This window comes from Heteronotia binoei, chromosome 10 (assembly GCF_032191835.1).
Source record: "Heteronotia binoei isolate CCM8104 ecotype False Entrance Well chromosome 10, APGP_CSIRO_Hbin_v1, whole genome shotgun sequence".
In the NCBI taxonomy this organism is placed as follows: Eukaryota; Metazoa; Chordata; class Lepidosauria; order Squamata; family Gekkonidae; genus Heteronotia; species Heteronotia binoei.
Window position 1 is genome coordinate 99,737,326 of NC_083232.1, and position 60,948 is coordinate 99,798,273.

Below are 60,948 nucleotides of genomic sequence, written 5' to 3' on the forward strand. Positions count from 1 at the left end.
GGGGTCTGCCGGACCCAGGTCCTTGCTGTGGAAACTGACTGACTGATTTCAGACCAGTCACAAACTGGTATCTAATACCGACCCCTAAGGTCAAGCACTTAGATGTGCTCCTGGAGCCCTCCCTTACAATGGAGGCCCAGGTAGCAGCCACTACTAGATCCGCCTTTTTTCATCTTCAGCGGGTGCGGCAGTTGGCACCTTTCCTGGAGCATGACGACTTAGCAATGGTGATCCACGCTACGGTCACTTCAAGAATAGATCACTGTACTGCTCTCTACATGGGGCTACCTTTGACGCTGACTCGGAAACTACAGCAAGTGCAGAATGCTGCGGCACGGCTGTTAATGGGGTTCCCTCAATGGGAGCACATTCAGCCAGTGCTGAAAGAGCTGCACTGGCTACCTATTGTGTTCCGAGTCCATTTCAAGGTGCTGGTATTGACCTTTAAAGCCCTCTATGGTCAGGGGCCTGTTTGTCTGCGGGACCGCCTTTCTCCACATGTTCCCCAGAGAGAACTGGATTCAGGGACAAAAAATCTACTGTCCATCTCTGCACCAAAGGAGGCTAGGTTGCATTTGACACGGGCTAGGGCCTTCTCGGTGGCAGCACCAGAACTGTGGAATGCTCTCCCGGAGACCATAAGGGCCCTGCGGGATCTTTCTGCTTTCTGCAGGGCCTGTAAGACCTAATTGTTCCAACAGGCCTTTGATATCTAGCCGGGAGAGAACTGCCACCTTACATCATTATAGAGTTACTATGTGATCACCATCAGAAAAGAAGAACTCGCTTATATTGCAGTGGCACAGCACCACGAAATGGTTTTAAATTGTAACTATGTTTTATTAGTTTTAACTTGTAAATATGAATGTTGTTAGCTGCCCTGAGTCCACTTGCAAAGAGGGCAGGAGAGAAATTTAAAGTAAGTAAATAAATAAATAAATAAATTCTCAAAACCTTGTAATTCTCTACCTGGAGGGAAACATGCTTGGTTCAAAAAGGATGAGAATTGTGAAATTCCAGCAAGTAAAAGTCTCCGTTTTTTGTCCCAGATGTTTAATGAGGACTCCAAAAAAGGATTGGCTATTGGCAGTTGGTGCCTATGCTTAGGAAGATTCCAAAAATAGTCTTCCCAGGAGCACGGGGAAGTGTGAGTACCCTCTATTTGTCTCCAACCATCTTGAGGCTCATTAGAATACCTTTGTATAATGTTTGCAATATTAGAGGCCTCGTAGTATAGCATTACATTAGGCATATCCAAACCCCCTTCTTTGCTGGTTTATACAGAGTGGTAGCAGAAATTCTGTGTTTCCTATAGGCCCGGAAAAAATCTACGATCAGTTTCTGCCATGAAAGCATTGTAGATTTCGGGATGTGCACTGGAAGGGATCGAAAAAGAAACAGATTTTGATTAATCTTCCTATTTGGAGGCTGAAGGGAGGGCAGAGGTGATGGAAAGCTGAAGTTAGAGGGGCAGATAAAGGGAAGGAGATAGGGTTGCCAACTCCAGCTTAGGAAATTCCTGGAGATTTAAGGGGCTGGGCCTGGGGAGGGCAGGGTTTGAGGAAGTGTGGAACCTCAGAGAGATACAATGCCATAGACTCCAAACCAACAATTTCCTCCAAATGAACACTGTTGCCAATCTCCAGGTGAGGGCTGAAGATCACTCAGAATTACAACTGCTCTCCAGATGCCGGAGATCAGCTCACCTTGAGGTGTGTGTGTGGCGGGGAGGAGTGGATGCTTTCACTGGGTGGGTGGGAAGACAGCAAGGGTGGCAGACACTTGCCCAGAGGCCTTGAGTGGTACCTTTCCATGTTGATGGGAAATTCCTGGAGATTCTGTGGTGAACATTGAGGAAGGCATAGGAGTTAGGGCTTCAGAGTGGGGTCTGCTAGACTCAGGTCCTTGCTGTGGAAGCTGACTGACTGATTTCAGACCAGTCACAGACTTCCAGCCTAACCTGCCTCACAGGGTTGTTGTTCAGATCAAAGGGGGCAGAAGAGAATTATGTAAGCTGCTTTGGTTCCCCACCCTCCACTGTGGAGAAAGACAGCCTATGTAGAAGCTGTAGGGAGGGGAAAGGAGATGGAAAGCTGAAGTCAGAGGGGCAGATAAAGGAAAGGAGATAAGTTGCCAACTCCAGTTTAGGAAATTCCTGGAGATTTAAGGGGCTGGGTTTGGAGAAGGCAGGGTTTGAGAAGCAGTGGGACCTCAGAGAGGTATAATGCCATAGGCTCCAAACCAACAATTTCCTCCTGGGAACACTGTTGCCAGTCTCCAGGTGAGGGCTGGAGATCACTCAGAATTACAACTGCTCTCCAGATTCAGAGATCAGCTCCCTATGAAATGGGGGGAAGTGAATGCCTTCACTTGGGTGGGTGGGAAGACAGCAAGGGTGGCAGACACTCGCCCAGAGGACTTCAGTGGTACTTTCCATGTTGATGTGAAATTCCTGGAGATTCTGTGGTGGACATTGAGGAGGGCATAGGAGTTAGGGCTTCAGAGTGGAGTCTGCTGGACCCAGGTCCTTGCTGTGGAAGCTGACTGACTGATTTCAGACCAGTCACAGACTTCCAGCTTAACCTGCCTCACAGGGTTGTTGTTCAGATCAAAGGGGGCAGAAGAGAATTATGTAAGCTGCTTTGGTTCCCCACCCTCCAATGTGGAGAAAGACAGCCTATGTAGAAGCTGCAGGGAGGGGGAAGGAGATAGAAAGCTGAAATCAGAGGGGCAGATAAAGGTTGCCAACTCCAGGTTAGGGAATTCTTGAATATTTAAGGGGTGGGGTTTGAGGAGGAGTGGAACCTCAGACAGGTACAATGCCATTTCCTCCTAGGGAACCACTGGAGATCACTCTGATTTCCAGCTGCTCTCTAGATAGCAGAGATAAGCTCCCCTTGAAGTGGGGGGAGGTTAATGTCTTCACTTGGGTGGGAAGACAGCAAGGGTGGCAGGCACTTGTCCAGAGCCTCCTTCTAGAGCCCATTGTATTTTTTTTCCACAACGGGCCTTACTCCTAGTATGTATATAAAAAGGTAAAGGTCATCCCCTGTGCAAGCACCAGTCGTTTCCAACTCTGGGGTGACATTACATCACGATGTTTTCATGACAGACTTTTTACAGGGTGGTTTGCCACTTCCTTCCGCAGTCATCTACACTCCCCCCACCCCCAACAAGCTGGGTACTCATTTTACCAAGGAAGGATGGAAGGCTGAGTCAACTTGGAGCCGGCTACCTGAACCCAGCTTCCGCCAGAATTGAACTGTTTTTTCATGAATATATATACATATACTGTGTGTGTATGTATATATATTCATGATTTTAAAATATTAATTTAGCATAATATAAATTAGTTGGTAATATTCTATTGCGTACAACATATTCTACTACTGGGTATCACAAACCTTGGAATGATTTCTGGTATTGGTCAAGATTTATTATAAGTAAGTCGCTGGTAATTTTACTATTCAGAAAAAATAACATGTGGCATACATTTTATCTGAGCTTCTAGGATTGTAGTTTTAAACAGCCTCCAAGCTTCCCAAAGGGATTTGACTCTCCTTGCCTTTCCCTCCAGTTTCTTTCACAAGCCCACTCATTTGAAAGAAGTTACCCCTTCCAAAGTTAGAAGTGGTTGTGTTGGTCTTTTTGAGGCAACTCTCTATTTACAGAGATATTGAAAATAACATTATGGTCACTGTTCCCAACTGGTGCTCTCACTTTTACATCGCTCACCAGGCCTTGGGCATTACTTAGGACCAAGTCCAGGATTGTTTCTCCCCATGGTGGGTTCTGTGACATACAGCTCCATGTCACAGTCATTGAGAGTATTTAGAAACATACGATGTCTTTCTCCCAACCAATGTGTGTGTAGTTAAAAATCATCTGTTATGACACAGCTATTTCATCTCGCTGCTTTCCTTAATTCTTTTGCTGTTTCTAAACCATCCTCTAACCTTTGATCTGGTGAGCAATAACAAACAGTTAAGCTTCCTTTTTGGCCCACTACTTCCACCCACAGTGTTTCTGTAAGTGAATCTATTTCTCTTAGATTCTCTATTTTACTGGACTACATACTCTCTCTGACATACAGAGCCACTCTACCTCTGACCCTTCCCTCCCTATCCTTTGAATATAATTTATATCCAGGAATCACTGTATCCCACTACCTTCATCCCACCAAGTTTCTGAAATGCCCAAACTCTATGTTCTCCTCTGACATTAAGCATTCCAGCTCCCTCGTTTTACCTTGGACACTTTTACCTCGGAAATGTTGCCTCTCACCATCAACTATCACAATCTTCAAAGAGAAATCTGTCAGCAGAGCTTTTTGTGTCTGGGTGAACTGAAGAAACCCACTGAAACAAAACTAGAGTCAATGTGCAACCAGAAAGTCCGTGGGCATAGGAAGGTTTTGGAGGAGAACTGCCCTCTTCAAGACTGCACTGCTTACCATCGGGGCACCACCTGATCAAAACAGAAGGGTTGTCAACTCTTGGCTGGGAAACTCCTGGACATTTGTGGGTGGAGCCTGGGGAGGGTGGGGTTTAGGAAGGGGAGGGTCCTCAGTGAGGCACAGTGCCGTACAATCCAATCTGCAAAACAGCCATTTCCCCCGGGAAACTGATCTCTGTCACCAGGAGACCTCTGGAGCCCAACTGGAGGTTGACACCCCTGGCATCCATCTGGCCTGCCAGTCTCTCTTGGCTGACAAATTGATCAGATGAGGTATTTCACTCATTTATATCCCATGTTTCTTCCCGATGGGGACCCAAGGCAGCTTCCATCCTTCTGCTCCATCCTCATGCAAAGGGATGAGGAGGGGAGGCTGAAACCCTGTGCCTATATTTCTAAGAAATTTTCTCAGAAGCAGAGAAATTGGTCGGTGTGGGACAAAGAGGCTTTTGCGGTGACCTATGCTTTAAAAACCTGGAGGTCCTGGCTAGAAGGCGCCAAGCTGCCATTTGAAATTTGGACTGACCACAAAAACTTGGAGGTGTTCACTGGCTGCCGTAAACTCACTGAGAAGCAAATTAGGTGGGCGGGATTTTTCTCTAAATTCGATTTTGTACTGAAGCACATCTCGGGAACAAAAAATTTCTTGGCAGATGCCCTCTCGCGCCTCCCTCAGCACAATAGCCAGAAAGAGGAGGTGGTGGACTCCCTGATCTCCCCCTCCCAAGTAGCCGCCATGGTAACCACATGGTCCAAATCAAGGCAGAATCTGCAGACAGAGAAGTGGGGGGGGGGGGGATGGCTGGCCACCGAGACCGAAAATGAATGGGAAGACCGGCCGGGTGAAGTGCAAAAGGGGGGGGGATGGATTTTGGTATAAAGATGGCAAACTCTATGTCCCTAAGAGCCTCCGCTCAGAGGTTCTGCAATTTTGCCATTCCAATAAACTGGCCGGGCACTTTGGGCATGTGAAGACACTGCACCTAATTAACTGGCAGTTCTGATGGTCCTCTATGAAAAAGGACATTTCTGAGTTTGTGGCTTCTTGCCCTATTTGCCTAATGGCTAAGAGAAGAGGAGGGAAGCCCCCTGGGTTATTGAAGCCTCTAGAGATAGCTACACGTCCTTGGTCCGTAGTATCAATGGATTTCATAGTCACGCTACCAGTCTCGCAGCGGAAGACCGTAATTCTGGTAGTAGTAGACACCTTTTCCAAACAGGCACATTTCATTCCTTGTGTGCAACTGCCAACAGCTAAGAGGCTAGCTTATTGGTTCTTCCACCATATTGTGAAACTCCACTCATTCCCTGATAAGATCATTAGTGACAGAGGCCCACAGTTCGTTGCCAACTTCTAGTGGGAGTTTTGCAAGCTGATGGATATAGAACAGGGGTTGAGCTCAGCATACCATCCCCAGACGGACGGACAAACGGAATGGGTGAACGCACTTTTAGAACAGTATTTACGGTGTTATGTGAACCACCAGCAATCTAATTGGGTAGACCTCTTGCCGTTTGCCGAATATGGTTACAACAACAATGTGCATAGCTCAACCAAAGCTTCTCCGTTTCAGATTGAATGAATATGAAGGCAAGCCTGTCCCATTGTTGCCGGGGGGGAGAGCGGGCCCGAGACCCCACCTCTTTCGAACAATGGTGGGGCAAATTGGAGGGAAACTGGAAGGGAATCCAAGAGAATCTAGAACTGGCCAAGGAAGCTTATAAAAAACAATATGATAAATCCCATGTGCCCGTTTGGGATTTCAAAGTGGGTGATTCTGTGTTTGTGTCAACAAAAAACCTTCCGCTGAATCAGCCTTCAAAGAAGTTGGCTTATAGGTTTCTGGGTCCATTCAAAATAAAAAGGGTAATCAATAAAGTGACAGTAGAACTGGAGTTACCCAAAATGTTTAGTAAAATACACCCTGTCTTTCATTGCAGTCTTTTGCGAAGAGACCCGGGTGGTACTCCTTGGCACCCTCGACCACCAGCTCCACAACCTATCCAGATTGGGAATCAGAGTCATCATGAAGTAGAAGAAATTTTAGATGCTAAAGTGAAATGTGGAGTGTTGTACTATCTGATTAAATGGAAGCATTTCCCTGCCAGCCAGAATGAATGGGTGGCAGAACAAAATGTCTTAGCCCCTGATTTAGTAAACAAGTTCTATAAAGTATTCCCTCAAAAACCCCGACGTTGATGTTAAAGGGGGCAGTATGTCAAGCATGGTATAATTCCACTGGTAATTGATTGGTTTAGGGTCCACCACAAAGCTGGCCTGTGAAATGTCATGGAGGACCAAGGTCTGTTAACTCTGTTATTCTTTCCCCCTCCCCCTCCTTACTTTATTGCTTGCAAAGTGGAAGTAGAGAGAAACGAAACTAACTTGAGAAAAAGTAATCAGCACCTTCCCATACATTCCTGTTAGGGAGTGTGGCACATCTGGGGAAAGCAAGGGCAGAGTCTTGATAACGCTATGAGAATGTAGACATTTATGATAGTTTATGTGTGAGAGCACATCCCTCGCCCCCACCTTTTGGAATCCTTTTGAAATATGCCTTAAAAGTATTGTATTACTGTATCTTTAGTGTCACTCTCAAGAATCTGTTACACAGAAAGTATTGGTCTATTAATAAATGTAGTTTTGTATCAAACCTGAATTGTCATTGAAACCGCATGCTTGACATAGCTGACATGTATCCCGTATAACTTAGCTAAAGAAAAGTCAGCCTAGGATCTACAATGTGAGTACCTGAACCTGAAACCATTCTTTGTACAGCTACTAGACACTAGTTTTCAGATGTGTTTGGTAGACAGGATCCAAGAAGAATTTTATTTGGATTATTTCTAAATATTACATTCAGCATGAGTCACACGTATCCTCACCCATTTGTTCCATGTGCTACAAATCTCAGCTGCTTTTGAAGGATTGCTGCAATGGATATGACAAGTGGATGGATTAAACTTTTGATTGGATCTTTTCTTGAAGAACATCTCCTCCTTCCCAGTTGGTTTCTCTTGTTGGCAGCTACCATAAGTGCCAGTCTAATGAATGTATGAAACTCCTATCCATCTGATAAGTGAGCTCTAATTCATCAAAAGCTTATGCTACAGTAACATTTGCTAGCTTTTAAGGTTCCACAGGTCTCTTATTTTGTTGCTACAGACTAGAATTACTTCCCCTCAGGGGTCATTTTGTAGAAAAATAGGTGGTGGAGCTCATCCAGGGATTGTTATGCAGCTGCACCTACTATTCAACGGACAAGGTAGGTAGGTGGGGAGGAGGAGGGGGAGCCCTCAAAGGGGTTCAGGAACTGTGCTCCTGCTGAATTCAAGGCCTGCTCCCCCTCAGGAAAGTCCTTCCATGTATATATTTCAGTCAGTGTTGCCAACCTCCAGGTAGGGTCTGGCGATCTCCTGGAACTAGAGCAGGTCTCCAGACAACAGAAATCAGCTTCGCTGGTCAACAATGGCTACTTTGGAGGATAGACTCCATGGCTGGCCCCTCCCTAGGTTCCACTCCCCAAACTTCCAGGGCATCCCCAGCCCAGAGCTGCCAGTGCTGATCTCAGTGGGTTCTACAGCCGCCGAATGAATCCCACGATCCGCTGAACGTCTCGTTCCTCTTCGTTCTGCTCTTGGACGGCTCCGTGTGCTTGGCAGACAGAGCTCCTTTCGCGTGAGTGGCTGCGCCGCCAAACTAGGGTTGCCAAGTCCAAGTCAAGAAATATCTGGGGACTTTGGGGGTGGAGCCAAGATCAAGGCTGTGACAAGCATCATTGAACTCCAAAGGGAGTTCTGGCCATCACATTTAAAGGGACGACACACCTTTTCAATTCCTTCCTTCCATAGGAAATAATGAAGGATAGGGGCACCTTCTTTGGGGGCTCATAGAATTGGACCCCCTGGTCCAATCCTTTTGAAACTTGGGGGGTATTTTGAGGAGAGGCACTAGATGCTATACTGAAAATTTGGTGCCTCTACTCCAAAAAACAGCCCCCCCCCCTGGAGCCCCAGATACCTATGGATCAATTCTCCATGATTTTCTATGGGAATAAATCTCCATAGGGAATAACTGGGTTCCCAGCAGACATTTCCCTCCCCTCCCCCCGCTTTCTGACGACCCTGAAGCGGGGGGAGGGCCTCCAAAGCGGGGGATCCCCCGCCCCCACCTGGGGATTGGCAACCCTACGCCAAACTGCTCCAGCAGGGCAGCCCCATCCCATCCCATCCCCTGCCGGGTCCATTTATGCCAGCCGCCCCAAAGAGCGGCTGCAGCCCCGGCGCCTGCGGCCCTGGCACGCCGCCCTCTCTGCAGGCTGCAGGAACGACCTCTGGCCGGCTCAAGCAGGATCCTGCCTGGAAGTTCCAGCCACAGAACGCTGGAAAAATGGACCCCCTCCCCCGTGACGTACAGCTGCGACAAGCCGCACCCTCCGGCCCCGGAACCTTGGCGCCGAGGCTCCTGTCCCCGTCCGGAAAGGTGCTGCAGACGCTGCCGTCCCCTCCCGCCCTTTGTTTCCGCTTCCGGCGCCTGGAGCCCGGATTTCTCCTGCGGCGGCGGCTGAGGAGCGGGATGGGGACGCGGCGCTTTCTGGAGGCGGCGGCGGGGCGGATGGCGGCGGCGTGCCCGGCCCAGGCGCGGTTCTTGCGGTAAGGCCTCGCAGCCCCAGCAGGACCTCCGGGGGGGAGGGGCAGCGCAGGCAGCCGGCACTGTTGCCAGCCTCCAGGCGGGGGCTGGAGAGCTCCCGCAATTGCAAGAGGGCGCCTCGTGATTCGTTAATTGTTTAAAACATTTCCTCCCCTTCTGCGGGGAACGGAAGGCGGACTTCATGGCCATTGTTGCCTTCCAAGGCCCGTCCCTTTCCTAAGCCCCCCTCGCCCAGACTCCACCCTCAAATCTTGGGGTGTTGAAGCCTGAACTAGCCGGTCTTTTTTTGTGGGGGCATTTTATTTCCACTTGCATCTCCGTTTTGTTGTGACGCAGGTTAGGGGAAGAGGGGACTGGCCTGAGGCCACCCGGTAAATGTAGCTTCAGGCACTGATTTAAACCCGTTTCCCAGACTGAGGCTAACCACTATCCCGTGCTGCCTAATAAGTGGGAGGGATCAGGGCACGTGCAAATCAGAGCCCTTTACAGTTTTGAACTAGATAAATCTACAGAGTTTTCATGCCAGTTTTCCTTTATAGACCTTGCAGCTTGAAAAATTGTGGGAGAAAGAAGAAAAGGGTAGTGGAAAGAGTTGACCTAAAATGTGTCATGGATTAGATTGTCCAGCTCCACCATTTATCCTTCACAGAAAGTGAAGTGTTTACCCTTGCCATAAAGGGTGATTAACATGCGGAATTCACTGCCACAGGAGGTGGTGGAAGCTACAAGCATAGCCAGCTTCAAGAGAGGGTTAGATAAAAATATGGAGCAATGGCTATTAGCCACAATGTGTGTGTGTGTGTGTATGTATGTGTATATATATATATATATATATATATATATACATACACGTATGTATGTATAATTTTTTTGGCCAGTGTGTGACACAGAGTGTTGGACTGGATGGGCCATTGGCCTGATCCAACATGGCTTCTCTGATGTTCTTATAAAGTTTCCATCAATGCACTGACAAGACCCAGATCTGCTCTGCATGCTCTCCAGCCATATCCCACGAATGCTTATGCTTAGCAGTACGTATTCCCTTGATGGGAGTTGTTTTTGCTTCATAGACAGTGTGAATGGCATATTTACCAAGCTAGAAGTTTAACGCTCCTGTTTAGCACCTCCAATAGAGGTACCCTTTACTTGTCATACAATATTAATGTAAGAGGACAGTTGTTAGCCCATATGGAAAACAGGCATATTAATGGCTGCTGATGAACTTCCACTTGCAGAGGCACTGTGCTTCTGAATGCCAGGGCTTTGTGACTCTGGGGAGGCCTTCAGAGGCATCTCATCAGCTTCTGTGGGAAACAGATTGCTAATTTAGGACTGTTGGGCTGATTCAACAGGATTGCTCTTATGTTCTTATGATGATTGAGAAAATCTACTTGGATTGCTCAAAAGGCAAAGTACAATGATGACTATTTGTATCTATGAAACAGAAATTATAGGCTCAGTGGAACTGGTACTCATTTATACTCACTCTTTTTTTTTTGCCTTTTTTACAGATGGACACTCAGCAACATAGAAGGTGGGTCACACGAGAAACCTGCTTTGTTAACCAGCAGAGGGGCTTCATCCCTGGGAGTACAAGGCTCAGTGCTAAGATGCGGGTTCCTTCATCATTACTTTTTTTGTGGTCACTGATTCCCTGGGCTGCCAGGGTTGGTAGCAGATGCAAGCAAGTCCTCAGAACAGAAAGCAAGAGACTAGTAGCACCTTAAAGACTAACGACATGTCTGGCAAGGTAGGGGCGTTTGTTAAACCTACTCACTCCAGATCTGAAGAACTGAGCGGTGACATACAAATGTTCATCCCCTGCCACAAATTTTGTTAGTCTTTAAGGTGCTACTGGACTCTTGCTACCAATTCTTATCTATCATCGGGGCGTCTATACATAATTCTCTTTTAGATGTGGAATTCTTGGGTTCTTGCTGGGTTTTTTTTAACATTCTGTCATTGGATGTTACTAGGCCTGTGAGTCTGAGGAAAGGGAGAGAAGCCTCATAAGTCCCCAACCCCAGTTTGAGAAACCCAGGGCTAATCAATAAAATATATTGGGGAAAGGAGCAATTTCCTAATGTCACTTCTATTATTTGCAGGCAAAAAGACAAACAATGCAGGCCAAGTGTGCCCTTTCTGTTTCCAGTTTCTTCTTCCTGGTAACCACAGGGTACGTCTAAAGCCCAAAATGAGAATAACTCCACAGATACAGAAATTACTTCATCGAGAAGCAAATAAATACAAACTCAATTTCAAGCAAGGAAAGCTGCTGAAGAGATACAAGGAATCAAAAAATGTTCTGGTAAGAATACATGTCACTGTCACATGGGACAAAATAATTCTTCCTGTCTTGTGAAGCATCTCTACACCATGGCTTATAGGCTGAAGACATATCGTGTGACTCAAAATTCTGATGAGAAAATAGGGAAATTCACTGAGGGTGTGTGTCAGAAATGCTGTATGGAAAATTCATATTACAAAAGTTAGTGTTACTCCTCTAAATATACAATTATGGTTTAGATGCAGTGCCAAATCAGAATTTTTTATTATGCCATTTATTTGTTTGTTTGTTTGATGGATCACCCTATCCTCGCTAGTGTCAGGATCTGGGTAATGTACAACAAGATGTACAGTATGTCACAGAAGTGAGTACACCCCCTCACATTTTGTAAATATTTAAGTATATCTTTTCATGTGACAACAATGAAGAAATTACACTTGGCTACAATGTAAAGTAGTGAATCTACAGCTTGTATAACAGTGTAAATGTGCTGTCCCCTCAAAATGACGCAACACACAGCCATTAATGTCTAAACTGCTGACAACAAAAGTGAGTACACCCCTAAGTGATAATGTCCAAATGGGGCCCAAAGTGTCAATATTTTGTGTGGCCACCATTATTTTCCAGCACTGCCTTAACCCTCTTGGGCATAGAGTTCACCAGAGCTTCAAAGGTTGCCACTGTGAGTCCTCTTCCACTCCTCCATGACGACATCATGTAGCTGGTGGATGTTAGAGACCTTGCGCACCTCCACCTTCCATTTCAGGATGCCCCACAGATGCTCAATAGGGTTTATGTCTGGAGACATGCTTGGCCAGTCCATCACCTTTACCCTCAGCTGCTTTAGCAAGGCAGTGGTCATTTTGGAGGTGTATTTGGGGTAGTTATCATGTTGGAATACTGCCCTGCAGCCCAGTCTCCGAAGGGAGAGGATCATGCTCTGCTTCAGTATGTCACAGTACATGTTGGCATTCATGGTTCCCTCAGTGAATTGGAGCTCCCCAGTGCCGGCAGCACTTGTGCAGCCCCAGCCCCTAAGCCATGGCCTTCAGCAGGAAACACTGACGAGAACACAACCTGTGCGCCCAGCTCCTTCACCTTCTGACCCAGAGCCACATAGTCTTTTCTAATACGTTCAGGGCTATTACGGGCAGTATCGTTCGTTCCCACGTGGATCAACAAGAAAGGATAGTAATCTGTGGGCTTGATAAGTCTTCCAATCCTTTCTGTCACGTGCTGGATGCGTGCACCCGGCAGACAGCAGACCTCTCGGGATGATAAGTCTGGTCGGCACACTTTGGGCTCCACCCGTCTGAGCAAGGAGTCTCCAGTCACCACCACCTTCCTCTTCCCATATTGGGGAGCAGAAGCTCCAGGCTTCTTATCCACAGAATCCTGAGAAACTTTCTTCAAGCTTCATGGAGGCTGGGGAAGTAGCCCTTGTTCCAATGGTTCCAAATCAGTTACTGTGTCTTCTTGATCTTCCCTCTGTCCTTTCCTGCTTTGCAACACTTCTGCCTTTCTTGCTTCTTTATTCCCCCTCCCCCCCCCCCCCCCCCGCTTTTGGAGCAGCTTCAATGATGGTGATGTGACAAAAAGATGAAACTTCATCTGCTGTCTCTTCTGAAGGCATTTTGAGCAGGCTGTTGCTGACATGAATTCTCACAAGATTAGTAATTGCAGCAGACATCCATTTTTAGCAGTGGCAGGTTTAATAGCTGCCTTTTTCATTTCTTCTCTCTGTAGCTAATCACTTGCAATATATGCAAGAAAACAACCAGATGCAATGGAAAAAATAGAAGATCTTGGACTGTGACAACCTCAGCCTTTGAGACTCCATCACTTTTTAAGAAAACCACGCCTTCTAGCTGCAGTAACTCAGGATCTCAAAGAAAGAAACTGTCGCCAGGTTCCAGGTATATATTTCCAGTTTATAGAGCCAGGATAGGTCAAGGGTCTCCGACCTTTTTTTTGAAAGAAATAGTGCTCATTTAGCCTACAGGCCTTGAGCAACGTCACAGTGGATACAGCAAAAATAGATAGTTTAAATAACCAACCAGTCACCATACTTGAGGTCCTCTGAGCTTAATAAGCAAAAAAAAAAATAAAAAATTGGCTACAGCCATGTCTACCAAGAGTTCCCTTAACCTTTTGTGGAGTTGATAGCCCTTCATTATCATGGATGAGAGATTAGTCCACAAATGAAGGACAAGAGTTGGTTTTTATGCCCCGCTTTTCTCTACCCTAAAGAGCCCCGTGGCACAGAGTGTTAAAGCTGCAGTACTTCAATCCTAAGTTCTGCTCACAACCTGTGTTTGATCCCCGGCGGTAGCTGGGTTTTCAGGTAGCTGGCTCAAGGTTGACTCAGCCTTCCATCCTTCCAAGGTTGGTAAAATGAGTCTTCAGCTTGCTGGGGGGAAAGTGCAGATAACTGGGGAAGGCAATGGCAAACCACCCCATAAAAAGTGTGCCGTGAAAACATTGTGAAAGCAATGTCACCCCAGAGTCGGAAATGACTGGTGCTTGCACAGAGGGGACCTTTCCTTTTCCTTTCTCTACCCTAAGGAGTCTCAGACCAGCTCACAATTGCCTTCCCTTCCCCTCCCCACAAGAGTCACCTTATGAGTGAGCTCTGAGAGAACTGTGACAGCAGCGGAAATAGCCCATTCCCAGCAATGAGCTGCAAACCAAAGCAAGTTATAGGGACTCCACTGCATGCTACTGTTAAGAGTTCCTCATGTTTATTAATATAAGCAGTTGTGTTCCCTGTTTGAACAAAGTTTGAGTCCCGTGGCACTTTCAAGACCAAAAAGGGTTTTGCACACAAAAGCTGCATTGATTTTAGAAGTGCTGCTGGACTCAAACTTCATTCTGCTGCTTCAGACCAAGGTGGCTGCCCTCTTGAATGTGACACTGGAGAAGAACGGGGGCCCATCGGGGTTTGAGGATGTCTGCCCGATAGCCCTGCCCCCTCCATACTGTTCACAAGGGACACAGCTGCTCTATGATGCATAAGAGGGAGGTCAGCCACAATGTGGGGAAACGGTCCGTGCCCCTGGGCAGGATGCAGCTGTCAGTACCTTGTCCTTGAAGGGCCAGCTGCAGGAATGGAGCTGAGTTTCTTGTGGACGTTGGTGCCTGCAGTCATGTTTACATATGTAACTGCTGTTGAGTGACAGCTGCCCCAGCAAGGGGCTTTCAGGACAAGGGAGAAGCAGAGGCGGTTGGCCGTTGCCTTCCTCTGCACAGTCTTCCTTGGGGGCCTCCCTTCCAAGTTCTGATGAGACCAGACTATACCATGCTGTACGTGAAGTGTTTGCCCTTCTCATTCTTTCTGTTGTGCAAGATGCCCCCTCACAGAAGTCCCTTCCTCCTTCTGTGCACTTATTGCAACTCTATGACATTTAATATACAAGATCTGTGTCAGTTTGCTGATTCTCATAGGCATTATGCCGTAGTTCAGCGCAAATCTAGGGAAGCCATACTTTCCACTGTGGCTGGAGAGGAGACATTTTTCTGGGACCCATCGTTGACTTTGATGTATGTGCTTCCTCACCTCACCTCTTTGGCAGGTGCAACTTCAGGTTCTCCCTGGGCTGGATTCCTGCGAGCACAGGATTCAGACTGGCGTCCTTTCCTCTCCTGCCACATTCCCAGCTCTGCCAAGTCTCTTCCATTATTTTGATGGCAGTCTCTCTGGCCTTAAGGGTTACATCACTGGTAGCCTCCTGATGACAGAGTACAGGTGTCCCTTACGCTGGTTTATTTTTTAAAAGATGGATTTTATTTTATTGAATCTAATCCAATACAAAGGGAGCATAGGGAAAATAAATAATAAAAATATAAATCTAACATACAAGAATCCAGTTGAGATCATTGGATGCATATAGCAAACGGTTTACAAAAATAATACATAATATGTTAGGTATTAAGAAATAGCCTACAATTCCTTCTATTAGACAAAAAGGAAATATTCCCAAAGAATTCCAAAACAGGGGCCCAAAGCAAATTATAATCTATCGCCAAATCAGTATCATTTTCGAAGAAAGGTTTTTCCATTGTCTTACTCATTACATATTGGTCCCATAACTTATCATACCACATTTCAATCGTCGGTGTGGGGGTTTCCAGTTTTTAGCGATCGTCATAGGAGCTATCGCCAACATTGTCAAGATTAAAGATTTCTGATTTTTACTCACAAATTTATCAGGCCAGATATCAAATAAAAGAAGTTTAAGATTTGCTGGAATGGTTAGATCAAATATGTTTTATTTGCTCTAACACTTTATTCCAAAAATTTGACATAGTTGGGCATTTCCCAATCGCTTTCCTCTAGCCTTTGAGATAGCATTAAATGCCAACTTTTAATATAAGAGGGTGGATATGGATATGAATGAAGAGAGTCAATTAAATAATTATATATTTTAGAAAGCAAACCTTTCTTGCCAATGCCCTCCTCTTTAAGCAGGACCTCAAATGGCATCAATTCATATCTAATAGTTTCTTTCCTCTGAAGAGAGTGGACCATCTGAAGGTATGGATACCAATTGATATGGGCTCCTAATTTCTCGTCTGCTTGTTCCTTAGCAATAATATTGTTCCCTTGAATCCACTCCCCAATTCCATTCAACCTTACACTGGCTTATATGCACTTTTCCATGGTATTCTAGCAGAAAGGGATTTAGGAACATTAACAAATTATTATTTATTTGCAAAATTTCTTTTCCGACTTCTTGTGCCCTTACAAGGGCAGCCAAGGTGGCTAACAATTTAAAACATACAAGATAAAATCACATAATGAAACCATTAAAATCAGCCCTCCAGAGAGCAGAATCATTCTCTGTATATCAGCTGAAAGCCACAAGCTCCAAAATAAGTTTGTGGTTCAGTTTCATTTTTAATTTTTTAGTCTATTTCTGTTACTTCGACCTGCAAGATTGTTCTGGCAGTGTGAATATATATGAATGTTTCCTTTGAAATATATAATCATTTTAATGTGACTATTTGTTTATGCAAGCATTTGTTTTGCACCTAATATTTATAAATGTCAATTCAATTATTTACAGTTCTTAAAATTTGATATAATCTTCCATTTCAGAACTTCAACACCTGGACAATCAACACCTCATTTCTCCTCCAGCAGTCCCAGGAATGCCAAAGCTAACTTCACTCGATTGAAGAAACTGCTTCGCCTTGAAGAAAACAAAAAAAATGATAAAGGGAACTTCAAGAACTTCTTAACTTCACTGTAAAATCTTAACACACCATAATTGAGGCTGTGAAAAGTGAAGGAATGGAATCTGTTCCCAGAAGTGGTACCTTGTTTGTAGGGGGATCATTGATTGGTAGAAGTGCTCACGTTGGGAATACTGTCGTGTGGTCTGTGTAGAGCTGGCTTGGAAGACTATTTATGAAGTGCGACCACAACCAAATTGGTGCTGCTGAACTGCTAACAGAATTTCCAGGAATATATTACGCCTGTTTCATTTTCTGGACCCAGATATGGATTTCTACATGGTTCTGGATCTGCGGTATTTCAAGATCTTCTCCCACAGAGCCGATTGCTTATGGAGACCCTGCCCACCCCAGAGATTCTGCTGGGCCTCATCCCTTCTCAAAGATCTTTTGCTTGTGGCCAAAGAGGCTCCCTTTTTTCTTAGGGTGCCTTTGGCATTTCAGTGGCTGCCCATACTGCGTCTGGAACCAGATGTGTAATTTCGGGCCAAGCGGCATGTGGCTTCGGGGTCCAGGATCCGTTCCCCTAATGTGTGGTTGATGGCCAAAAGACAGCCACTGGGGAGGCAGAGAATGTGGACTGGGCAGCAGCATGAGGAAGTGTCTTTGAATTCGTCCAGGTTTTGTATTTAACTGAAATAGAATAACTGCTGATCTCTTCAGTGAGCTTCACTTGCAGCCATAACAGTGTAACTATTTGGGATAAACTAAAGAATGGCAATTAGCAGCAACCTGAGTCCTGTCGTGTAACACCGCAGCTCTGTAGTTCTATGATAAAGTCATAACTGGGTGAGGACAAGTATCCAAGCGAACCATTGCCATTTGGGCACATAGGAGAGCAGCTTTGTTCCTGATGGAGCTGGGAATAGTGGAGAGTGGGGGTGTGTGTGCTGCTTTTCCAGTTGAAGCTGTACTTAAAAATACATCCGTTCTCAGAACATTGAGTTAATACGGTGTTTTTTCTTTGAATGGTGTCTGCCACTTGGAAATATTGACTATATTCTTCACAGACTGTATCTAGCGTGTTCAAAGTACAGTTGGCCTTTGATTGCTGGGTGGGGGTGGGCAGTGGGGGAGAGGAGCAAGTGCAATGCAATAAAACAGCACAGTAAATTTTTTTGCACTTTATTATTTTCAGTATGAAAACATGCTCTTAAGAGGATGGAAACGACAAGTTCTGGTAGTGGAATAGTTCTACACAAAACAGCAGAATTTATGTACATGAGCATGCTCCCTGGAGCACTCATGATGAATGACAGGTATTCAGACAACTTTGAAAGTAGAGCCCTGACCTGGGTAACCCAGGCTAGCCCAGTCCTGTCAAGTCTCAGAAGCTAAGCAGGGTCACCCCTGGCTAATATTTGGACAAGCCACCTCCAGGGAATACCAGGGGCTTGACACAGAGGCAGGCAATGGCCAACCACCTCTGAAATGTCTTTTGCCGTAAAAACAAGTCTACCTCGCCACCTAGTGGTGCACAATGCTAAAAGAGCTAGAACTTCTGGCTGCAAGACAATCTTAGGATCTCCTGGCTTTACTAACACAGACTGCAATACAATAATTATTATTTGTAATTATGAAAGTAGTTTGACCCTGTTTATCTCAGGCAGGAGGACCTGCTCCACCATCTCCATCCACCCCATCACAGAGCTTTGGAAAGCAAAGGTAATTTCAAAAAACACCATTGGGCTATTGCAGACCTCTGCTTGAACCAAAATTAAATCTTTGGATCCCAGAATCAAGACTTCTTAACAGTAAGAAAGATAAGACGGACTTATTAAGAAATGATTACAACAGTCCAAGTATTTGGTAATGGTATTATTAAGCGTTATAGAATGCATTTGGGATTTGCTCAAAGAGTGGTCTTGCTAAAGTCAATTACTCAACCGTTTGGTAACTTTTCCGCGTGGGTGTGAATTCTGCATCAGCATAGTGCGGCTGCTCTTGATGGTTTAAGCACATTTTCCATCCACACCAGAGCACCTTGGGGGACGGAGGGAGGGACACAACACCAAAGCATGTTATTGTATTCACAGCAGCAGGCACTGAGAGTTTTATTTATATATAATAGAGGTTGAATAACAGACGAGTCTAGATCAGGGGTGTCAAAACATGCTGCCCAGGGGCCAAATCAGGCCCCCAGAGGGCTCCTATCAGGCCCCCATGCAACTGGCTGTTAACTGTTTCATTCTCCCTCTCTGTTGTTTCCTTCTGCATTTTCTCCATAGGCTGAGGCTCCTCCCTCAGGGAGGAAGCTGAGGAAGGCAGAGCTTGTTTTTCCAAGCTCTCTCAATCACACAGCAGAGCTACTGAGCCAAGCCTCCCTTTCTCCTCCTGGTCCCCTGGGGGAGAAAGGAAGGAAAGGGCCAGAGTTTCCTTTGCCCAGTTCCCTGGATCCCATGGAAGATACAAAAAAAGCACCTTTAAGACCAACAAGTGCTAACCTTTAAAGCATGTTTTAAGGGTGTTTTTTTTTTTTTAAATTAATTGTGTTTGTGTCCTTTATAAAGTTTATAAAGGTAAAAGGTAAAGGTAGTCCCCTGTGCAAGCACCAGTTGTTTCCGACTGTTATGTTAAATATGTTAAACTATTAAGACAGGATTCTTTTTAGTTTTAGAAACTGAACAGCTTGTGCTTGCAATGACACATATCTGGTTATCCCTGAATACTTCACAGACTTGTAGAATTTTTGCCGAAGGTAAATATGATTTTTTTTTTAAATCGAAAGTAATATTTAGCAACACTGTACTCTTGATAGTTCTGTTAAACAGTTTCTCAAAGGGGGGGGGGGGGATCACATGGAGCTTCCATACCTTGAAGAGTTTCTTGAGTATTGGCAACAGATCAACATGCAAGGGATATTTCTCTTTTCCCCCTAAATAGTTCCCTGTATATTTGCCCACTAATAACATGATTATTTGAGACAGCTCTGTATCAGTTTGTTATATTTGATTAAGTTTTATTCATCAGCATTTATATAACAGCCCAGCTGCTTTGATCCTATGTATGCTACTTGAGATTACCATTGACCTGTCATTCACCTTGTTAAATGAGTTCAGCACTGTGTTTAGCTGGTGCACATTCATAAGCTCAGCTATTGTACTGATTATTCCCCTTTCATTCCATGATTAAATATTCTCAGTAAGTTTAAAAGAGTTTGTCATTGAAACTCTGGTTTCACTTGACGTTCACAACAGCCGGTTAGTAATTTAGTTTTGTGGAAGGCAGCCCTAGAACTAGTTCAGTTTTTAAAGAATCTATCTAGGTAAACCTTTGTTGCTGAAAATAAATCTCAGTTACCTACTGTGAGTTAACATAACTGGGCAGAATACAGCTAAATACTTTTGTGTCCAGCTAAAATCAACTTGGGTTAGCCTGTTCTACCTTCTGTGTACTTGAGTGTCTAGTTTTTTTTTGGGGGGGGGGGGGTAAAGACAAATTTCAGGAGCTGATACACTGTTTTCCATCCAGAAAGAAGATCCTTATAGAACTGGTATAAGCTGGAAAATCTGAGCAAAATATAAATGCAACTTTCCTGATGCTTTATAAAGAATGTTGCTTTCATCTATTTTCTACATATTTTAATGAAAGAAGGATGGTAACATTTAAATATGGCTTATCAGTTATGTAAGAAGTGTTATGCACATGGACAAATATTGTGCAACTCACATTTTCCAGGAACTACACATAATTCAAAGTACATTTTCTATTTAAGCACATAAACTCACTGAAAGTAGTTGGATGTGCACATAATGAACTGTGCTGGATAATTCCCAAACTTTACAAAATAGCACACAACAAGTAATATAAGCAGCTATAATTGTGGTTGATATTCCAGACTAACACAGCTACCTGGACTGGTTGGCCCTAGCTAGCCTGATCTCAGATCTTGGAAGCAAAGTTTCCACCTGAGCTATTATTTGGATGGGAGACTTCAAGGAAGTCCAGGGTCGCTATGCAGAGGTGTAAACCACTGTGGGTGCTGCAAAGGAGAAGCAACTAAAGAAAGTACTGGAGCCATTGTTGCCTTATCCATAAACAGCAATTGTACTTCATCATACTTAAGACAGCCATATTCAAATTAGCATGCTTGGTGCAAAAAAAGATTGTTCACCCATTGGCATCCAGTGTCTTTCAGAAGATAAAATACTTAGCCCTAATTTGGGGAGAAGGTTGAAGGTTGTTCTGCCAGATGACAAGGCAGTGGTGTGACTTCTTACCATGTCCCTCATAATATGGAAGGCAGGTCTTCCCATCTTACTGCTTCACTCACATAACCTTGCACAGCATGAATGCATTTCTAACAGGAGCAGCAGCCTTCCTTGGTGACCCAACAGTTCCTCATTAGAGAAAGGAATCTGTCCCAGGAATCTTCCCCCTAACAAATGGATCATTCTAAAATATCATGGCTGTGTGCCCGATACATTGAACGCTGGGGGCCCAAAACTTTTTCAGCCTTTGGGATTCTGGCTAAGGGTAGTGGGGGTCCAACCACAAAATGGCCACAATAGGAAATGAAGCTGACAACAAAATACCTGCTATAAGAAGACCGAAAATATTAGGGAGTGAGGTCACGCGTAACTCGAGTAGTAACTCTTCCACGTTTCAATCAGAAGCCCTGTTTAACAGGATGCCGTTTAACATTAATATATTGTTGAAAACTATTTCCTTGCCTACACAAGCCTTCAGTCGCACAGTGAAGCTCCTTGTGCAGTGGTGGTCAGGCTGCTGCCTAAGCAACTTTTTAAAAATCTGCACAGCCCACCAGAGCTCCCATGGCCAATAAGAAGTCCTCAGTTCAAAAGCCCCACCCACTTTCTAAATGTTGGGGCCCCCAATTTAAGCACTTTCAGGTTTTACCAGTGTAATCCTAAGCATGTGTATGCAGAAGCAAGCTACACTGAGGTATGTATCCCAATCTGTATCTTATTGTCATACGCAAAATACTCCCTTGCTGGCAAGTGTGTGTAAAACTGTGTAACGAGGTTTAGCCTGCCGAGGAGGCAGGGGTGGGGAATGGCCTTCCAGTATATAAAACTCACCTCCCAAGAGAAGACAAAATATCATTTTTATCAGATTAAAATGCTAAAGCACAATACTTTGAAAATTAAATATGGTCATTTTTGGTCATTCAATGTATTTAATACAATTTTACATTCACGTTCAAACATTTTTAATAACAGCATATTATGTAAATTATTTTTTTTCCCGAGAAGGGGACCTATGACTCGTGTTTCAGACATCATTTCAGGGGTTATCTTTTATAAGCAAAAGGATCCATTTCCCTGGTTTCCCACTTGCAGCTGAACTGCAAATTCTTAACATGAACACTTTGCTTTATGTTACTGGAACGACGTCTGAGGAGGTGCATGTAGGCAAAATCAAAGTAGAACCCATTTTCTAATGGGGGAGGCATCTAATCAAAGTGAGTACAAAAGATAATTACAATAATTGCTCTTTCTTTAACATAATACACTGATGCTGCCTCTTACAAACATAGTACCTGTTTCACCACTTGTCAGTAAAAGAATTAACCAACATTTAACAAGTCATATAAATTAGAACACATAGGGCTATTCTGAACAAACATACAAAAATAATATCAATCCGTTAACCTGACCCCGGCAGAGCGTCTGAATGTCAATCGTCGCTGTAAACATCCCCGGCAAATGGAAGATGCACTTGGCTTCCTGTAACGTTGGGGAGCCTCGAGAGGTCCGGAAGGCTCTGGAGGCGTGACTTGAGCTCCTTCCGTACCTGAGAGACTCTGGCTAGCTTGTGCTTGTATTCCTGCAAAGTCAACAAGAACAACACCTTTATTGTAGTCTCTGCCACAACCCCTCGGATTTTTCTTGGTGCTGCAAAATGCCTGTCCGTCTTCCTCAAGACGGACAGGCATCAAGACAAGCTAGAAAGCACAAAACTGGCTCTTTGTGACCTCTGCAGGCCCATACAAAGAACTGGACATCCATCGGCCATTTGCAGAACTTGGCCCAGGTACTCAGGAGCACCTTTCTGTGTCCCCTGGGCACATTCTGCTACCTTTTCCTCATACAAGGGAGGGTGGAGCCCTCTTTACTATTAAACATCTATTCTCTGATTCCCCCTCTGCTCAAACACACACAGGCACAGATGAACCAGTGAAGGTGTGTGTTTTATTTCTCAGATACCTTGCTTATTCAACAGATTATTTTACAATAAATTTTTCCGGGATAACTACCGGTTTTAACGTGGCATGGTGTTTTGAAACAACTGCTTTCTTGTTTAGATTTTTTTTTAAAAAAACATTGTTTAAAGTGTTTATAACGTGTCTCTACAAAAAAATACCTGAGGTGGCAGGCGGTGGGGGGAGGACAACAGAACAGTTTAAAACGGGTAATAAAGCAGGCCGATCTTCAAAACCCTTAAGTTCAATAGTTAGAATCAAGTCTGGCAGCACCTTAAGAATCCACCAAGGTTTTCTGGGTAGAAGCTTCCAAGAGTCCAGCTCCTTTTGTCTGATACGTGACGAAGAGAGCTTTGGCTCTTGAGTGGGCAAATATTGTGGTCCAAGGCTACAAAGGAATCCACAGGTCAACAGCTACCCAGAAGCAAACTGGCAGTTAGTGTAAAGGTTTGTAACTCGGATGGATGACATGAATGAGTTAGTTACATCTGCTAGCTGTCTAGCTCTTGCATTTTAACCAATGAAAACTTTTGAGTAATCTTCTGCAGCAGTACTATGCTGAATATAATGCTGTAATCTAACCTGGATGTGATCAAAAAGTGAACGGTGTTCAAATCCCTAATTCAGACAGTATGGGTTGGATCCAGACTAAACTAGCAATTTCTGCAAATTCACCATTCCTACTGCAGACACAAATCCCATGACTCGGGTCCACACTCTCCCAGCCAGGTGTAGCATTTGATGGAAACTGGTGGGCAGAAGCAGAAGAACTCCAAATTTACCCTGGATCCGACCCTTGTTTAGTTTCATGGGGGGGGGGGTATTGTGCAGGGGGTGTACTAGATGATCCTGGAGGTCTCTTCCAACTCTATGAGTAGATAAAATTGTGAAAGATGTAACGTCTAACCTCCAAACTACATTGGAAAACAATTATCTCATGCATTTACTGGAAAAATATGTTGTCAGGTTTTTCATTTTTAGGATGGATTGGCCTTAGTTGTTACCTTCATAGACTGGAAATTATTATCTGGGTTGGTTTTTTATTGAACAAATTGTCATCAGTTAAAAACACTACGTTATTACATTTTAGAAGATCCCACAAAAGTGTTGCTTTCTCACTTCTGACTTTCTCACTTTGGGGCAACAGAAATCAAACTACCGCACATGTCTATATCTGATAGATCAAAACCTATTATTTACTTCACAGTATCAGTTCACATGGGTTTCAAAATCAAGTAAGTTATTTATATGTTACGAAATAATGTGCGAGATCTTTGCAAGGCTCATGAAATTATATATATTTTCCCAGTTGGAGCCACGTTGGGGTTGGATCCACCGGAGGACAACTTTCTAGCCTGCCCCCTCTAACTGCAGGCCAAAATGCCCCTGAAGAACCGCAGTGGGACAGGTGGAGGTGCTGACGAAAGGCATGTTCTGAAGACAGAATTTCTGCCTGCACCAAAGCAACCATCTCTTGGTTTGGGGATATTACAGCCCTCAAGATTAATGTTATTCCGAGAGTTTGCCATTATTCTCATACCGTTTTCTGCTTTAATTAGCTGTCATTAACTTTTGACAGAGTATGCCCAGAACAAGACTGGCTGAACCTACCATGCAGAAAACCAAGGTCCAAAGCAAATGGTGTTTTATTATGCTAGTTGAGGGGTCCCCAGCCTTTTTGTGCTGGTGGGCACCTTTGGAATTCTGGGTGGTGGGCACAGCCACAAAATGGCTGCCACAGGAGACAGAGGCAAACACACAGAGGAAGCCCAAGTATAGGAGAGATGAGTGGCAATTGAAATAATATAACTGGGAAGAGAAATGAGAGCAAATAAGACAAACACTGTGGTGGCAGCAGCCGCTGAAACATTATTTTAATCTGCAGAACCAACTGGATCTTTAGTGGCCAATCAGAAGCCCTGCAGGGCAAGGGCCCCAGCTCATCCCTCCCCCTCTACAAACACTTGGGAGGGCATCAAGAAAGGTGTCCACAGGCCCTGCGGTGCTCACAGGAATGACCCCGGGGACCCCGGCGCTAGTCATCTGAAATTCCTGGTGTGATGGTTCAGGCAAGACTTAAATCACCCGCAGTGGATTGTTGAATGATGCTCTTTAGTCCCCTTTGTCTTTATCAATGTTTGACTGGCTTTGAATCTCAAGTTAGCTGATACCGTGGAATAATAGCCCTTTGTTTCATCAGATGTAGTCAGGCACAATAGTTTAAAGAATGCAGTCTATTGCTACAAGGTCGTGAATTAAATCGAGTACTGCATGAACAGAAGCAGCAGGAAGTATCATCTACAAATGGCGAAATTCTGAAATTATTTGCACCAACACTCTAGATATCATTATTAGTTCTAATAAGAGATAGTAAAGATTCAGTGAAGGCATCAAAAGTTGCTGTTGTTTCAAATATTTATCTTGTTGGCTAATGATAGGGAGTTAATTCAAAACTAACCGAGACCACCAGTCATGTTCCACCACCTGCCGATTCAGTCAACAATCTGCTTGCCGACTGAGCTGTTGGAGGTGTCCAGGGTGTGTCTGTTTTGCATGACGACACGGCCTGTCCCTGCATGCTGAAAGCCATAGTGCTGGTTGACGCTCTCCATTTGAACAGCTTGCCCCATGTTCACCATTTTAAAAATTGGAATTGCCGCTATTTTGCTATTTCCATTGGTAGACAATATTCCCGGAGTCATGGTGTAATAGTGTGAACTGGTTCAAAGGGAGCTGGGCACAATTACGGATACATATTTGTACTGACATCAGTAAAGAGAACAATTGGACCATCTATTTCGATGCTTCTATCAACAGCTGCCTGACCCCCACTACTGATCTGCCACTGCCTCCAATTTGGGAAAGCATGTGGTTAAAACGAAAACAGTCTCCCCAGTATGAGCCAATTTACAGCATCACACCATTACTCCAAGCCAGCATTTGTGTCAAGCAGCTTTGAGCCTGCGCAATAGCTGCTTATTGTACAAGGCCATGTTGTTTCAATCTCAGTTCTTGCAACTCAGCTGCAGTAGTGATTTTTTTTTTTTAATACCATTGCGCTATTTCCATCAGCCTTGCATTCAAAGGAGTTGAGCCAGTTAAATTCACCAGGTGGCTAAGTCAGCAGCATTCTAGTTATGAATACTGCCAAGAATTCTGAGTGGGATACAATATTTGTTTGTGGTATTACTGATTGGATGGAATTTCTTATGGATGCAAATTGATACCATAATAAATTGAGTTTATCCAACTGAAGATAAGAAATGCTGGAATTGTTCCCAAGTAAAGGCAGATTTTATATATATATATATATATATATATATATATATATATATATATATATATATATATATATATATATATATATATATATATATATTTGGCAGAACTGTCAGATGATAACAATTTTTTTTGGGGGGGGGGGAACATATATTATGAAATTGGTGGTGGGCTATATAAAATCCATATGCTCAAGTCGATCATTTGCCCAAGCTTGCATAAACTCCAATCTATACTCTAATCCAGAATCTACTTCTATTCAAGTAATAGCAGAAACCCAGCATTGTCCAGAATCACCTTCACTGTCAAAGCAGCCTGTCAAAGTTTGGCAAATGACCAAGATGCTGCGAACTGCTGACCTTGATAAAAGGTCAATCCTGAGCAGTTACATCCTTCTAAGCCTGCTGAACATGAATGGACAAGGCACATCAATTTCAGGAAGAGACTCAGAGAGCAATGCTAAGGACAAGTCAAAATCCTACTCAGGTCTATTCAATGGGTCTCATTCCCATTTTAAGGAAATTGTACAATGTTGTAGATTGTTGTTTTATTATGTAATCTTTGTATTTTGTATTATGTTGTGAGCCACCCTGAGCCTGCTTTGGCAGGGAGGGTGGGATATAAATTAAATATTATTATTATTCCCAGAAAGTCTTTACCGCAACTGCTGGCAGAATTAGAGTTTTAATTGCTGTTTATCATCGTTTGCTCTGGGAAAGGTTTCCAAAACTTAATAATTACTTGAACAACGTATAGATCAGAGGTCCCCAAACCCCGGGCCGGGGACCGTTACCGGGCTGTGGCCTGTTTGAAATGGGTTGCGCAGCCTCGCCGCCACCCCCCCCCCCCCACGTAGCACCTCCTCTTCTCTCCATTTTCACCATTTTAAGGCAAGGGAAGGGAAGGAGACAAGGGCAGCATCACTTGCTGCTGCTGCAGCAGTGGCTTTCCCGCCCATCAGCTGATTGGCGGGGGAATGTCAGCCTGGGAGGCACTTCATGGCCCCTTCCCCAGCCTTAAAATGGGGAAAAGGGGGGGGAGGCTGTGAGGGGGGGCAAGGAGGGAGGAGGAAAACGGGAGGAGGTGGCGAGGCTGCTCAGGGGGTGAAGGAGGGAGGAGGATATGCCATTGGGGGGGGGGGGGGGCTGAATTGGGTGCCTTCACCCTGCTGGCCCTGGTTGGCAAGCCAGCCCTGGGGCTGGTCCCCGGAACCAAAAAGGTTGGGGACCACTGGTATAGATAATAGCTAAGAACCTGCAAGGACTTGTGGGAGAGGCATCTCATTCACTCCATTGTTTCTTCCGTCCCGTCTCTAAAAGCTCCTGATACTGGCAATACCACTGCATCTACTATTTGGGTCCTTAACCTCCCTTCTCAATGGATTTTTTTTTTTTGTAGACTTCATTTTTATGCAAACCTAGGGCTTTTTCCAGTTTTATATAAAGATCTGTCTTGTCTATCCACGGTTCTGATCTCTAGATTTAAGTATCCACAGATCTGATCATTTTGCAAATCAGCTATATATATTCTTCTGGCTGCAATGCAACTGGATTGTGACAGAATTGACAGTATTTTTTAAGGATTAGGCTGATAAAGTGCAGGGTGGGGGAGTAGAAATGGACAGGCTGCTATCTGGTACCCCAGATACCGTATTTTTCGCACCATAAGACGCACCCCGCCTCCCCCCCAAAAAGTGGGGGGGAAAGTGTGTGCATCTTATGGAGCGAAGGTACCTTCCTTCGTCGGGGGGGGGGGCGATCTGCTGCCTCCGCCTCTGAACCCGGCGCTTCCCCCGCGCCTGCCTGGCTCCAGCTCTGATGCTTACAGCAAGCGCCAGGATCGCTCCCTCTGCCCTCCGATCCCAGTGCCAGGCAGACAGGCACGGGCACGGAGGAAGCACCCGCCCCCTCCGCAAACCCAGCGCTTCGTGAGCGCCGGCTGTGGAGGGGGCGGCGTGCTTTCTCCGTGCCTGTCTGCCTGGCTCCAGCTCTGATGCTTACAGCAAGTGCCGGGATCGGAGGGCAGAGGAAGCGATCCTGGCGCTTGCTGTAAGCGTCAGAGCTGGAGCCAGGCATGGAGGAAGCACGCTGCCCTCTCCACAGCTGGCGCTCGCGAAGCGCTGGGTTTGCGGTGGTGGCAGCGTGGAGCGATCCCAGCGCTTGCTGGAAGAAGCTGGAGCCAGGCAGGCAGGTGTGGGGGAAGCACTGGGATTGGAGGCAGAGGCAGCGGATCGCTCCCCAGGAGGAAGGTGCGTCCTATGGTCCGGAGCGCCTTATGTTCCGAAAAATACGGTATCCTGTTCTGTCATTAAAAGCTCTGGGATACCATGCAGCTAGCTCACAAAATCAGTGCATGAGATCTTAACCACTACCCTACACCTGCACATTAGGAACAGCTTCTCCTGCTGAGGATCTGTTCACTAGCTGCCAAAAACATGGAAGGCTGAAAGCCCTCTCAGGGGAAAACGGCAACCAAGACACTGTGGAATGAGCTACAAGGGTATTTCCTGGACGTTCCTGCTGATGGTTTCACTGGAAATGCATAGAATTGTTACATATACACTGGGAGGCAGGGATTTTAATTTATTTGAGCTTCCACTCCAAACCACCAGAGCACAGATATTTCTCCAGTCACATTGCCTGAGGCTACTCCTGCTACTTGTGCCAGGAAAACTAACTGTGCTGCAAGGTGCATGAACAGCAAAGGATCCAAGACTTTCACCAAGGCAAGTCATATGTAACTTATGGGTCCCAAGATACAAATTTAAAAAATGCCATCAACCTGTGGATATTCATTTGTATTTTACAATGTACACTGAGGACAACTTAGTTCAGTGGTTTCAGTCTAGTGCAGGGGTAGGGAACGTTGGCTCTCCAGTTGTTTTTTGCCTACAACTGTTGTAGGCAAAAAACATCTGGAGAGCCAACGTTCCCAACCCCTGCTCGAGAGGCTAAATTCAAGGAATATGTTTTAAACTTACATTTTAAATACACTATACAGTAAACTGACTTATTTTAATTCACGTTTACATTTTTCTCGCTCAACCTTTGTGGTACCCAATTCAGTTTTGGGGTAGGGTTTTTATCCCTCCTCCTTTGATGTATTCCCATAATACCAAGCCACGCATCTACAGCCTTCTCTTACCATTTTCCTACATAATCAGAATTAAGAATGCAAGGTTAAAAAAGAAAGGAGCATCAAAAACGGACAAAAAACCCAAAAGAAGGAACTGGACCAAAAAGGGAGAAGATTATAGTCTTGGTTCCAGTGGAACGCAAAGACCTGCAAGAAGAGATGAGATATGCAGGTGACAGCCAAACAAAGGCCCTTTCCAGAAGCTTTGCAGGTGCATTTTTATTTAGGCGAGATTTGGGTCAGAAGGGCCACAGCAGTAAAAGGTTGGAGATGGGGGCTTGCCTATAACCCAACAGGGTTATTACTGCTGCTCAAACCAGCAGACGGCAATATATAAGGAAAGCAGGAAGACTTGAAGGTTGCTAGACTAGTGGGAAAATATGGTCTGATATGTATTCGCTTCTGGCTACTCATCCTGCCGCTCTGACTGGATGGCCCAGGCTAGCCTGGTCTCATCAGATCTCAAAAGCTATGCAGAATCGGCCTTGGTTAGTCCTTGGAGGAGAGCCCACCGTGCAAGACCAGGGTTGCTACACTGAGGCAGGCAGTGGCAAACCACCTCTTGTTTTGAAAACCCTGCAGGGTGCCATAAAGACGGCTGCAAATTGTTGGGAACTTTACACTCAATTGTAGCAATTCTATGGCACATCACAGACGGTTGCATTCAGCATTTTCTTGGGTGTGAAAAAAGTCCCCACAACTTACTAAAAAGCACAAGCGTTGACAAGGCAGAGCTTGCTGCCCCAGAAATATGGGTAAAGGAATGTGCTTTGCATTCCATGTCATGCAGGCCTCTCAGCAAGCATGGCGTGTTTCTAGGGCTGCCAGACCAGCGTGAACAGTTGGGTGGGTCAAGGGGGCTGCAGTGAAGAATGGGAAGTCACCACTCCACCCCCTTCAGTGAACACTGCTCCACTGGCAGGAGGAGGAAATTTCACCCTTTCCCATCCTGAACGCAGCACATCAAAATGGCATGGCTCTTCACCCCTTTCTTGGGGAGTCAAAAAGGAGTTCTGGGGGAAGAGGGAGAGAACTGTGGGGAAAATCTTTCCATTGGTGTTTGTTGCATACCAGCCCCTGCATTCTGATAGACTGTAGGACCTCTGGGGAAGTCAGCTACTGAACCCTGGTACCAGAACAGACTTCTTTTCTCACCCACACACACCTGCCTAAAAAACGACAATCAGTGGCCCAACAGGTTGGCAGGATCTAGACTCCACTTCCAGACCTGAGAGTTTGGGGGGGGGGGGACTGGACCTCCCAGCGTGGAGTTGATGAGCCTCAGGTGCCTGCTAAGGGCTTTTCCCCACAGGTGTCCCAGGGCCTGGAAGCGGTAGAAAGGCAGCAAGGTCCATTTCAGAGCCACAGGTGGAGGTACCAGGGACAATCCCCTATGTGCAAAGTCCAACATTACCAAGATGGGAGTCTTAGCTTGTTCCCACGGTAATTAGGGTTCCCAGCTTTGGTTTGGGAAATTCCTGGAGATTTTTTTGCGGAGGGAATTTGAGGAGGGCAGGGTTTGGGGCCAGGAAGGACCTCAGTAGGGCATAATGCCATTGGATCTCCCTTCTAAACAGCCGTTTCCTTCAGAGGAACTCTCTCTATAACCTGAGACCGGCTGTAAATCCAGAAGATCTCCAGCCACCGCCTGGAGACTGGCAACCCTCACAGTAACGCTACTCTCTGGACCTGACCCAAGTGCTTCAAGAGCCCTGCAAGATGTCAGAGGAAGCCTCTGGAAAGCCACAAACTCCCCCCCCCCCATCAAGATACAGCTGACTTATGGTGACCCCGTAGGGTGTTCAAGGAAAGAAGTTTCAGAGGTGGCCCCCCATTGCCTGCCTCTGCATAACAACCTTCATCTTCCTTGAGAGTCTCCCATCCCAGTACGGATCTTCAAGCTCTTAAAGATCTGGCGAGGCTGGGCCAGCCTGGACCCTCCAGGTCGGGGTCTTGAAGCACAAGCAGTGCTTTGAAGCCCCACAAACAAGGCGGCAGGCCGGGGAGCTGGCCGCCATCTTCTGCTCCAAACAGTGTGCATCCCCCCGCCTCAAATATAAGCCACGTACACAAAAGAAAGCTCGACAGACAGCTCTCACAGAGTCTAACCCAGGCCTGTGGGCTCCTTTGGAGTTCTGACTCGAGGTGGGGGGGGGGCCACAGCCACGAAATGGCCACTGGGGGGATGCATGGAGCCAAGGACACACACAGAAGCAGCCCAAGTACAGGGGACACGAGGCATAGATTTTAAAAATACACTGGAAAAGAACCAGAGAGCATCAAACCAATATTGTAGCGGCGGCAGCTGAAACATGATTTTAAACTGCCCGGCCAACCAGAAGCCGCTTGCCCCCCCTCTACTTTTTAGATACTGAGTGGACACCAGGAAAGGTGTTGGCAGGCACTATGGCACACCCAGGTACCACACTGGGGTCCCCTTGTCCAACTAAAGCAGGCTCAGAAGCCAAGGAGCAGCATGGCATCCTCTGCCTCACTCATGCCGGGAGGGGGGGGGCAAGAGGGATGGGTGGAGGCCGGAGAACCAGCTCCACTCCTCTTCAACCCACGAGCCGCTGCTCTCCATGTGAAATGGCAGCCAAGCGACATTTCATCAGTAATTAGCGGCCAAAGGTGACTACTTGGCTCTTCAGATGTGCCTCTGCTTGTCCCACTCCCCAGAGAAGGGGCAGGCTTCCTCTATGGACCTCACTCCTCTGGTGTTAAGCACTCTGGGGGTTCCCGAAAGACCCCAAGGGGTTTGCAGAGGCATCTACAATCCAAGCCATTGTACTTGCACTCTAAAAAAAAAAAAATCACTTTTTTCTTCCTTCCGTTTGCTGTCTGGAAGTTAAACAGAGCAGAAAAAACAAAGAGGTGCAAAGGGAAAAATAATCTTAAATAATCACATAACCCGATGCATTTCACATGCAGCTTCATCAGGGAGAATCTATTGTGAGAAAAAAATATAAAACTAAATTTAATACATCCTGAGCCTGCCTTGGTGGGGAGGGCAGAATATAAATCTAATAAAACAAACTAAATCATTATTTCAAAACTGATAAAATGCAGAACAAAAACCATCTGGTAAGAATTCTTTCCTTAGACAGCCACCATCTACATGTGAGAAACAATTCACCTCTGGGTCAGTTTCTCAGAATTAGAAGAAACTGTACTAGATTCCAGGTGTTTCAGATTGAGGCTTTGTTGCTGCAGAAAAGTTTGGCAGACAACAGAGGTGCACAGTGAATCTTGCAAACATCTCTTGCCAAGGCCGCAGCTGAAGACAGAAGCAAGGTTTTAAGGGACAAAAAGAAAATGACTTTGGAAGACTTGTATGCCATTTAATTTACAATTCTGTAAATGCAGTCTTTAAAAAGAGCATTTATAAGAACTGGAACACACGGGATGCTACCCCTCTGCAAAACAGAAGTTCTACCATCGCTTATAAAAAACAGCCAACTTGAAAGATCTCTTAGGGCAAAGCAACAGTTATCAGAAAAAGAATTCACAATCTGTTTTACCAGGATCCAGTCTTCTGACAGGTCATTTTTGTAAAAATACATAGTCCATGATGTATTTTATTAACCCTATTGACAATAAACAATACCATTTAAAGAATTCACAACATGCGATAGTGATCATATGATCTACGCTATATCATGTAGATGTGGGAAATTTTATATTAGTAAAACAAGCAGTCCTTTAAATTAGGAATCTCTGAAGATAAAACTAATATATCTCCTGAAAGTACTGATGCACCTCCAGTAAAATATTTCTTAGAGCATAATCTCAAACCCACCGGGGTTTTTTTTTTTTAAAAAAAATTGGGGATTATATTCAAATCTGACAGACAGAACAGAATTCTGTTGAGGAAAATGGCTGAATAGAGTTTGAAACTGCAAACTCTGTACCCTAAAAGGTTACATGAGAGCATCTCTGTCCAAGTGCATGCATGGGAACCATACAAAAATAAATCTGAAAGGGCAGTATGGTTCTTTAATGCCTAATTAAGGAACAATCTGAAAAAAAGATTCCTTTGTAATTACATAGTATAGGCCAGGGGTGGCCAACGGTAGCGCTTCAGATGTTTTTTGCCTACAACTCCCATGCTGGCTGGGGCTGATGGGAGTTGAGGGCAAAAAAATCTGGAAAAAGTCTAGCAGCTCATTTGCATATTAGGCCACACCGCCTGGCCTGCATATTAGGCCACACCGCCTGGCTGTCACATGGCGGGTCAGGCCAGCGGGAGCCCTGGCCAGCCTAGGTGGAACTCCACTCCTGTGGGCTCCAGCAGAAAAAAAAAGCTCCGAGTATAGATCCATGTTGGTTCAACTATATAGGTATGTACTCCGTACATGCTCTGAAAAAACGATTTTCCCTGCATTTTATAAATTTAAAGTTCTGTATTAAACTTACTCTTAAGTTTTGTGTTCTCACAAGATTCCCTTAACAAAGCTGCATGTGAAACACACAGGAGTTGTATGATTATTAAAGACTTTTTCCTTTGCACCATTTTGTTTTTTTCTTCTTCTTAGTTTCCCTTGGTGCAGCCTCCTTTCTTTGGGCTGGAGGTTAAAGTCAAATTTAAGTAGAGATCAAGCTTAAAAGCCCCCCCCCCCCCGAATAAAACCTGATGCGGGGGCCGGCAAGTCAGGCTAATTTATGGCCACCCTGTAGGGTTTTCAAGGCAAGAAATGATCGGAGGGAAAGGCAGTTCCTGGATGCTCTCTCATCCAAGCACTAACCAAGGCTGACCCTGCTTAACCTCTGAGATCTGATGAGATCAGGATGGATTGGGCTATCCAGGGCAGGGCAGGCCCTCAACTGGGTGCATGACCTAAATGTACAGAGCAAAACATCAGCAAATAAAGATATTGGAAAATTCAGGTCAGGATGGAAAATGTGAATTAGCAGCATGCCATTTCCCCCCAGGAAGCTCTTTGTGCTGGGGAAGGGGTGAAGCTCTGTCTTGGCTTCCTTGATTTCCCTAAAAAGGGCCAGGGAGCAAGAAGAGCAAGCTCCAGCAGTTCATACAATCCACTATAAGTAAACAGCATGAATTAAAATGGTTAAGTCTTAACACTGATCATTATTTATATCATGACTGGCCAAACTCGCTTAACGTAAGAGCCACATAGAATAAACGTCAGATGCTTGAGAGCAGAAGGGAAGGGGAGGAAAAGATGAAAGGGGAGAGAAGAAAGCAACTTTAATTTTAAATGCATTCTCCAAGCTGCCCTGGAGAAGTGATTTAAAAAAATGCCTTCTCCAAACCGGCTGACAGGGTGGGGAGGGCCTCAGGAGCCACTCAGTGTGTGTAAGAGAGCCACAGTTCGGCCACCTGATTTATACCATGATTCATACTCCATAATATGGTCAATCGTATCCACTTAGAGCCACTAAAACCTGATTCTTCCCTGCAGCTGGGTACACACTAACCTGTAGTACAGCTACAAAATGTGCAGAAATCAAATTCCAAAGAGTCTTGCTAACTTGTGGGAGTGAACCACATTTAAGTTTTCCCATCTGAACTGGAACGGAAACAGTTTTGCAGGCATATTGCAAAATGCACCCAATATGTATGACCTTGAATTGGAACAGTCACTTTTGGTACTTTTAAACTCCAAGCAGAACTAATCCAAAACAATTCATCCTTGGATTCTCTGCGGACCTGCTTTAGACAGATGACGTTTCCAGTATGGATGTAATAACACATCCTTTGATCTTAGGAGTCCCTTGCTAAATGTGTTGGGGAGGGACGGTGGGTCAGTGGTAGAGCATCTTCTTGGGAAGCAGAAGGTCCCAGGTTCAATCCCCGGCATCTCCAAAAAAGGGTGCAGGCAAATAGGTGTGAAAAACCTCAGCTTGAGACCCTGGAGAGCCACTGCTGGTCAGGGGAGGGATGGTGGCTCAGTGGTAGAGCATCCGCTTGGGAAGCAGAAGGTCCCAGGTTCAATCCTTGGCATCTCCAAAAAAGGGTCCAGGCAAATAGGTGTGAAAAAACCTCAGCTTGAGACCCTGGAGAGCCACTGCTGGTCAGGGGAGGGATGGTGGCTCAGTGGTAGAGCATCTGCTTGGGAAGCAGAAGGTCCCAGGTTCAATCCCCGGCATCTCCAAAAAAGGGTCCAGGCAAATAGGTGTGAAAAACCTCAGCTTGAGACCCTGGAGAGCCACTGCTGGTCAGGGGAGGGATGGTGGCTCAGTGGTAGAGCATCCGCTTGGGAAGCAGAAGGTCCCAGGTTCAATCCTTGGCATCTCCAAAAAAGGGTCCAGGCAAATAGGTGTGAAAAAACCTCAGCTTGAGACCCTGGAGAGCCACTGCTGGTCAGGGGAGGGATGGTGGCTCAGTGGTAGAGCATCTGCTTGGGAAGCAGAAGGTCCCAGGTTCAATCCCTGGCATCTCCAAAAAAGGGTCCAGGCAAATAGGTGTGAAAAACCTCAGCTTGAGACCCTGGAGAGCCACTGCTGGTCAGGGGAGGGATGGTGGCTCAGTGGTAGAGCATCCGCTTGGGAAGCAGAAGGTCCCAGGTTCAATCCTTGGCATCTCCAAAAAAGGGTCCAGGCAAATAGGTGTGAAAAAACCTCAGCTTGAGACCCTGGAGAGCCACTGCTGGTCAGGGGAGGGATGGTGGCTCAGTGGTAGAGCATCTGCTTGGGAAGCAGAAGGTCCCAGGTTCAATCCCCGGCATCTCCAAAAAAGGGTCCAGGCAAATAGGTGTGAAAATCCTCAGCTTGAGGCCCTGGAGAGCCACTGCCAGTCTGAGAAGACAATACTGACTTTGATGGACCGAGGGTCTGAGTCAGTATAAGGCAGCTTCATATGTGTTTAAAAAGGCAGGGCCAAGTGGGGGTTTTGTCCAGTATGACTTCTGGTTTTTTAATAACTGTTGCTTTGGCAGCAGCTGCGAGCACAGCACAAGAATCTTTGCTGTGTGACCGCAGCAGCCATTTTTGGCTGGCTCCGCCTCCTATGGCAGTTTTGTGGTGGACATTTTGTGGCTGCACCCATTATGCTGCCTTCTAATTCCAAAGGTGCCTGCAGGCTCAACGTTTGCTGGGAACACCTGACACATGTGGGGCCCTGACACCATTGCCAGGCGTCATGTGACAAGCAGAATCAGGGAGCCACAAGAGACAGTGAATTGTGTGTTTGGGAAAAGGCAGCTGAAGTCTACAGAGAATGAATGCTGTAGCGGACAGCTGTGATTATTTGCAACGGCAAAAGCAACACGTGTTTGCTAGAAGTGGATACAGAATATGCAACACAGGAATACTTGTGATGTTGGCAATGTGTGAACAGCTTCTTTCCAGAATCCCTGAACTGGAACAGAGGATTTTAAAACCATAACAGAGCAAGAATAAAAACCAAGCAATAATGTAGAAGCATTTTGCTTCTACACTGGTGCTCGGGCAAACAGGGCTTTAAAAATAATGTTTACACTGCAATAAGATCCTTGCAAGCGTGGAATCAAACAAGAACTTCAAATCCAAAACCTGAAGACCGATCAAAGGCTGAGTCCTATCCAGCAATAACATTACAAAATACTGGGTTCTGTTTGGCAAGGAGACAAAAATACAGCTTATCAAATAACATTAACTCTTGTCTTTCAGGACTTCTATTAAGAAGAAAACTGAATAACAGAGTGCAAAGGCTCCAGAACTTAGTTCAGGATTCAAAGATCTCTAAAGAAACAAACAGCAGCCTTTTCAGAAATGCAATTAAGGCTTACCACTAACAGTGAATGAAAACTGATGCTAGATGGGATCACTCTGGAGCAAGAACCAGCTTCATTCAATTTTAAAATATGACTTATGCACACTTTGTACAAGAAACATGGTTAATGCTCATCAGAAACGTGTAAATCAGAGAGTGAAGCAAGATTAGGTAGACTTCTGTCTCTCTTGCTAAGATCAATCAAATCTGTATACTGCTGGAATTGGAAGTTGGAAATGATATCCATGTTTGACATTTTAGGCAAGCAAAGGAGAGCCCCTGTGGTGCAGTGGTTAGGAGTGAAAGAGACACAGGTTTAAATCCTTGCTCATGCCATGGGAAATTGCTGGGTGATCTAGGGCCAGTCACACTCTGGCCTAACCTACCTCACAAGGTTGTTGTGAGGATAGAATTATGTGAGCCCCAGCAGGGAAGAAAGGCAGGGTATAAATGAATTCAATAATGAAACAATCTGATGCAGTGATTTATGCATGTTAAAAATAAATTGTTACCACAGCCACATTGATTTGCAAAGAAAAGACTTCAGGGTAAAAATCTCTCTCTTGAGAATGGCAATATGTATCTAATTCTCCAGAAACCTTGCAAAGTAATATGCTGTAATAATTAGTCAAGTAATCCAGAAGATTTTGTTAAATATATCTATAACATTTTAATTAAGAATGTGATACAGGGCCTGCAAATACTTCTACCTCTGCTTTGTTGAAGATACTGAAAAGATGTAAAGATGGGAGGTAGGAAGGAAGAGAAGGGAGGGAGGGCGGGAAGGAGGGAAGGGCGGAGTGGAAACAGAAACAAAGAAAAACAGGGAGGGGGAAAATAAGATGAGGACAGAGGAAGAGAAGGAATGGAGGGAGGGAGGGAAAGAGAGAAAGAAGAGGGGAATGGAGGAAGAGAGAAGGAATGAAGGGAGAGAGGGAGGAGAAGGAAGGGAGGGAGAGAAAGAGGGGAATGGAGGAAGAAAGAAGGAATGGAGAGAAGGAGAAGGGAGGGAAAGAGAGAAAGAAGAGGGGAATGGAGGAAGAGAGAAGGAATGGAGGGAGGGAAAGAGAGAAAGAAGAGGGGAATGGAGGAAGAGAGGAATGGAGAGAAGGAGAAGGGAGGGAGGGAAAGAGAGAAAGAAGAGGGGAATGGAGGAAGAGAGAAGGAATGGAGGGAGGGAAAGAGAGAAAGAAGAGGGGAATGGAGGAAGAGAGAAGGAATGGAGAGAAGGAAAAGGGAGGGAGGGAAAGAGAAAGAAGAGGGGAATGGAGGAAGAGAGAAGGAATGGAGGGAGGGAAAGAGAGAAAGAAGAGGGGAATGAAGGAAGAGAAAAGGAATGGAGAGAGGGAAAAAGAAGAGGGGAATGAAGGGAGAAGGGAGGGTCCCAGTCACCCCAGGCTTCCTGGTCAGACTGGGAAACATGGGGGGGGGGAGCTTTCGGATTGACTGAAGCACAAGGAATGGCCCACCCATCCTGCACCTCCTGGGCAGCCCAGAAAGAGCAAGGGAGGGGGGAGAAGCATGAGGAAAGCCCAACCAGCCAGGATCTGTGCGTAGCTGGGAAACTTTTCCTGGCTGCACGCAGATCCCTGGCTGAGGGGGGGGGGGGGCGCTGGAGGTTCAGGAGCTATGCTCCTGTGCACTCCTGCTGAATCTGACCCGTGCTCAGAGGTGTAACCCAGAAAGCTAGAGTTCTCTGCTCATCAGAGTGAGAAAAAGATGGTGGGCCCACTAGGCGGTTGCCTAGGGTGTAGAGAGGCCAGGGGTGCCAAATTGGGCTCCCCCCCTCCGGTGCCCAAGACAACCAGCTAGTTTGCCTCCCCACCCCTGCTGCCACGTCTGCCAGCAGCCCCCTTCAGTCCGCTGTTGCCGCCACCGCACTCCCCCCTGTCCCAAGCTCGCCACAACTAAAATTGCACCCTATCAGTTTCTCCCAGCCCACGCCTGCACATTTTGTTAAAAGACGGATGGAGGGAGCGAAAGGAAGGGGGAGATACCTCCTCCATCTGTCTTTTAATGAAACGCGCAGGCTGGGAGAAGTCGGTGGGGTGGTGCTGGGGGGACGGGACGAGCAGAGTGCAGTGGGGGGAGCAGCGGCGGTGGGGCAAGCAGAGCACGCAGGAAGGGCAGTGGTGCGGGGGCGAGCAGAGCGCACCAGGGACGAGGGGGGCACCTGCCTAGGGCGCTATTCGTAGGGCTGTCGTTATCTTGTAGGAGTTTCCTAGGCTGTGACATGCTAATGGAGGCACTTCCCTGAGGAGGTTCTCTTGCATATGGATTGGCTGTTGAAATTCTAATCTTATCTGTAGTGCTGTTTTAAGATATAGAGAAGTTTGTTTTTCAGGACAGGAAACCATGCCCTTTAAACTCTCTTCTTTCCTGTTGAAATTGTGTTTATGGATTTCAATTGCTTCCCTGTGTAATCTGACACAATAATTGGATGTGTTGTCCAGCATTAATGTCTTGGAATAAGATACTGTATCCTGTTTGAGTTAGGCTATGTTCAGCCACTGCTGCTTTTTCACGTTGGCCAAGTCTGTGTCTTTCATGTTCTTTTATTCTTGTCTGAATGCTACATTGTGTGGTCCCAATGTAACCCTGTCCACAACTGTAGGGTATGCGGTATAATCCTGCAAAACTGAGGGGATCGCTTCTGTCTTTTGCTGATCTTAGCATCTGTTGTACTTTTCTGGTGGGTCTGAATACAGTTTGTAGGCTGTGTTTTTTCATACATTTTCCCATCTGATCAGTGATTCCTTTGCTATATGGTCTCCTGTGGGAGACTGTTTTTCCTCAGTTGTTTCACCTTTGGTTTAATCGCCCTTCTGACTTCATTCTTGGAGTAGCCATTTGCTTGGAGTGCATGGTTTAGATGATTTAATCATTGAGAAAGTGCCGTTCACATATCCATCCTGCACGGTCTACTAATATTATGATTATGCCTCTTTTTTGCAAAGGGTGGTGATCGGAGTTTTTGTGTAAATAATGATCCGTGTTAGTTGGTTTTCTGTACACCTTGTGATGTAATTGAAGGCTGGCTTTGCGGATGACCATGATATCTAGAAATGGGAATTTACCCTCGATTTCTTTTTCCATTGCAAATTTTATGTTCAGGTGGATATTGAGATGGTCTAAAAACTCCATCAATGCTCCCTCACCATGGTGTCAAATGATAAAGGTATCATCTATGTATAGTAACCAGACTACAGGTTTGTAAGGTGCAGATTCTAAAGCTGTTTTTTCAAAATGTTCCATGTAGAAGTTTGCTATAACCGGGCTGGGAGCTCTACATCTTATAACAGCACTACAGATAAGATTAGAATTTCAACAGGCAATCCATATGCAAGAGAACTTCCTCAGAGAAGGTCCACCATTAGCATGTCACTGCCTAGGAAACTCCAACAAGATAATGACTCAACCTTACCCCAGCTTTCTGAGTAGATATAAATTACCTGCCTACCACCTTCTTCTCATTTTGACACACAGAGAACTCTAGACTTCTGCATTATACCTCTGAGGATGCCAGTCACAGCTGCTGGCAAAATGTCAGATTTTACAATGCCAAGACCACAGCTATACAGCCCAGAAAATCTACAACAACTAATTTTAAATAATTCTGTTAAACCCATTCATTAATGGTATTGATTCCAAGTCATATTCAAATTTATCCTTCTGAGACATGCTGGAGAGGCAGTGAAGATAATGTTACTTCTACGTGGGTGAATGGCAGATTCATGTATAACAGAAAAATAATAATGTAGCAATGCTTTTGTATTTTGCTGTTAATAATGAACCTGTGCTCTACCTTGAGAGTAAATATATAATATCCTATGCACACTGAGAGGGAGGTAAACTTTATAAGCAGGAATGCACTCCCATTGGAAGCAGAAGATTATGTTCTGGTCTGACTGTCAATCAAGACAGTCCACCTTCTACATTCTACAGCTGCTAGGGGGGGGGGGGGGGGGGACAGCACTCCCTTGTTTGCAGTCTGCAATATTAAGACCATCATACCATTCAGGCCATTTGGCAATAACCAGAGTGGCAAAGCCAAAAGAAAGCAGGGGCAGTGGGGATTGGAAACAATCAGAAGACAAGTGTCTTCCAAAGGCTCTGCTTGAGCATCTTCGCTTACGGACTGGTTGGGCTAGAAATTTTTCTCTGGAATCACAAAGGAAGAAAATAGTTTCAGAAGGGTGCTATGCTGGTCTGCAGCTCAACCGTGAAGATTCAAGTCTGACAAAGAGTTTTGACTCTCTCAAACGTTCTTAACCTGAAAATCTTGTTAAACTCTAAGGTGCTTTTGGACTTTTGAATCTAACGTAAAGTGACCAGTACAGGATCCCAGATATCAGTGAAGTTAATTCATGTGTCCTGCCCTTTCCCTAGCAGCTGCATGTCTGCTCCTGAGGATGACTGAGATTTCACACTAATACACTTGCTTCCAAACCATGATACATTAATGACTACAGACTAATAGTAATCTACCCTATTATTTTGGGGTTGCAATACCAAAATTCAACACAAGATAATCCAGACAGAGCCTGGCTCAGTTCTCAGAAGGTATGATCAAACTGAGAACTCTAACTGTCCATTACCACAGCTGCCAAATTCTGTTGACCCAAACTGAACTCATGACACACTGACAGTGGATGCAGGATATACAAACAGGGGTCCCCACTTAATTCTAAGGAAATGAGACAACAGGCAAAAGTCGAAGAGGGCGGGGTTGACCTCTAAAACACAGACCTAAGACACCAGCACAAATTCAGCCCCCTCCCTTCTAATGATACACCCCTTTGAAGTTCTATGGAATGAAATAATTATTCATAACCACAATGCTGTAAAAGAAAAGTTACTTCTCATGATAGGGTAGGGTCACAGAAGGTAAGTTATATCCTCTGAGAACTCACTTGTGTGTTGCTCAGTTTCTCAACTGAGTAACAATCTATAGGAGATGGTTCTCTGGTTAATCTGTTTTTAGGATTATAAACTATCATTTCTGTGAAACAGTTCTCGATATAGTTTTTTCAGTTATCACCACAACTGAACACATGAAAAAAAACCCCATAAAGCTGGCAATGTGAACTCATTCTAACTCAAGGCTCTTATTAGTTTTAACTGCACTTTTAATATACTAGGAATGTCTGAAAAGGGGTTAAGGCAAATTTTTTTTTAAAAAAGTCCTCAAGTTGCCAGGCTCGTTTTTTCAAAGTGACTTAAAATTAAATATGTGGTTAGCTTAGAAATTCCATTTTGTGGGGGTTGATGTTAGACATAGATGGGAAGCAACATGGCAAGGTCTCCAGGGCAGGGTTGGGGCGTCAATGCTCAAGAATACGAGACAAAACAAGAGTTTGATTGTGAATTTTATTTTTAGCAGGATGTGTTACTAAAAGAAGGCACCATCCTTAGACGACAACATCCACGTTCCTCACCTGAAATAAAAGCTAGATAGATGTTAAAGAAGTTCTATTATGAAAGCCACGATGATGCTACTTACCCAAAGAAACCAGGGGGAACCTTAATATCACATAAAAATTAATTCTGTAAACTTAAGGCATAAGAAAAGTTCAACATGTAACCTGTGTTTGCTTTTAAACTATTAAATCAAATGAGGCATGAGCAGTTTATTTGTAACCCTTATAAACTGCTCCATTTAAATCAAAATTGTTGTTCCTGGTAACTGAAAGTCAGGTCAGCATGCCTTCACAATACTAGGCTAAAACATTAAATTTCCAAGTGCTTGAACTCAGCATTTTATCATACCATGATATTTTGCCAGCAGGCAGTATTGTGGGCCCAACCAAGAATACTAGAGGGCTGACATTCTTTGATGTAGCCTTCTTGGACATAACATGAACAATGTTCCCTCTAAGCTGCAGAGTCTTGTAAGCAAAAATTCTACTTTGTGAGCTGCTGGCATTAAAATTGTGAGCTACTGCATAAATGAGTGTGTTCTGGGGTCGTCCTTCCTGAGCTAAGACAAAAATCTGAGCTGAAGGCTGAAAATCTGTGAGCTAGCTCACACTAACTCAGCTTAGAGGGAACACTGAACATGAGCTAGAAGCATGCATAAGCTCCCCCACCCCCCCTGCTTCTCTGATCCTGAAAATGATACAGGCCAAGCTACACAGAAAGCTACCGGCATTTTTATATAGAACCCCGCAGATTACCCAGCATTACAGACTTCCTTAGAGAAAACAATACCCAAAATGTCCAAACAAACTTGGAGCTCTCATCCAAGAGTACATTATGTACTTATGGCGGAAGAAAAAGGAATAATTCTCATTTAATTAGCCTATTTTAGTATGATATGAAACTACTGAGCACATGTTCTCTATCAAATGCACAAAAATTTCATCCATTGAAATGTGTCTGTTCAAAAAATAATTTAAATAGGATGTCAAAGTATGCTAAATGCACATGCTCTCAACATACTTGGTAAAATGAAACCTAAATGTCAAAAGACTTGAAGGAAGGAGGTAAAGAAACTGGTATTCTACAACCATGGGGGAAAGTAAAGTCCTTAGCATTAGATGGTGCACAGTAGTTAAAAACGGGGAACATTCTCCTAGTGAAAAAAGATTGGAAGGGAAGCATATCTACTATGCTTTCTATAGAGAGAAAATTTAAACATAAAGCATTTTAATAAAGAAAAGTTAGAGATCAAAACTACCACAAAGTTACGCACTTCCAATGTTTGCTCTTTCTCAGTGAGAACTTCTTTTTGACATCGCAGAAAATCAGACAGCATTCGCGTCAGCTGTTTCCTATCATCTATTTCAGCTGCCAACCGGCCGTTGTAATCCGCCAGCAACATACAAGCGTCCTCTACCATCTTTGAAAGCTGCTCTCCTGATTCTTTATCTGGAAAGTAACAACAGAACACTCATATTTCAATACTGTCAAGACCTAATAGGGCTGTTGTTTGAATTCCTGCCATTTCCCTTACCTGTTATTCTATCAAGTAAGGACGCATCCTGGACCTCTACAGGTAATGAAGCTATTCTCTGATGAACGGCTGCATCCCCAGAGGCTGCATTTTCTAGTTCTTGCAAAGCTCTAATGAGATCTGTAGTCTAAAAAAGTGTAGAAAATATGCAATTAAACAGGTTTTATAGCAAAGAATATACAGCTCCAATTATCTTCTCTCTTACTACCAAGATATAAAATATCAGTGCACTATATATTCACCAATTCCCTGCAGGTCTGTAGTCCTCCGTTCCCTGAGAAGCCCGCTGTTCTAATGTTTATTCCATAATAATCTCTTGTGACCGCAAGGACTACCAACTGCACAGCACGCACACAGGTTATCTGGCAGCTCAGTAGAAAGCTAGTCAGGATGGCTCACCACATTATCATTTGTTACTGCCATTATTAGAGCAACTTTCACTCAGATTCTTAATGATGTCCATACATGTGGCCCTTCTGGAAAAAGAACTCTGCAAGTTACTCTTATCAAACATACTTGGAAGCAAGACTACAGCTTCCGTTGGTCTTTTCTAGACAATTTCTACCTGTGGAGGATCACACGGAGAACCCTGGGCAGAGCAGTTGTTGTCCTCTACTTTTATCTGTTCATATGTGCGTTTCCTTGGGGCTTTTTCACCATCTAGAATAAGTTCAGAGGGCTCAACATCAGTCAAAAAGAGGTGCGAACCATAAAGATAAAAAACTGCATATGGAAGAAACTGACTTACACAAAGCATGTCGAAGCTGTTCCAAGACATCGTTTTCGTAAACGGATCTCTCTTCCCAGATCGACAGCACCCGGCCCAAGTGCTTCTTACAGCTTTCGTCAGTCTCACTGGGAGGGCACAAAAAGCAATTCATGGTCTTAGATGGAGGGCTTGACTTCACTTCACTTCCTACCTAGGGTCTTTTTTGATTTCTGTTATTTAACTTATTAGGAATTCTTTTAAATTAAAATGTTGTGATTCCTCATTCCCTGATAAATTAGTACCTGATTTTTCAGCTAACTAAAGATTTCTCCCAGTTTTCTCAGATTAAACATTCCTCCTTCAAGTACTAAAAATTTCCCAAAACGTGATTTTTTTTTTGTACTAAAAATCACCTTCTCACTGGGAAAAAAATTATTTCAGGACAAGTAACTGGAGGGAAAAAACAAAAGTACGATGCTATCCCAAACATTTAAACCCTTCCAAATGAAGCAAATTAATGGGTTTATAGGGGCATGACTCTGCTTAGGATCACAGATGGGAAGACCTGCAAGAGAAGGAAACGCTCATCTAAATAAATGGGCCCTTGGTGTCCATCTGCCTATCACACACACAGATGCATGCCCGCTCTTCCAAAGGAAATGTGAAAGTTTTGTGCAGCAAGGCAAGAAAATCTATGGAACGGTCTCTTTTTTGGAATGAAATCTTTTAAAAGAAAGTATTACTTGTTCATGCATAGTATGAAGAACATGCATTAGAGATATGTATTATTAAACGTGATCCATTTTGTCCCCAATTAATATGCCACGTGTACAGTGATACAAAAGCAAATACCTTGATGTTTATGATGTTAATGTAAAATACATGAGAATATTCTTTTGATTTAGCTGCAACTATCTGGCATCTTTCTTCTACTTGGCTCATTACGAGCCAGTAACTTCTCAGAATTAAAATTTCGACACATTTCATACATGCTAGGCCTGCAGACAGCTAAATTCAGCTCACTTTATCACAGCTGCTGCTCAGATCGACACACCCTCTCCACAGCACCCCATTCCTAGAAGGCAACCGTGCACATTAATAGATGCCACCTCTTCAGCATTTCAATCAGCGAGCACAAGCATTTCACTCAACATACTGAAGAAAGCGTACTGTACCTGGAAACGTGCTTAAAAGCTTCCACTATGACTGGGGCAAAGTCTTTTGTAAATTCTGGTCCTTTCCTTTTGCTGTTCTGAATGACATCATTGGCCAGGTACAAGAATGTTAATTTCCTGTTTGGTTTTGCTAAAGGAGAACAAATGGTTAAATTTAGTCTGGACTTTAGTTTCTGGCTTTCCCCCCAACTTCTTTAAGGCCACCCAATTAACTTCACAGTTAAGTAGAAGTATGATCCTTATTTTCCTCACAGTAAAATCTAGCACTTTCGTCACTAGAGAGCACTGCTCTCTCACGTAAAAATATATTAATTTTACATTTGATGAATTGTAAAAGCAGCATAAAAATAACATTAAAAGCTTCTCTTGCTTAAATTCTGTATGTCAGGTGAGGTTTAAAGGAGCAGGACACCCAATTAAAGCCCTACTTTTTTCACTTGATGAAGTGCAAAGGCAGCATAAACATTTTTTATTTAAACACAACAGAAACATTTTTATGCTGCTTTTGCACTTGATCAGAGTCCACAAGGCTGCTAACATAAAAGAAAACATTACAATATTTGAGCAACTAAGATACAGTTAAAATTATAAAGTAATTCAATTAACACAGAAACAACATCAGTAACTGTTACTGGGGCATGTCAGATGAAACACAAAAGAGTTCACCTATTCCTGAAAGGGATCAACAGAGCCATCTTCCTGAGGAAGGAGTTCCCAAGTTTTGGTGCACAACCAATGAGGCCCTTTTTCAGGTTGCCAGCTGTCTTGCTTCCGACAGCAGGAGCAACCAAAGCAGGGACTCCAAAGATGAAGAGTGAACAAGCAGGTTCACACCTAGCCCTGTTCTTGAAAGGCAATAACCCTGTAGGTCAGGTGTAAGTGGCTCCTTCCCACCCCACTGATTAAAAGAAGGGAATCACACCTAGCATACCTACAAGATGATCAAGATCCAGCAATGATCTGAAAAGTATACACTGGTTTCATGCAATCATAAACCACAAGAAATTCAGAACCTGTATAGATTTTTTGCAGGCAAGGATGACTCTCCATAGTTTAGTGCCCATTTTATTAGCCCAGTCAACATGATGCTCATCAAAAACACACACCAAAAAAGAATTATAGTCATGCTGACGCTTTGCAACGGAGGAACAGTATCTGTACAGTTTTCAAATGTCTGCTTTCCTGACAGAGCAAACTGCTGATGAGCAGCTGATGCCTTTCACCGGTCACTGTTCTCTTAGAGAGTGACTAAGCTCAGGCTGAAGAACACTGTTTGATTGTGATGGACAAAAGCCCAGCATGTTTCTGTTGGTATGTTCTGCTCCCTTCACACATGGAATACCATCAAAATCTTTCTAACACAGAAACCTTGAATCAAAACATGATCATGCCCCCTTAATTCAGGAAATGGGGGATTGTTTCCATCCCCAAACCCAGAATTTTAAACATTGTTTTCATCCCAGTCTAGAATCCCAGTTATTGCTTTTGGTTTTTTAGGAGGGGGGGACAGAACCCTTGGGAAAGCAACACACAAGTCCTCAGGAAAACCTTAAGTAAAGCCAGTGTTCCACAATGCCAACTAGACCATGGAGAGTGTGTTGCCAGCCTGCTGCCTTGGAAGCAGAGATGGCCCCACAGCAGCCAAGGCATCAATAGAAAGATGGAACTGCAAACAGCGATGGAGCCAAGGAAAGGTTAGGCTGTCCTGTGAGGGCCAGCCTGCAGTTCAACTTCATATTTGATTTCATCTAAAGATCCATCAATACAAGGAAGCATTTTCTGAAGAGTGGGTGTTTTCACTCCCACCTCACCTTGACCCCCACTTCTCTAGCCCTCATTTAATCAGCTGTTCTGGATTCTTGTTCCCTGCCCCTTAAATCTTAAAGCAACTCCTGACTTGATCTTTTAAAACTTTCTTCTTTGCCCTTCCATCTCTACCTTCCTCTTGCCATCCTCATCTGTTTCTCACCTTCCAGTTTTTTTAAAGAACAAATGTGAATCTTTTAAGGAGAGATGGCTGTGTGTTAGGCAAGGAGACAGATTGAGAAACTGATATTAAAAATTGTATATAAATGTAATGAAGCACAGAAACAAAATAAGAACAAGTTTTGAATATAAGTTTAAAAGGAAGTGGATTCTGAGCAGAAACATCTTTTATTTTCTTTTTATGAGATATATAATTGACTTTCCTTTGAACTTTGATATAGTAAAAGTTAAAGCAAGTATGCAGAAAAGGTGAAATATGTAATATTGAGTATGCAATAATGATGAAACTAATAATGTAGCTGAAAAATAGATCAGTTATAAAATCTGAAATTTAAAATGTTGAATACAAAAGTAGCCAACAGAAGGATGACTGTATCTTATAGATAACGTCTTAAAAATTATAACGCAGCTAACGTTGGAGAGAAATATTGTTTTATACAATCTATAATATATAACTGTCTTTGATATATACAATTATGTTATATAACCCCGCTTATCCTTTTTATGTCCCCCAAATACTATTACTTTGTTTTCTAAAATAAAATATATAAATTTTAAAATTTTAAAAATATTTTCAATAAGAGGTCGCCCATCTGGATCTTCATGGCCGTCTCTTTTCCCTTCTCCTTGAAAGTTAACTTCTGGCTCTCACTTTCCTCCTGTTTCCGGTGTGCCTTCATCCTGGTGCTTTTCTCCCAGGTTTTACTTTCTCTTTGCTCCTCCTCCCCCCCCCCCACCACTTTATAACAAGAGAAGAAAGGTTTTCCCTCTAAGCAAAGGAAAAGTTGGCTCCACCTACATAGGACATGTTCCTCCAAGGAACACAATAGGGTGGCTCATAACACTTTCCTTTCCATTATTTCTCCCCCCTTGAAAGAGAGGGGCAGGTTGAGAGTGAATGACTAGCCCAAAGGTACGCATGAAGCTTCATGGCAGAGCAGAGGTGTGGACTCAAATGTCCACTCCAAAGCCTTAGACTGACACTCTAACCGTCAGACCACACCGTATCACTACCAAACAGCATATTCCTGAAATGAAGGCACTTAACCTTTATTTTGGTCTCTGCCCCAAAAGACAGGAGTCTATTTAAAAACAAAAACTTAACTACTTTGACCACCCTCCTACCACTTTGCAATCTGAGCATGGCACTTCATAATTACAAGAGATAAGGAGAACGTACCCTGTTTACTGTGAAATGCCCCTCATCCAATTAGTCTAGAAGTTGCCACCTATAGATAATATTACCTTAAGATCAGGCTCCATGGTTGGTTGGAAGAACCACCACAGTTATCAAGCCCAGTCTTAATTTGTGGGTCTTGATCTTACATTACAGTCCTCCTCTCTTTGAGAGAAGACACATGCCCTGCAGATTTCTCAAAGACTGTATAAAAGACGTGTAATACACTTGTACAATACACTATTAATAGATGCCAAAAGCTATCTAATTTGTACATATTACCCAAAGACCTCTGCTGTCTTCATAAATGAAAATCTGGGTGCTATGTGTAGCGAATTTAGGTACTCAATTGTTACTCAGAGAAATTTACACATATACTCTAGAAACCCAAGATATCAAGAACACTAACAAAAGAAAAGAGCAAGAGTCCAGCAGCATCTTAAAGACTAACAAAATTTGTGACAGGATATAAGTTTTCACAAGCTGTGGTTCACTTCTTCAGATAATTCATAATGAAAAAGTGAGCAGTGGCGCATGAAAGTTCCTCCCCTGCCACAAATCTTGTTAGTCCTTAAGGTACTGCTGGACTTTTGCTCTTTTCTGCTGCTACAGATGCACTAACACAGATACCCATCTTGATCTGACTAAAAAAAAGATCAGCTGCAGGGTCTATGCCTTCAAATTTACTCTGTGAAGCAGTATAATTACAGACATCAGATTCAAAAACAACTTATTAAGGCATGTAGCCACAAAGCTCTTAAAAAAAGAACGATAGGTCACAAAAGGAATTCCTCAAGATAACAAGGGAAGCCTTTAACAACCTTCTACTGTGGGTGAATCAGTTCTGAAAACAGTCCAGCAGTTCAGCTACCTGGGGTGCATCATCTCCTCAGATGCCAAGATCGACAAGGAGATTGACAACAGGCTGGCAAAGGCAAACCGTGCATTTGGCCGACTGCACAAAAGAGTGTGGAGCAACAAGCATCTGAAAAAAGGCACAAAGATCAATGTTTACAAAGCGGTTGTGATGACAACCCTCATCTATGGCTCCGAATCGTGGGTTTTATATCGTCATCACCTGCGACTCCTCGAGCGCTTTCATCAGCGCTGCCTTCGCACCATCCTCAACATCCACTGGAGTGACTTTGTGACCAACACTGAAGTCCTCAAGCGGGCGGAGGTTACCAGTATCGAGGCACTGCTGCTGAAGACGCAGCTGCGCTGGGCAGGGCATATTTCTAGGATGGAAAACCACCGCCTTCCCAAGATTGCCCTGTATGGCGAACTCTCCACCGGCCATCGAAATAGAGGGGCACCAAAGAAGAGGTACAAGGACTCCTTGAAGAAATCCCTTGGCACCTGTCGCATCAACCATCACCAGTGGTCTGACCTAGCCTCAGATCGCAAAGCATGGAGACACACCATCCACCAAGCTGTCTCTTCCTTTGAGAACGCACGCATAGCTGGTCTTGAGGACAAAAGGAGATTGAGGAAGAATCGCACTGCTACAGCACCAATCCTAAATCAGACTTTTCCCTGCAGCCACTGTGGCTGGACCTGCCTGTCCCGCATTGGTCTTGTCAGCCACCAGCGAGCCTGCAGCAGACGTGGACTATTGCACCCTTCTTAAATCTTCGTTCGCGAAGCCAAGCCGAGAGAGACTGTGTATCCATATGACACCCAATGGCTTAATACAGAAAACAACAACTTAACATCTTCTAAAACCAGTACTGCAGACCACAATGAGACACAATCACTGCTTCTGACTCCAAAGTTTAAGGACACTATTAAAGAAAATATATTCATTAGCACTGAAATAATACTACACACCAAGCATGGCCACAACAACAGGGAAATATAACCTGTCTTTCGATTTTAAGGAAGCTATTCTACCATACCTCAAAGGAAATTGGACACAGAAATCTGGGCAGTTCAGAACATAATCTAAATTATGTAAGCTGAGAACATTGAGAAACCAAATTTAAAGCATTAGAAATGTTTACCACAGGATATTTAACACAATAGCTAACTTTTATAATAGGAAAGATCGATGATGCAAGCTTCCATTCCTCTTGTTCTCCTGCATTTAACCATTTTAACCACTTCACTGAAATCATGAGAACTGAAATGCTACCTTGAGATTCTCAAAATTTTAATAAGACCCTACATAAAACTGTTTGACAGCATTTTATATAAATTCATGTTGCAGGTTACTTAAAAGTTTGCCCCAAATAAATACCCAAAGTAATTTATTCTGGAGTTCATTCTGTTTTAAGATACTCTCAAAACAGTAAATGAAAAAAAATCAAAGAAAGTTATTTGATATTAAAAGCATTTTTAACAAATAATAAAATAAAAGCATACAACTAAGATACTCCTAGACCACTAGCATGATGTCTTAGAAACGTCAGCTTCAACATTTGGTTCAACTATTACTCTAACCCTCCTTTCTATCAACTCATTCAACAAAAAACACACTTGACATCATGCTTAACACTTTAAAGATAACGAAGTTTGAGTCACCAGACTCAAACTCTGTTCTATTGCTTCAGACCAAGGATGGGCATGAACTGGGGGAAATGATGGCTCATTTTGTTACCCATTTGATTTCAGGCCCTATTTGTGGTTCATTGGTTCAGGAGGTGTAACTCACTGGGAGTCTTCAGCAGGATCTCCTCCACCCTCCCTTCCAAGTTTGGAAAAGATTTGATTTGGAATGTCCAAGTTATAGCCCCGCCCCCCCCCTACCAAAGCAGGTGCCCCCAGGAAAGCCCAGCTTCAGCTCTCACAACGAAAACTAACTCTTCTCTCTTTGTGCTGCTATGGGTATTTCTATGGCTCCCAGAAGTCCACCCCCAGCACTGCCTAGCAATTGACTGATTCAGCACGAGGCTGTCTAGGAAAACAAATTGCAAAGACAAAACCAACGAAGCACCATGGCCAGAAGTGGTTTGAAATGATTTGTGGTTTGGTTCATGTCCATGTCTACTTCAGACCAACACGGCTACCCATCTGAATCCACTTTGGAGAGAATTAAAAGTGGGCTATTCACACAAAAGGAACATCAGAAGACCCCTGCTAGATCACTGGTTCACCTGGCCCAGCATCCAATCTCATACACAGGCCAACCAACACGTTTGGAGGGCCAATAACAGAGAATCACAATTTGAAAATCAAACTGTGTCTAAACAAGTTACTAAACCTTCAGTAAAGAACAATGCTCCGCAGCCCAAAGACATTATTTTTTCAAGGGTAGTGGAAACCACCTGACTAAATGCACACCTGGAGTCAACTATTTTCCCTTGATGGGCAGCAAATCCAAAGTCCTACAGATTTTATAAAACGTGTTTGATGTCCTCTCAAAAATGTGTTAAAATATTCAACACTAATACAATTAATCCAGGCAGCCAGGCAAAATCAGTGTGACTACAGTACTAGCAACGTATGACCAGTACTATAACATATGACCAGTAACATATAACCAGTATACATACAGTATTAGTAACATATTAAACCAGCATAAAATGTTCCTTCTCCTGGTGTGCCTCCTACCAAAAAGTTTCCCTTACTTAGAAAGCTTTGAAAATGTATCCACATTTTCCCCACAACATTATTCATTCACTCCTACAGGAAAATGAAGGAAGTGATGCACAAAAAGGAAAAGCATGCAGCCACAAAGCAATGCTGAAAATATATAAAGCAGAGCACCCAGGTGGAGCAATTATTTCATGAGCCTGCTTTCCCAGGAATCAGTCCCAAAAGACCAACTGAAGATAGCAGGGCCTGAAGTCAATATTCCCATTCCAAGATGTATAAAACCACAGTTGATATAATTACATTCCCTCTAAGCTGAGTTAGTGTGAGCTAGCTCACAGTTTTTTAGCCTCCAGCTCACTCATTTTTGTCTTCGTTCAGGAAAAATGGCCCCAGAGCAAGCTGATTTATGCAGTAGCTCACAACTTTAAGCTCATGAAGTAGAATTTTTGCTCACAAGAATCCACAGCTGAGGAGTGTTGGTTGAGATGTAATAAGGCTCAGCACATACCCTCTTCTAAGATGAAACTATTGGTGAAAATAACCGTGTACATAAAGTTTGTTTTTAGTGTGTTCACATATAACATAAACCGAAAACCTTCAATGTATGCCTCATGCAAACATACTAAAAACGCACAACTGTAACATATTTATGTTTCATCCACAATTTTAACTTGAGAACAGCTTAAAACTATGCCTGGGGATTCCTGACCCCCCCCCCAAAACCCCCCCTAAATGCATCTTTAAAAATATGCAAAAAAGCTCACTTCCTTCTTCAGGACAAAGCCATGGTAAAGCATCCCCAGATTAAATAGAAGGACATTTCAGAAACAGTTTTTATAACTTAAAGTATTAAGCTACACAAAAATTGAAGTAATGCAAGCAGAAATAGGGAAAGCTAAAAAATCAAGATATTAAAACCAGTCCTGTTATACTGTCATTGAAACTGAAAGCTGTTGTATTTTTCCCCAGAAGTAAAAAAAAAAACCTCTCTCGAACATTCTAAGTAATACTAATGTACATGCCACACTATACAAATTTAAACCTTATACAATCATTGCCCACTGACATCAGGTGTGCTGCATCAACATCCCTTTACCTAATCTTCATATCCATATCTATAATCAAACCCACCTGACAAATTATAGTATTTTCCCATGTTCATGCTTTTTATTCCTCCTATCATGCCACTACTACAGGTCTGCTAGGTCTTCTAAGACTCACCTCCTAGTAGGACTCAAATCTAACTATCCTAGTACGACTAGAACACTGGCCAAGTGACTAGTATGCTGGCCACCTATTTTATTCATCTACGAGTTGCCTGGATCTGTGGGCAAAGAGCACAACAGAGACAGCTGTTTAACTAAAGAAGAAATAAAGTTTGACTGTAATTTTTTTTTTCTGAAATTAAGAAATATTCCACAAAGCCAAGAATGTCAGTGTCTTTATTTCAGTTTGGTGCAACCTGTTAAGGGCATCTGAAAAAGTGAGCAGTGACACAAACTCCCTGCCACAAATTCAGTTAGTCTTTAAGGAGCGACTGGATTCTTGCTCTTTTCTACTGCTACAGACAAACATGGCTACCCTACTGGGATAACTATCAGAAGACCAACATACTGGCCATCTTCTAGAAGTGCAGGTACCAACAAAACAGGATGCCTACTTTGTACAGCTGCTGCTTGTTTTTAAATAGCTATCATTTCAATTTCATTTTTTAAAATTCTGTAACTGCAGCCTCATTATGGCATTCTGCAACAATACCAAGACTGTTCAGCTTGTTCACAGTGTTTCTTTAAATGTGAAAATTCGTAGTCAAGCACAATTTTGGAAAAAATCAATCACATTATTTTCCATCGTTTATGTTGACTGCAGAAACAGCAGTTAGTCATCAAACCCGGTTTTGTTCTAACAAAACCAATACTTAAAAATAAATCCAGATGGGTAGCCATGTACCAAAAGAAGTGAGAAGTGACTCACAGAAGCTCATCCCCTGCGACAAATTTTATATATTTTTAAGATGCCACTGAACTCTTGCTCTTATCTACTGCTTAAATAGAACAATTATAATCAGTTGTTCAATCAACTAAGCCTTAAAGTTGTCAAATGGTCAACCCCATACCCAAGAACAACTTTTTGCTAATTAACTTGCTTGAGCTACACTGGAAGTGAAACTGCAATAATTAGTTATCATATTTCCGCGCTGGTTGGTCAGCACTGCATCCAATTCTTTTACTGCTGCAAAATCCAGATATAAGTTCTATTGGGAGCTTTTCAGGAAACCAGAATCAGGAAGGCATCACAATATATTTAGGGATTCGGAGTACAGTCCTTTCACTCCCTTGCCAGATGGAATTTCCTTGTTACAGTTTGCATCCTCTAGTCTCCTTTTTATACACAGCACAAGATACCAGAAACTCTCAGCCCATGATGCATAAGGGAAAGAGAGGAGAAATCTGCACATCATGTGTTTCTCACAGGATACACACACAGGTTTTATTGTTCATTTTCCTCTGCAGAGAAAAAAACAACCCCAATCTTCTCATAATGTATCAAGGGACAGCTGTAGAAAAAAAATTACAAGATAAGAGTTGAAACCATGCCAGATGCCACTTCTTCAAAAACAAGATAAACTGCAAGTTCTTACAGCTGCAGAGAAGATCTTGAGGACAAGGCTGCATCATGTGCTGTAATGACCAAGACAACAACAAGGAATAAGAAAATTTTTTAAAATGTATTCTTAGCCAGCTTCACAATTATTAATGGTCATATTTTTAAACGTATCTATTACTATAGCGATGAACCAACCTGTGGCAAACAGTAGCAAGCTAGATGCCTCCAGGAAGCCCACATGTAGAACACGCCCACCCTCTGGGTCTGTCTCTCAGAAAAACATATTAGAAGTACACTGCCCACCAATCTGAGGGCTCCTCTGGAAACATCTTAACACCTGTTGATCGACCAGGAATCCACCTGCTCCCTCTTCTCTGACATCAGTGATTAGTTAACACCTACCTTGTACAGCATATCTGCATCAGTCTCCTTCAAAAATATTGTTTTGTGTTATTATTTCACGTGAAGAATAGCCTCTGACATTTCTACATACAATAAAGCTAGACATCCCACCATCTGTGATCTGAGCAGCTTTCACCCAATTCCAACCTGCTCCCTCTTTTAGGAAGTACAAGCAGTTACGCAAGAGGGGTTTTTAGTCAGGGCACAAAAATTGTTGCCGAATGCTCAGTTTCAAAATTCAGATAGTTACTTACACACCTACTGACTAGCTGCCTACTTTAACACAACAGGGAATCTTCCTATTTTTAACTCAGATCTCAGTTATATAACGTGCATTATCTTAATATCCATGACCATATGAAATGCTCTTTAACTGTTTCATGTGTTTCAATGGGATATCATTGCAAGGGCATGAGCAAAAAATATATGTCTGCGCCCCATATTACAGTGCACACCAAAGCAAAAAAAAAAAAAAGATAGCCAAAGATATGCAACACAGGGGTGCTGTCGAGACCCAGCCGACTCATGGCAACCCTACAGTTTTCAGGACAAGAGAGAAACACAGGTGGTTTGCCACTGCCCACCTCTGCGGTGCAACTCTGGGCTTCCTTGATGGTTTCCCATCCAAAGATTAACCAAGGTTGACCCTGCTTAGTTTTTGAGATCTGACAAGATTTGGCTAGCCTGGGCCATCCAAGGTAAGGCAAGAGAAGTTCAGGGGTGGTTTGTCATTGCCTGTCTCTGCATAGTGACCTTGGGCTAGCTTGGACAATCTGGGTCAAAGTGTGGGTCACAAATTGCTGCCTTGTTAACAAAGAAAAAAGACGACATGACTGGAAGGGTTTATTCCAACTTCCTGCATAGCAACAGCAATAATATATACTCCTCCAACCTGCCTCTGTATTAGGCTAACAAAATGATTTCTAACACAAGTTTCTGAGGTAAGGCCAGCAAGTTGTGAATTTCAAGCAGAACCGCAAGTTACCCTTTCTCGCTCCCTTTTTTAATGTAGCCTTAGAAATCAAATCTTGGATTTGAAAGGACTGTTTAACAAGACATAAAATTGCTACATTTCATTATAATGTCTGTACTGCTGAAAGATCTGTTGACTGTATAATGAAGCTTTTGAGATTTTTGTTTTTATCACTCACCTGTAACTCGCCAGAAGTCCTCCCAACCAATCCTATCTCCCTCCCCTAGCCACAGCTACACCCACCACCCATTAGGGCTCCCCAGCACTATATACCCTCACATACACCTGGAATGTGTGCACCTTTGTTACACCTGGAATGGAACTGCAGGTGTGAAAATACAAAAACGGGATTATAAACCTTGTGCAGCCTAATCGTACATGCATTTCCTCAAAAGTAAGCTCCAACTGGCTTCATTGCATTACCCAGTAATGTAAGACAGCATCCCTCAGTGCCTGGAATCGATGTTTACTCTGATGCTGTTTTACCAAATTGAGTGAGACCCCCATGAGAATGACAAAGTGCTTTACATGACCCCCCCCCCCCCACTAAATGCTATTCTCAAGAGCCTGCAAAGAAAGGAATAGGACTGGCCTGGCTGCTGCAATTAACAAAACCTTTATTTCAGGATAAATTATCTCCTCCCACCACCAACTAAAAGCCCAGGGGCACCTGAACGCCATTCCACGTAGCACAGCCATTCGCAACATCTGGCCCACAAGCAGCACAGGCCACAGAAAGCATGCTGATTTTCAAGGTACGCCAGGCCTCTCTGCGTGGCCACAGCATCCCAGTAGCACATGAGCCCCCACCCCCATCTATCAAGTAGGGCGCTTCTTCTTCTTCCCAGATGTGGCCAGCGGTGCAGAGTGGCAAAGCAGCAGTGCTGTGGTCTGAACTCTCTGCTCTTGACCTGAGTTCGATCCCAGCGGAAGATGGTTTCAGGTAGCTGGATCAAGGTTGACTCAGCCCTCCATCCTTCCGAGGTCAGTAAAATGATTCCCCAGCTTGCTTGGGGGAAAGCGTAAAAGACTGGGGAAGGCCATGGCAAACCACCTTTACCTTTAAGACCCCCGTGGCGCAGAGTGTTAAAGCTGCAGTACTGCAGTCCTAAGCTCTGCTCACGACCTGAGTTCGATCCCAGTGGAAGCTGGGTTTTCAGGTAGCTGGCTCGAGGTTGACTCAGCCTTCCATCTCTCTGAGGTTGGTAAAATGAGTCCCCAGTTTGCTGGGGGGAAAGCGTAAAAGACTGGGGAAGGCCATGGCAAACCACCTTTACCTTTAAGACCCCCGTGGCGCAGGGTGATAAAAGCTGCAGTACTGCAGTCCTAAGCTCTGCTCACGACCTGAGATCGATCCTGGCGGAAGCTGGGTTCAAGTAGCCGGCTCAAGGTTGACTCAGCCTTCCATCCTTCCGAGATCGGTCAAATGAGTCCCCAGCTTGCTGGGGGGGGGGGGGGAGCGTAGATGACTGGGGAAGGCAATGGCAAACCACCCCGTAAAAAATCTGCTGTGAAAACGTCGTGAAAGCAACATCACCCCCGAGTCGAAACGCCCGGTGCTTGCACAGGGGACTACCTTTACCTTTATTTTACATTTTGCTTTTAGAGAGCCCTGTGAGACAGAGTGTTAAAGCTGCAGTACTGAGCTCTGCTCATGATCTGAGTTCGATCCCGGCAGAAGCTGGGTTCAGGTAGCTGGATCGAGATTGACTCAGCCCTCCATCCTTCCGAAGTCGGTAAAATGAGTCCCCATCTTGCTGGGGGGAAAGTGCAGATGACTGGGGAAGGCAATGGCAAACCACCTTTACCTTTAAGACCCCCGTGGCGCAGAGTGTTAAAGCTGCAGTACTGCAGTCCAAGCTCTGCTCACGACCTGAGTTCGATCCCAGTGGAAGCTGGGGTTTCAGGTAGCTGGCTCGAGGTTGACTCAGCCTTCCATCTCTCTGAGGTTGGTAAAATGAGTCCCCATCTTGCTGGGGGGAAAGCGCAGATGACTGGGGAAGGCAATGGCAAACCACCTTTACCTTTAAGACCCCCGTGGCGCAGAGTGTTAAAGCTGCAGTACTGCAGTCCAAGCTCTGCTCACGACCTGAGTTCGATCCCAGTGGAAGCTGGGGTTTCAGGTAGCTGGCTCGAGGTTGACTCAGCCTTCCATCTCTCTGAGGTCGGTAAAATGAGTCCCCATCTTGCTGGGGGGAAAGCGCAGATGACTGGGGAAGGCAATGGCAAACCACCTTTACCTTTAAGACCCCCGTGGCGCAGAGTGTTAAAGCTGCAGTACTGCAGTCCAAGCTCTGCTCACGACCTGAGTTCGATCCCAGTGGAAGCTGGGGTTTCAGGTAGCTGGCTCGAGGTTGACTCAGCCTTCCATCTCTCTGAGGTCGGTAAAATGAGTCCCCATCTTGCTGGGGGGAAAGCGCAGATGACTGGGGAAGGCAATGGCAAACCACCTTTACCTTTAAGACCCCCGTGGCGCAGAGTGTTAAAGCTGCAGTACTGCAGTCCAAGCTCTGCTCACGACCTGAGTTCGATCCCAGTGGAAGCTGGGGTTTCAGGTAGCTGGCTCGAGGTTGACTCAGCCTTCCATCTCTCTGAGGTCGGTAAAATGAGTCCCCATCTTGCTGGGGGGAAAGCGCAGATGACTGGGGAAGGCAATGGCAAACCACCTTTACCTTTAAGACCCCCGTGGCGCAGAGTGTTAAAGCTGCAGTACTGCAGTCCAAGCTCTGCTCACGACCTGAGTTCGATCCCAGTGGAAGCTGGGGTTTCAGGTAGCTGGCTCGAGGTTGACTCAGCCTTCCATCTCTCTGAGGTCGGTAAAATGAGTCCCCATCTTGCTGGGGGGAAAGCGCAGATGACTGGGGAAGGCAATGGCAAACCACCTTTACCTTTAAGACCCCCGTGGCGCAGAGTGTTAAAGCTGCAGTACTGCAGTCCAAGCTCTGCTCACGACCTGAGTTCGATCCCAGTGGAAGCTGGGGTTTCAGGTAGCTGGCTCGAGGTTGACTCAGCCTTCCATCTCTCTGAGGTCGGTAAAATGAGTCCCCATCTTGCTGGGGGGAAAGCGCAGATGACTGGGGAAGGCCATGGCAAACCACCCCGCAAAATCTGCCATGAAAACGTGAAAGCAACGGCACCCCCGAGTCGAAACGCCCGGCGCTTGCCCAGGGTCGGGGACCTTCCTTCCTTCCTTCTCCCCAGCGGCACCTTGGAGCCCCGGAGCGGCGTTGACCCTGAGCTCAGCTGCGTCGGCCTGCCTGAGAGGCGGCCTCGTGAGGGCGGCCCCCGATCCAGGCCTCGCTCGGCCCACCATGCCCGCCGCCTCCCGCCCGCTCACCTTTGCGCAGCTCGCGCTCCCAGACGGCGACGATGAGGGGCGAGTGCTTGCGGTGGTGGATGAGCCAGAGGCTGAGGGTCTGCACGCTCTGCTGCGAGTTGCTCAGCTCCGACAGCTTCCGCTCCAGCGCCGCCTCCGAGAACGCCGACATCGCCCGCCCGCCCGCCGGCCCCACAAAATGGCGGCGGCTGAGGCACCGCCGCAACCACGCCCCCTGACGCCTGGCGTCACAAAGCGGGAGGCCGGCGCTCCCGCCTCCGCCCAACTCTCATTGGAGGATTTCTCTGCCACTCCAGCAGCCCTGTGGCGCAGGGTGGCAAAGCAGCAGTACTGCAGCGCTGTGGTCTGAGTTCTCTGCGCGCGACACGAGTTCGAGTCCGGAGGAAGCTGGGGTTTCAGGTAGCCGGCCCGAGGTTGACTCAGCTTTCCATCCTTCCGAGGTCTTAAAGGTAAAAGGACAGGTCCTCTTGTGGATCAAAAACTGGCTAATAGGAAGCAGAGAGTGAGTATAAATGGGCAGTCTTCGCAGTGGAGGACGGTAAGCAGTGGGGTGCCGCAGGGCTCGGTACTGGGTCCCATGCTCTTTAACTTGTTCATAAATGATTTAGAGTTGGGAGTGAGCAGTGAAGTGGCCAAGTTTGCAGATGACACTAAATTGTTCAGGGTGGTGAGAACCAGAGAGGATTGTGAGGAACTCCAAAGGGATCTGTTGAGGCTGGGTGAGTGGGCGTCAACGTGGCAGATGCGGTTCAATGTGGCCAAGTGCAAAGTAATGCACATTGGGGCCAAGAATCCCAGCTACAAATACAAGTTGATGGGGTGTGAACTGGCAGAGACTGACCAAGAGAGAGATCTTGGGGTCGTGGTGGATAACTCACTGAAGATGTCAAGACAGTGTGCGATTGCAGTAAAAAAGGCCAAAGCCATGCTGGGAATTATTAGGAAGGGAATTGAAAACAAATCAGCCAGTATCATAATGCCCCTGTATAAATCGATGGTGCGGTCTCATTTGGAGTACTGTGTGCAGTTCTGGTCGCCACACCTCAAAAAGGATATTATAGCATTGGAGAAAGTCCAGAGAAGGGCAACTAGAATGATTAAAGGGCTGGAGCACTTTCCCTATGAGGAAAGGTTGAAACGCTTGGGACTCTTTAGCTTGGAGAAATGT

General features: G+C 44.6%; 2 protein-coding genes across 3 annotated transcripts; one reads left to right on the plus strand and one right to left on the minus strand.

The window, feature by feature from the left end:
• The first annotated feature begins 8,919 nt into the window (after window positions 1-8,919).
• C10H18orf21 (chromosome 10 C18orf21 homolog) lies at window positions 8,920-17,741 on the plus strand. Its single transcript, XM_060247840.1, has 5 exons — window positions 8,920-9,108; window positions 10,618-10,640; window positions 11,212-11,414; window positions 13,140-13,309; window positions 16,492-17,741. The coding sequence occupies exons 1-5, from the start codon at window positions 9,032-9,034 to the stop codon at window positions 16,643-16,645; spliced, it is 627 nt and encodes a 208-aa protein (XP_060103823.1). The 5' UTR covers window positions 8,920-9,031; the 3' UTR covers window positions 16,646-17,741.
• Window positions 17,742-21,748: 4,007 nt separating this feature from the next.
• Window positions 21,749-60,005, minus strand: RPRD1A (regulation of nuclear pre-mRNA domain containing 1A). 2 transcript variants are annotated; one of them, XM_060247837.1, is made up of 7 exons: window positions 59,781-60,005; window positions 45,762-45,891; window positions 44,626-44,732; window positions 44,443-44,537; window positions 43,878-44,004; window positions 43,617-43,792; window positions 21,749-22,418 (listed from the first exon to the last, which is right to left on the minus strand). In XM_060247837.1, exons 1-7 carry the CDS (start codon window positions 59,929-59,931, stop codon window positions 22,269-22,271), a joined length of 936 nt encoding a protein of 311 aa, XP_060103820.1. In that variant the 5' UTR covers window positions 59,932-60,005; the 3' UTR covers window positions 21,749-22,268. The 2 variants fall into 2 exon arrangements, with proteins under 2 accessions (XP_060103820.1, XP_060103821.1); XM_060247838.1 differs by lacking the exon at window positions 21,749-22,418 and adding an exon at window positions 42,279-42,360 and having other exon boundaries at window positions 59,781-59,961.
• Window positions 60,006-60,948: the final 943 nt, after the last annotated feature.

Bases quoted from the DNA above. Each gene is read 5' to 3' on its own strand.
- C10H18orf21 (XM_060247840.1), top strand. From the start codon at position 9,032: ATGGGGACGCGGCGCTTTCTGGAGGCGGCGGCGGGGCGGATGGCGGCG. The intron at 9,109-10,617 runs GTAAGGCCTCGC...CCTTTTTTACAG, and splicing joins GCCCAGGCGCGGTTCTTGCG to ATGGACACTCAGCAACATAG. The intron at 10,641-11,211 runs GTGGGTCACACG...TATTATTTGCAG, and splicing joins GACACTCAGCAACATAGAAG to GCAAAAAGACAAACAATGCA.
- RPRD1A (XM_060247837.1), bottom strand. From the start codon at position 59,931: ATGTCGGCGTTCTCGGAGGCGGCGCTGGAGCGGAAGCTGTCGGAGCTG. The intron at 45,892-59,780 runs GTGAGCGGGCGG...GTTCTCCTTTAG, and splicing joins GGAGCGCGAGCTGCGCAAAG to CAAAACCAAACAGGAAATTA. The intron at 22,419-43,616 runs GTGCGTAACTTT...TTGACTTTGCAG, and splicing joins AGAAAGAGCAAACATTGGAA to GAATACAAGCACAAGCTAGC.